The sequence below is a fragment of the Amblyomma americanum genome, chromosome 10 (genome assembly GCF_052857255.1).
Source record: "Amblyomma americanum isolate KBUSLIRL-KWMA chromosome 10, ASM5285725v1, whole genome shotgun sequence".
Classification (NCBI taxonomy): domain Eukaryota; kingdom Metazoa; phylum Arthropoda; class Arachnida; order Ixodida; family Ixodidae; genus Amblyomma; species Amblyomma americanum.
The window spans coordinates 116,230,354-116,302,442 of NC_135506.1; the positions used below are offsets into that span (position 1 = coordinate 116,230,354).

The 72,089-nt window shown below is 47.8% G+C and overlaps 1 protein-coding gene across 1 annotated transcript; it reads left to right on the forward strand.

Moving 5' to 3' along the window:
- The first annotated feature begins 20,735 nt into the window (after positions 1 to 20,735).
- On the forward strand, positions 20,736 to 58,095 carry LOC144108652 (uncharacterized). Its single transcript, XM_077641835.1, has 6 exons — positions 20,736 to 21,218; positions 21,504 to 21,557; positions 56,332 to 56,404; positions 56,483 to 56,533; positions 57,255 to 57,326; positions 57,398 to 58,095. The coding sequence occupies exons 1-6, from the start codon at positions 20,736 to 20,738 to the stop codon at positions 58,093 to 58,095; spliced, it is 1,431 nt and encodes a 476-aa protein (XP_077497961.1).
- The last annotated feature ends 13,994 nt before the right edge of the window (positions 58,096 to 72,089 follow it).

Below are 72,089 nucleotides of genomic sequence, written 5' to 3' on the forward strand. Positions count from 1 at the left end.
AATGGCGCTCTTAAAGTCGCTTAGAAAAGTTTTGGTGAGGGGATCCGCGATGGCCAGTGCTATAGCTACTTCCTCGGCCTCGCGTACAGAGCTAGCGTGAAAGGTTGTGGCGTTAACGAGGGCTGACTTTGGAGTGGCCATAAATGCCACGTATGTTCCGCCTTTGATGTGTTGAGCTGCATCCACGTACATACACTGCTCGTGGTTCATTCTCGTGCTGTTTCTCAAAGGCCGGCCCCCTTGCTTTCCTGCGGGCGTCGTGTCTGCCTGGCAGCATGTTCTTGGCTACTGGTTTAACAGCTAGCCTACTAGCAATGTCGACTGATAAATGTGATGTTGCACATACCACCTTTACGGGGTGGATGTGGAGTTGGTAGAGAACTACGCGTCCCGCAGCAGTGCGCAACAAGCGGGTCACTAGTGCCGTCTCATGGGCTTCGATTAGCTCAGCGGGCGTGTTAAAAATTCCAAACTGCAGCAGTCGATCTCAGTTGGCGTATGCCGGCAGGCCAAGGGCCGCCTTGTATGCTGTTCTAATGATGTTACTAAGTGCCTCTTCGTCCCTGCGGTGCAGATTACAGTACGGCCAGGCGTAGGTGATTCGACTTATCATGAATGATTGCATGATCCTGCATAGGTCGGCTTCTCTCAGTCCCCTGCGACGGGTGGCAATGCGCCTCACCAGCCCGCCTATCTGGTGCGCCGTGACGCGTAGACGGTGGATCGCTTCCGTGTTGTGAGTATTATTCGTTCAGTCAATATTTCGCTACCCTAGAATACCAAAGTTCGTCAAACATGTAATTCGATTCTCGCATCAGGAAAAGCAGCGATTCTATGTATCTAAGTCTAACAACAAGTTCTTCAGTTTTCACTGCATTCATGAACATGAAGAGCAGCAGATGCCACGATGCGGATGATTTGCAGATACGGACTGTGAAGCATGTGTTAGATATTCTAGCCCCAATTTTAGCAGATATATTTAATTTAAGTTTTGAATGCGGAGTGTTCCCACGGCGCATGCAAATTGCTTAAGTGACAGCTTTGTATTAGAACGGTGATAAGCTTTTCGTTTCAAATTACAGGCCAGTTTCCGTGCTGCCAATCTTTTCTAAAGGACTGGAAAAAAATATCCACACGCGAATATCATGCTTTTGTGACAAACACCAAATAATAAGAGGTTCGCAGTTTGGTTTTATCAAACATAAATCTACCGAGACAGCATTACTAAGCCAAAAAGAGTATATCTTACAGTGTTTTGAGGAAAAGAAACTTGCCCTTGGTGTTTTTAAAGATTTTTCGCAGGCTTTCGACTACATCAGTCATAATATACTTTTGGCAAAACTGTTCGACTACCGCTTTAGGGGTCGTGTTCATGCGCTTCGTTCGTCATATCTTGCACACCGCTTTCAGTTTGTAAGTATTAATAGTTGTCGATCCTCAGTAAAAAGAAGTAACTGCCGGCGTACCTCTGGGAGGTATCCTTGGACCGTTTCTTTTTAACTTATATGTAAATGATATCGTCAGTCAATGCCTTCACTCGAAGTGTGTTATGTATGCAGATGACGTCTCACTGTTCTTCTCATCAAGCGTATGTGAAGGTGTGATAAACAAGGCAAATAGGGCACTAAGTGCACTCCATCAATGGTCCCTTAATAATCAGTTGAAAATTAATGTAACTAAAGGTAAGGCTATTATATTCAAACCGAAAAATAAAACCATTATTCTACCATGCGGTCTTAAGCTAGGTTTGCAAACGATAGAGTTTGTACGATATTAAGATATTAGAGGTACAATTAAACGGCCAGCTAAGCTGGGACAATTATGTTAACGCTGTCATCGGTAAGCTTTCTCGTGTCACAGGTATCATTAACCGGCATCGTCCCACAACCCGAAACTGCCCCACAGCCCCCATAACCGTGAAACTGGAAAACCGGTACATCCCGGAAGTACACACTCTCCGGGTACTGGGCCTACACATCCAGAACAACGGGAAAAACACTCTCACCATCCAGAAACTCAAGCAGACGGCGGTGTCGATATCCCACCTAATCCGCAGAGTTTCTGGACACCACCGGGCATGAAGGAGCATGACCTATGTCGTCTCATTCATGCCTTCGTCCTCAGCCGCTTCCTCTTCATGCTCCCCTACCTAAAACTCCAGGCCACAGAAATCTCCACCCTGGATGCCATGATCCGAACAGAATTTAAGACAGCACTGCACCTACCGCTAAATACCTAATCCGAAAAACTCCTCCAGCCACGCCTACACAACACGATAGGCGACTTGAACAAACAGCGCGAACAAAGACGAGCACAAAAGACAAGAAAGCGAACGACACGGCGCTTTGTCTTCTTGTCTTTTGTGCTCGTCTTTGTTCGCGCTGTTTGTTCAAGACGCTTAACCAACTAGCCCGCCAAAACGTGTTAACGATAGGCGAGCTTATCGAGGCCCACCGACAGACACAATACATACGTCTCGCGAGAATTACCACCGCAGACATCCTACACACCCTCGGCATCAGGATACCAGCCACGGATCCCACACAGCTCCCGGTCCCCCATCACATTCACCGTGAACTACTTTTTAAACCTCTCTTTAAAAACATGCACCCCGCCGAAGAGCTCGCGCACGGGCGCTCCACAAAAACTATGGCATGGAACCGGATGCCGTTTGGGTGGATGCCGCATGCACAGGCGAGGACGCGGTTGTAGCCATCACGAACCCCTCCCTACAACCGATTGCTACCCTTCACATAACCCCCACTGCCACTTCGGAGGAGGCGGAAGAGGCCGCTATTGCCCTAGCCATCACGCGCACGGAGGCCCGGTATATACTATCGGACTCTAAAACTGCCATACTAAATTTCGCCCGCGGGAGAGTTCACGTCCCTGCATTTCGCATATTGAACTCCCTCGCCGCACACCCGCCCCGCCACGTGAAGCTCATATGGGTGCCTGCCTACTCCGAGAATCCCGAAAACGAGGCTGCCAACGCTTTAGCCCGAGGTTCTCTCAACCGAGAACCGGCTGCCTCCGATCTCGGGTTCTCATGAGAGCGCATGCATTCCTTCAGTGAACTAACGCAGGCCTGCAAAGCCGAGCGTCGGCTGTACCCCCCACCCCATCCCTCCCTCGACAATTATCATCCGACACTTTGGAGGCGGCTCCAAGCACGCACCTTACCTTCCCCTTATATACGCTCGCGCTATCACCAAGTCCACACAAACCCCTACTGTACTCTCTGTCACCATCCCAAAGCAACTCTCGATCATATCATTTTCCTCTGCCCGGCGGATCCTCCCCCGCGGGGCCTGGGGCACCTTACCACTTGGGAGGCTTGGGAGACCCTACTGCACTCCGAGGACCCGGCGACCCGGCCAAGCAAGCCATCGCCACAGGCCGGGCTGCCAGCGTCATGAGCCTCCGGGACATGAACGTTTGAGTGCAGTGGGGCCGTGCGGGGGCCCAAGGACCTGTGCGTCCTAAACTCCCCTGTATGTAATAAAGTTTACAGCACCACCACCTCTGATAGATTTTGGGGAAAGGATATCGCGCAGTATCTGTCTCACATATCGGCGGACAACTCAACCGCGCCGTAAGGAAAGGGATAAAGGAGAGAGTGAAAGAAGAAAGGAAGAAAGAGGTGCCGTAGTGGAGGGCTCCGGAATAATTTCGAGCACCTGGGGAACTTTAACATCCACTGACATCACACAGCACACGGGCGCTATCGTGTCTCGCCTCCATCGAAACGCGGCCGCCGCGGTAGGGTTCGAACCCGGGTTCTTCTTCGGTTTCTGCTTCAATAATAGAGAATTTTAGAATAGTGTATGATCCAGCGCTTACCTACATTATCCGCAAGCACTTAGCGGGAGGTTACAGTGGAAATCGCATAAGCACTTTTAGTTTATCGTATGCAAACCTGAACGCAACGATAGATGGATGGATACGGCTCAACGCTTTAAATCGGGCGGTGGCTCAAGCCACCTAGCCATGACTCATGAAATTTTACTCTTCTCTTGTTTTTAGCCAGCAATCAGATAACCTTCGCTTGGTTAATTCTACGCGCTTAAAATCTACTTTCCCTTCACTGTCCTTAAACCCCAATGCCTTGGATAAATCAGCCCCGCTGCTTTCCACTGTAGGGTGAAACCCTTTACTGAAAGGTATCAAATGTCCAACCGTTTCCTCCTCCTCCTCCTCTCCGCATGCAACGCACAACGTGTCTATCTTGTGGTACATGACTCTATATGTCTTAGTCCGCAAAACTCCCGTCCTGGCCTCAAACAACAAAGAGCTTCCCCTACAATTATCATCAATATTTTCTTTGGGATTTTGCTCCTTAATAATCCTGTATGTTCCTAGTGCTGATTTCGTCAGCATTGCTGTTTTCCACAGAACCCTCTTTGTTTCTTTAACCTTTTTCGTAACCGATAATTGCTGATTTGCCCCCTACTGCTGTCCAGATATTTTCTTGTCAATTTTCTAGTTCGCTTTCTCCAATTTGTATCAACATTCCTTATATGCAGGCATCTGAAAACTTTCCTAGCCCACTGCTTTCCCCCCATTTTTCTCAATCGCTCCTCAAATGCTATCTTACTGCTAGCTTCTCTGCTCCCGAACGACGCCCATCCCATATCACCCTGTACCCCTCATTTGGTGTATTGCCATGTGCTCCCAATGCTAGCCTCCCTACGCCACGTTGTTTAATTTCTAACCTTGCTTGAACATCTGATCTCATGCAGAGGACCGCATTACCGAAAGTCAGGCTAGGAACCATCACCCCTTTCCAGATCCCTCGTACCACTTCATACCTATTGTAATTCAACAGTGCCCTATTTTTCATGACAGCTGCATTCCTACTACCTTTATTCATTACATATTTTTCATGCTCTGTCAGATACTCAGCACCGTTATTTATCCACACCCCAAGATACTTGTACTCATCCACTGCTTCTAGCGTGAACTCCTGTATTCTATGCTCGCCGACCTCATCATTAAATATCATGACTGCAGATTTTTCACTACTATACTTGAAACCTAATCTATCTCCCTCTGTACCACATATGTCTATCAACTTCTGTAAATCTTCCTTGTTGTCAGCCATTAGCACTATATCATCCGCCTATATTAGTCCCGGTAATGACTCTTTAATCCATTCTCCTTGCTTGAAAAAAGAAAGGTTGAAGCCTAGTCCGCTCCCATCTAGCTTGGTCTCCAACCCTTGCAGGTGCAACATGAACAACAAAGGAGACAGAGAACATCCTTGCCTAAGCCCCCGCTTTATCTCTACAGGCTCTGATACATTTTTTTCCATTTTATAAGCACTCTGGTACCTTTATATATATATATATATATATATATATATATATATATATATATATATATATATATATATATATATATATATATATATATATATAATATCTTTTAAAAGATTAATTACTCAATCTTCCACATCCAATGTGCCCAGTATGTCCCACAGATACTCTTGAATAACGTTGTCGTAGGCTCCCTTAATATCCAGAAATGCTAGCCATAGGGGCCTGTGTTCCTTTTCAGCAATCTCTGTACACTGCGTCAATTAAAACAGATTGTCCTCCAACCTCTTTTGTTTCCGGAACCCATTTTGTAGCTCCCCTAGCACCCCCTCGTTCTCCACCCAAGCCTGCAATCTGTCCTTTATAATCTGCATCACCACCCTTCAAACCACAGATGTCACTGTTATGGAACGGTAGTTACTTACGCCAGTTTGTCTCCCTTTCTCTTATATATCATGTTCATTCTATTAATCGCCATTCATCGGGGACTTTCCCATCCACTATCATTTTATTCACTGCCTGTATTAATGTTTGCTTGGATTTTGGTCCTAGCTTCTTTACTAACATAATCGGAATACCATCTGGTCCTGTTGATGTGCCACTAGGAACCTTCTTCTCTGCCCTTTTCCACTCTTTTTGCTCAAGTGAAGCTATTGCAGTGACCGGTCTATCCTCCTTCGATAAATTATGTGCAACATTTCTTTCTTTAAATTTTTCTGTCATCCTTGTTCCTATGTGTTTTAACGCTTCATCCCCATTTAGTGGAATACCCCGATCTGTAACAATAAACCTTTGTTCTAGCCTAGTCTCATTACTCATTGCATTTAGATGTTTCCAGAACTTTTGGGCTGCTTTTTTATCCTTTTTATTTACTTTTGGCATCCATTGGGCATCCTTTCTTCTAATTTTCTCATTAATCAAATAGGATGCTTCCCTTCTACACTTTATGAAAGTACCCCATTTCCTGTCTACTTCAACTTCTGGTTCACCCCTCTTCTTGGAATATCTGTGTTCCCTGGACGCTTCCTTGCGCTTTTCTACTGCCCTCTTGACCTCCTCATCCCACCAACTCGGGTTTGCGTCTTTTCTCTTTTACCTTTACACGCTCCTTAGCTAGCTCTTGCTCCAGTAATCGAGTCAATTTGGTATAAGTCCATTCTGTTTCACTACCCTCAAAAATTACTTTCTCAATTTGTTTTGCTGCTGCTTCCAATTGCTTTTCTGAGTAAAAATTCCCCTCTGATTGTTCATCTTGTTTCAGTCCTACATTGGTCTCTCTTCTGAAACTCAACTTGATACGCTTGTGGTCGCTACCTAGGCTTTTGGAACCATGTCCATCTATGCTCATTACCGCCAATCTATTATACATTCTGTGGCATTAGTGCATAATCTATCGTCGAGTGCAGACTCCCTGCCTCCCATATTATGAGCCCTTCACACTTCTCGGTACTGTTGCATAAAACTAAATCATGCCTGTCACACATGTCCTGCGGCATGCTTCCTGTCGAATCTGTGTACCAATCCAGGTCTTCTATATGTGCGTTCATGTCGCCTAATATAATTATCTCGCCCTGTCCTCCTAGCTCATCAATGTCGCTTGCAATACATTCTAACATTTTCCTGTTTTCCTCTTTGGTGTTAGCTCCTGTCCACAGGTATACAAAGCCAAGGAGCGTTTGCTCCCCTGCCACTTTTCCTTTTAGCCATAAATGTTCTTTGCATCCCAGTCTAACCCTTTGAAAATTCTTACTTTTATGAATGAATGCCCCAATTCCACCCCCCTTTCTGCTGCCCTCTGTTATATTGCAATATTCCCATGCGTAGTCTGGGTTACAGGGTGGTTGTTCCATGTCTCTAAAATGCGTTTCCACTAAACCATATACCATTAATTCCTCCTGCCTTAACTGTTCTTCTATTTCCTCCCATTTCAGTCTATTCCTGCCACCTTGCATGTTAATGAAACCTATATCTGAATTAACTTGGCCCTGGCGCTTGTGTCTATTTCTTCTCGGTTCGATCGTCCCTTTGATCTTGGTTCTTCCTTCTCTACACTGGTTCCCTTAGAGCTCTGAGTTCCCCCAAAAAAGCTGTTGCCTGGCGACCTATCCTACTACCCACCCTCTTGCCAGTGGCACCACCGTAGTGAATGCCATCCTGTGCAAAAGGGTGGGGCCTGACCTCGTGCACTTCCCTGTTGACTTCCATTACCCCGTATCTTATTCGTCGACTCATTAACCTAATTACACCGTTAGCCTCAACGATCCTCCTTTCCGCTTCGCTAGCTTGCCTCTGGACCTCTGGGATTGTGCATATGGTTACATGCACACTCTCAGAGGCCTCTCTAAGCCTACGCATCCCCACTTCTAACTGGTTCTCGAGATTCTGGCTCCTCCCCTTCAGCACATCGTTGAGACCAGCATGGATAACGACAAGGTGTTCGCCATTCATGCTGCCCCCCACCACCTCCTGGGCTTTGGCCATTGCATCTACCATGCACTTGGGCCTCCGCCTGTCCGCCTTCACTGTCCTCAAAACGCCTCCCTCAACCCTCGCTACGTTCGAGTCACCGACTACCAGAACCCTCCTGCGTTTTAACCGTTCGCTTTCTAACTGCGACTGTTTCCCTCCGGATTGCACTACCTGTCTCTCCCGCTGCCGTACGCTACGGTCGCGAGTTTTTACCTCTCTCTCTTCCCCACTCAAAGCCTGCTGCGCTACAGCACTGTAGGATCGACGAGCCTCGTCCCCCACCTGACACTGCTCCGAACCGGGTTGCCCTGCCGGCCGCGACCTGAGCGCTTCTACCTGCTCTTCTAGCTGGGTCCGCTTTTCCCGCTCCTCCTTCAGCTCACCCACAATTCGCTCCACCTGGTCTGCATTAGCCTCCTCCCTCTTAAGCGACTCGGCGACCTGAGTTTCTTGCTTAATCCGTTTCCCTCCTTCCACCTTCAGGTCCCCTTTGAGTTCCTTAACCGAAGCTGTCCATTCCTCTTTCATCGTCCGAATGGCCTCGTCAAAACGCTTACATATCTTGCACGCGAAGCTAGCCCCATCTGCCTCGGCTGGGCTCCTGAACATGGTCTCGTCTAAATAGCACAAACGGTCGCACTCCTGGCACTGCACTAACTCCCCGTCCACCTTGACTTTCCTAACTTGCCGACCCATCGTCCGGCCGACTACGCAACGTAAAAGCCCGCCAAAGTTCCTACACAAAAACCTTCGGCACTACGCAACGTGGGGTTCGAACCCGACCGCGGCGGCTGCGTTTTTATGGAGGAAAAATGCTAAGGCGCCCGTGTACTGTGCGATGTCAGGGCACGTTAAAGATCTCCAGGGGGTCAAAATTATTCCGGAGCCCTCCACTACGGCACCTCTCTCTTCCTTTCTTCTTTCACTCCCTCCTTTACCCTTCCCTTACGGCGCGGTTCAGGTGTCCAACGATATATGAGACAGATACTGCGCCATTTCCTTTCCCCCCCAAAACCAATTAAACTCGCCAAAATTCCTATACAAAAACCTTCGGCACTACGCAACGTAAAAGCCCGCAAAAATTACTACACAAAACATTCGGCTCTACGCGACGTAAAAGCCCGCCAAAATTCCTACAGAAAAAACCTTCGGCACTACGCAACGTAAAAGCCCGCCAAAATTCCTACACCAAAAACCTTCAGCACTACGCATCGTAAAAGCCTGTTAAAATTCCTACACAAAAACTTTAGGCACACACATTTCCGCTCGCCTTCCTACCCTTAACTCGGTTTAAAACTACCGTCGGACAGCATGTACAAGCGCAAACAGCAAAAAAGCACTTAGCTTCGGACGTAGTCACTGGAGCTCCGAAAAAAAGTGTCCTCCTTCGACGGCGTCACGAGCCAAATAGCGCAACCCGCAGTGGCGCCATCTGGTATTAAGATGTGAAAATATTTTGTGACACAGTTTCCGCATTTAGCCAAGTTTATCCAAGTCGCATCGCTTAGATAGCCAGCTTCATGGCCAGTTAAGTCGAGCCAGAGCCCAATTTCTTTTTTGTAACTGAACCGAGCTATGTTTTGATGACATATGTTGAGTTCTTTCTGGCCCTTCTGCCTGCCGCCGAACGACCACATTTGGCAAGGCTACCATGGCGTTAAAAATTCAAGTCAAGGCAATCCACAATCGGCGGTGTCTTGTTAGGGTTAAGGACTGTGGAATCGTTACACAGAATCCAAAAATTGGCGGTGGTTTAGCTCTGGTTAAACCTGGAGTGATGCGATAGTTTCAGCTGGCCGAGTGGAACTTGCTCAGTTGAATTGCAAAGTCAGTCTTTCGCCGCTCCGTTTCGCTGGGCGTTTATTCTTCATCTCCGTCCCACTTGACACGGCGCATGCACGCAGCTGTTGCAGCTCGGTTTCGCTGGCGCGGCGCTGCTCCAAACCACGTGGCGAACCACGTGTCTGGTCACGTGACCAACCGCGTGACGAACACGTAACCAGCCACGGCGCCGCGCCGCCAGCAGCTGCTCCGCACCACGTGACCAACCACGTGACCGTGGCCGCGCGGCCACGCTGAAGGCACGAAATGCTACGCTAATGTAGCTATCGCTACAAAATTGGGCAAGTTTATCCCTCATTCGTTATGGTTGGCGAGGGGAGGCAAAGCGAACATCACGTGTACCATTTAAAGACCGTGAATACGCCCAAAATCCAATCCCAAGCTGCAGTGGTCGATGGCCTATCATTGGACACGACTTGGAATGCTCTCGATGGCCATCATACTTGGCCAGCACCCTGCTTCCTTGATAGGAATTAGCTTGGATACCATGCTGAATGCAACTTAACAGGACGATCATTGGTCAGATGGCTTGGCAACTCCTTGGCCACCATGCACGATCACACATGTATTTTCCATTCCCTGAATACGTAACGTACCCGGGCAATATATAAATGTATGCTGTGAGGGATTGCCTGCCATGCGTCGTTTTTATTTCGTCGCCCCTTTCGCGCACGTTCTGGCGCCTGCTTCGAGTTGATCGGACGGCCGTGCTACGCGAGGCCGGCGAGGAACACCGATGAAAGAAATAGTTCTCTACAAAAATTCAGACCTAATTATGAAATCACCTGTATCTGAGCGAAAATGATGAGCAAATAAAAATACACATATTTCCTACTAATAAGTGTAATTAGTGCATGTAAAGTTGGCCTAAAAAGTTTGTTGTCAGTATGATTGTGTATCCATCCGCCGAGTGCGCTGCACGTGTTGCTTCTGTTGGTTCAGTCTCTGCGGTATGTTGCGGCAGTTGCAGTGCTGCAGCCTTTAGTAGCTTGGTTGGACTGTGGTCGTCGCTGCTATAATCTGCAAATTTCAACGTTTTGGGACAGTTCTGCGAGATTGCGATCGACGTGCCTCCGACGACGTCTTTCGCGGCGGATTTGTTGGCCGGGTCACCAACTCGTCTGCGGTTGAGAAAGGTAAGTCTAAAATTTTACTTAGTGCAGTGAGGAGGCACTGCTTAGTGTAAGCACGCCATGTGTCAATGTTATACTTATTTTAAGCTTGGGGACAGTCAGTTGAAAGCTGCAACCATCTTATTTTCCATTCTTCTGGGCTGGCGGAGCAATCGCTACTGTACAGTTCGCGGGAATGGATTAATCCATCCGAAGTAGTTGTTGCGAGGTTGCAAGCGCTCTTGAAATAAAAAAAAAAGTTGCGGCGCGATCACTATAGGTCTAGCGCTTGCAGGTCTGTGGTCGTACAGTAATTTAAGGGTAATGTTGTCATGTATTATGTATATAAAAGAAAACATATAGCCCTAGAAAAAATTACGTGTGCCGAATCGTAATGTGAAAAAATGTTTTCGGATTATCACCGCGCTTTCGAGGTACTGAAGGAACTATTAATATTAGCTTGTGTGCCAGCGGACAAATGGAAAGGCAGGCCTGCACGTTGGTTTTCTGGACCTCGCATTTAAACTCCGCACTCAGATGACTGGAAGCGAGTGGAAATAACACTTGCAGGGAGCAATGCATGCAGCAGAGTGGCAGTGTAGTGCTTGGGACGCTGCACATAACGCACATCCACTTGAGGCCAGAGCCGAATACTGTGTGGCGGAGTATGGAGGATGAATGCGCTTTGAACAAGATCGCCATATATCTTGATAAAACCGTATGTGTTGCCAATGTACAGACAAAACGACACTGTCTCATTCAGCACTGCATGCTGCTGAAGCTGTTGCTGAAGTTTGCATTGAAGGTGAATACTGTCTTTAGAGTTTTTTTTAGGAAGAAGCCTTATAATGTTTGACCCAACAGGTAGGTCTGAAAATAATATGAGTTTCATGCATACTCTCATAAAATTTCTCGCAGAAAAATTGCAAATGGGGTGCAATGAATATTTCTTCTATTGCTAATTTTTATGGCAGCTGCGTAAATGTGCTGCACTTCGATGTAGTGTAAGAGAACAGAAGAAGGAAGTGGAAAAAAGCTCCGAAGATGTAGCACTTATGTCTTCGGGCTTTCTGGCCTCTTCCTTAATTTCCATTTCTGCAACGTGCTGGCTAACTTACCACCAGTAAGATGTCAGTTTCAGTGTCGTGGCATCAATTGTATCTCCATGTTGAAGTACCTGCTTACTGGTTTAGTGGCATTAATTAGTAAAGGATCAAGCGTTCTGTATGCAGAGTTTCCTGGCTTTACCAAACATGTCTAAGTGCATGGTTGTGCAGATATTTAGAGCGTGCATTGAAAACTTTTTACAGAATGTACAGCACAAAATCCTTTGCCCTTGTGATAGTGGCTGCAATGCTTAGCGTGGTGGTATAGGCACGGTGTGTATATATGGCACCAGCAAAACCAGCCCCATGGCATGCTAATTGCTGTATCATCTTGTGTAAGGCCACAGCCATAAATGGGGTGCACCTCGTTTTGAACTAGATAATTTTAAAATGCATGGTTATACTTTTCTGTAATTCATGCATGGGCTGCACCTTCAAAATTCCCACCCAAATTTAAAAAAAAAAGTGCCGCCCTTACATGAGTTTATACAGTATCACAACTAAATTTTACGTAAAGGTCCAACGCTGACACACTTGATTTTTCTTTCAGTGCTTTACCTGAACAAAAGTTCAGCTTGTGTCCTGCAGCCACAGTTTGTGTTTTTAGCTTTTATCTTTAGTGAAGCATCTTTTACAATTTGCAGTGTATCTGTTTCCTCTGAAGGGTTATTTATTGCCGATTGGTTTTGATGTCTGTCTTTCTTCATTTTATGGCATTTGTGCGCATGTACTCTGTTTTGGCAGGTGCTGCACGCAGTCTCTTTGACACGACAGAAGCCTGCGTCGCAGATGCCACCAAAAGGTGGCTTATGTTCGCGGGAGGTCAGGAAGGGGGCCGGACTGCAAGGCGTCACGCAGCCGCACTAGCTGCATCCAGCGTGAAAAATGACTGTTATATGTATAAAAATAAATGCATGAAGGGAATGTTTTACCTCAATGTGGCTGTGTATTTTGTAGTGCTCATCTGTTGTGTCTAGAGGACAAAACAATATTCCTGACGGATGTGCAGATATTCGTATGTGCAAGAACATAAAGTATTAGAACATTATTATTGCACGTATACAAGCTAATGAATTGCAAATCTAGAACTAAGTGGTTATGCATCACTCGTTCGTGCAGTGCAGAATTGAAGCAAGTCTGCTTGCTTCTGGAACCTCAATGTGTGTGACTGCCTGTATACAGGGCGGTTGAATGCACAAGGGTTTTTTTCTTTCGATAGCTGCTTTTAGTCCCTTTTGCCTTTTTGTACCCAATGTTTGTTAATTTTATATTTTTATATTTCATAAAGTTTGATTACAGCATTTGCAGTCATGTTTTTTTTCTAGTTTATCTGAAAAAACATCCCTCAGCGAGATACAAGACATCTCATGCACTGTATGTCGCTGCAGATTGCTGGCATTCAGTGTTAACACGTTTTGGCGGGCTAGTTGGTTAAGCATCTTGAACAAACAGCGCGAACAAAGACGAGCACAAAAGACAAGAAAGCGAACGACACGGCGCTGTGTCGTTTGTCTGTGCAATCAAAAGGCAAAAAATCTTTCTTGGCTCTAGGGCGGTAGCACCAGCATACACACTTTTCACCGAGCATGATGTTCAAGTCCAAAAACTGGAGGCGGTTAAGTACAGGTAACTCGTAGGTAAAAGAGAGCCCTTTTCCATGTTGTACAAATTGCTCGGTGAAAAGTGTGTATGCTGGTGCTACCGCCCTAGAGCCAAGAAAGATTTTTTGCCTTTTGATTCGGCCCAGTCAAAAACTGTTAAGAGGGCTATTGCGACCCTTTCTCTAGAATCCGCACTTGCTAAGTCGTGCCCTCACATGATGCAAGAGAGCTTTCGGGGCGAGGTAGAAAGGCTGCGAAAAGCAGGGTTCCCTGATCACGTGTTGACAGCTGTGACCGAAGCACTCCTACAGAAATTCAAGGGAAGGCAGAAAAAGACACGTAGAAAAGAAAGACCCGGGAATGCCAAACCAGTGGTTATGCCATACATCCACAAGGTGTCCCATAACCTAAAAAGGGTGGGCAACAAGTACGGCGTCCCGATGGTGTTCTCTGCGCCTTGTAAACTGGCTAAGATGTGCCCTAAGGTCAGCAGCAGTGGCCCTGCAACATCCGGCTGTGGAACAAAACACGCCAAGCCCTTTGTCCGGTGTGCCACGGGTGTGGTCTTTGAGATCCCCCTTTCTTGTGGCAAAGTGTACGTTGGCCAGACAGGGCGTTGTGTTAACGACCGTGCCAGGGAACATGAACGAAGTTTGGGAAACGCATCAGACTCATGCCTGAATCTACCCGCTCATTGCCTTTCTTGCAAGGACCAAAACGATGAGAACTGTGAGCCACGGCTTGACAAAATCAAAATTCTAACCAGGAGCAAAGATAGATTAGCTCGGGAATTATCCGAAGCATTTTTCATCAAGGCAAAAGGCGACACGTGTGTCCGCACCACTTCTGTCTCCCTGCATGCCAGCGAATTCAGATTGCTTAAAAATATGGGACGAAATGCGTGCCGCCCTCATTAATCTACCTTAGCTGTCATCGTTGTCATCTTGGCCTTTTCTTTTTGTGGTCTGTCGCAGATGCGCATGCGCTCACGGTTCGTTTTGTCTTATATGTTCTACGAAAAAACGTGTTCAATAAACATAGTTGGAGTCAGCGCCCGTCCTGTCATGTCTTCTGTGTATTCGTCCTAAAAGTTAGCGCTGCTTAAATTTTAACGAAAGAACAGTCGACACCACATCGGAGGGAAAAACTGCCCGTGCGTTGCTCATCAGACGACACGCCGTACTCTCGGATTATCGCGTTTGTTTACTACGCAATAAGTATGACCGTTATGACTGCGGACGATCGACCCTGCATGGTTATTGACTCTGCGCTGTGGTCGTTGCGATTTCTACGTTCATGAACTCTTGAGGGCAGTAATAAAAAAAGAAATGGGATACGTTCCGTTCAACTGCAGTCTGCCGGCCGCCGGCTTTTGCTGCCGGCTAGGAATCCACACATAATCTCGACAAAATTTAAGCGATGAGCTGATTGAACGTTTATCTAGAACAAGCGGGTGTCCTGTACAAATTTTGTTGCGTATCGTATCTTCAATGCTACAGCTTTGCTGCAGAGGGCTGGTACTCGAATGAAAGGCGCTAGAATCCGGCCTTGCGTATCGGCGCCGCACGTACCGCGTGTGCATGCATGGCAATCCGCGCTGGGAACTTCTTTTTCTCTCTTTAATGAGCCAAACTTGAGGAGATTTATGCGTACGGTTCTTCTCGGGTATTTTAAGCATTTGTGGCAGAAGGCCCGAGCATCAAGCCGCACTTGGCGACGACAGAATCAGCACTGGCTAGATCGGCTATAATAATAATAATAATAATAATAATAATAATTGGTTTTGGGGGAAACGAAACGGCACAGTATCTATATCATATATCGTTGGACACCTGAACCGCGCCGTAAGGGAAGGGATAAAGGAGGGAGTGAAAGAAGAAAGAGGTGCCGTAGTGGAGGGCTCCGGAATAATTTCGACTACCTGCGGATCTTTAACGTGCAGCTGTGTGGCTTCATAAATGCGCGCGCAGAGATGCATCAAGCAGTGTGCTCGTGAAGGCTTTTAATTAAGGACATGTTTCAATCAGCCAAGCGTTTCTCAAACCATATCCGCCTTTGCATTGCGCAGAACACAATGAAGACCATACGCTCTTGCACTGCGCCCAACTAACACCTCGCCAAACACATACAGCACATGCATATATGCGGAGCGTGTACTCGGAGCTAGAAACTGCGGCCGCTCTCGTGAAAGGCCTCGAACACCATCGCAATATCAGCCGGGCGCACGAAATTAACAGCCGAAATATTTTGTGAATGAGAAGAATATGCGATCGTAATATGAAGCGAGCATTTGCTCTTGCGGGGCGGGGAGACAATAAAACTGCGATCACACACAGATACGCAAAAGAAACATATAAACAGCGAGAACTATCGCAAAAGGCACCATTGCAGGCGACACAGGCGATATGCACCGTGGTCTAGTCGAAACAAGACCCTGCATTGCGCAAAACATCGCATGAAGAACCGCGGTCCTTCTAGTCCACCTAAAAATGGCCCCGCGTGCTTCCCGCTACCATAGCACCTGTCCGTCGTCTGGTAGTAGGCCGAGCGCTGCCAGCACAAAATCGTCCTGACGAGTCTGACCCGTTTCACATGCTGCGAACGAAAACAGTCGGCCTAGTCAGTGATCCCGCAGTGCGATTTTCGGACAGTGCTTTCACATGCAACGCGTACCCTGCGAATTAAGTCGCAGGGACAGGCAAGGTTGCTTGATGTTTCCATAGACAGTCCATGATTAAACGCGACAGAACCGCTACACAAAATGTGTTGATGATGTTACGACCAGCGTATTTTTAGATGCAAGACATTATTTCGTATTTTTTGATTCGAATAAACAGTTTCGCTTCCACCGCGGCAACAGCTCCCGCATTACCGCACGTCGCACGCCGTCTCGGTTCTCCCCATTGGTCAGTCGCAGAGCGAACACACCGACGCTGCGGCTGAATTCCAACCGGACGGAACTCGATCGCAAGCCGTCTGCGACTAGACCGACGGCCCTCCCCAGTCGCCGACCGACGGAATTCGCAGTGTCGCAGGATAAAATCGCATGCATGTGAAACGTGCCTCTGGCTGCCCGCTGGCAGCCGGAAACCGCTCAGCCAGACAAAAACGAACGCGTTCTGGGCAGCCACCGGAAGTGCGTTGAGCAGCCAGAGAAAATCGGGCGCATGGCTGCGCTCTGGCAGCCCGCGGGCTGCCAGAGGCGGATAGTCGAAGAGGCCCATATTGACGATTTCTCTCCGAAGCGGGTGACGTGGGCGCCGCCATCTTGACAACGCTATCTTTCCTAGCGTACGCAAGAGCACGCACGCTAAATTCGAGAAACAGCGTACGTAACGCGCACGTACGTTAAAGCTCGATTTGGAATAGCGTTTGGCGAAAGCGCAGTACGAAGCACGCTATTTGATAGCGTTCGCTATGTCTTTGCGTATGTATGCGTACGCTATAGTAAAAGTCTCTCATAGCGCGTTTACACGCTCTATCCTTCGCCAATGCGCACTGTCGACGTTCTTGATCATACGAATCAACAGATTCAATCAGCCGTCTACGATATACAGCCAAAGCACCGATTCCAGCGCGCGACTCCTCCATGGCTGTCTGCTAACGTCAAGCAACCCTTCGCACTTTTATCTCATCAGATGTACGGCGAGTCACGTGCTTCTGCGCAACTGTGAGGTGAGCGTTGAATCAGGTTAAACAGATTGCGAAGGCGAACGGACGCCACCGACTACGCGCGCCGCAGCTGCACCGATGCGCGGCGAACCGCATGGTATGACGTCACAGCCACATCCCCGCTCCGCCGCTAGGAAGGTCATTTTTCGCGGAGGCATGACCTTGGGGTTTTGGCGTGAGAGTAGATATTCCGCTCAGAAATTCTTACGCGGCCGCCGCGGTGACCCGCCTCGGTGGCTCAGTGCCTAAGGCGCTTGTCTACTGAACCGGAGTACCCAGGTACGAACCCTACCGCGGCGGCCGCGTTTCGATGGAGGCGAAACGCAAAAGGCGCCCGTGTGCTTTGCGATGTCAGTGCACGTTGGAGATACCCAGGTGGCGGAAAATATTTTCCGGAGACCTCCACTACGGCACCTCTTTCTTTCTTTCTTTCTTTCTTTCTTTCTTTCTTTCTTTCTTTCTTTCTTTCTTTCTTTCTTTCTTTCTTTCTTTCTTTCTTTCTTTCTTTCACTCCTTCATCCCTTCCCTACGGCGCGGTTCGGGCGTCCGCCGAGGTATTTCAGGCGGAAAACGAAGGTCAAGACTGGGAAATCGCCATTTCCAGGAGACAGAAAAGGCGCCAACGGTGAAGCGGCCATATGGCGACGGCGGCGACGCTAGGGAACGGCAATTCCCAAGACGGAGCAAGGAGCGCAGCAGGCGCGCCAGCTGCGCCGAAGCAGCGAGGAGAAGCACTGCGGAGAAGACTACCTCCGCTCCCGAAGGACGACCTAAAGATAGTACTCAGGCCGAAGGGGCTCATTGTCAGAAATTTACAAACCCACCAAGTCGCTCAGGCGGTCGTCGCGGCCACCGGCTCGAGATGCAATGCGGGAGATTTAATAATTAGACTACACAACGGCTCCAACGTCATAATTGTGAGCACCGACAACGAAGACGCGGCCCAGTTCCTGGGACACATCACCCAAATCACGTTCGCGGACCGCACCTACGCAGTGAACGTGCACGTGGCGGCACCGGACGGCACGCAGCGAGTAGTCATCCACGGAGTGGACCCAGGGACCACACCGGAGGAGCTCAAGGCAAACCTAAGGGTCAGGACGCAGGGAGTCAAGATTCTCGCCGCCCGTATGCTGGGAAAGTCAAGCACGGCAGTCAGCATTTTTGACGGCCCCATAGCCCCCAAGCAAGTACTCTATTACTCTATTACAGCGGGAAATGTGGTGCTACCCATACCGCCCCACAAGACAAGTCTGTTATATCTGCTGCCAGCAAAGCCATCAGTCAGACGTTTGCCTGAATCCCGTGGCCAAGGCTTGCAAGCAGTGCGGCGAGCAAAACCCAACGGAGCAACACCAGTGCACTCCCAGATGCCTGATCTGCGGGGGCGACCACATGACAGGCACACGGGACTGCAAGCAGCGACTCAAGACAGCTGAGGAGCTGCGAGGGAGACCGACGCAGAAAGGCCGGCGGCGCTGCCGGAGCGGCGTGCGGAGGCCACGGTGGTTCGGGGAAGAAGGCTCGGACCAGGGACAGAGCAGCGGCGGCGGCGGACACAAGTCACGGAGCCAAAGTCGCAACCGGGGCAGGAGCCAGAGTCGAGGCGCCAACAGGGACGAGTCCTACCCTCCCTTGGCGAAGCAGACCGGCGGCCCGGGCCAGCGGCAGGGGCAGCAGCAGCAGCAACAACAAAAGAGGAGCGGCGTCAAGGTGAGCTGGGGAGCGGGCCCTCCCATATCACTAGTTCTGCACTCGAGGCAAAACAATAACCACAACAACAACATGCAGACAAACAATGAGATGAGACTAGCCGAGGAAAATCGGGCACTGAAACGAGAGCTAGAGCTATGGCGCGAGGAAACGCGCCAGCTCAAGAATAGAATTGACGATTTGATCAGGGAACTGCAAAGGCAGAGGCAGACAGGGTGTTCGCCCGTTAGGTCGCCGCCAACGCCGCCGGCCGAGCAGCCCGCGCAACAACAGAGGAGCAGAGCTTCAAGGAGGAAATGAAGAACTTCATGCTAGCCATGCAACATCAAATGCAGCAGATGCAGCAGAAAATGGCGCTGCAAGATCAGAGCTTTCCTTACTACCTGAAGAGCCAAATACTCAGAAAACTATAAACGATGCCAGAGATAGGCTATACAACGAGAGGAGATTTGGAACCCAAGGGACGAACGCTAGCAGTAATGCAACATGGCAAGACAAAACGAGCTACAGATATGGCAGTGGAACTGCAGGGGTTTCCGGCGCAGGCAGGGACGCCTGCAGCAATTCATTTACACGAAAAACAAACCACCCGGTATAATTATGCTTCAGGAAACCAATAGCACACCCACGCTAAGAGGGTATAAGGGCCAAGAGAGCGGGCGCACCGCAACCCTCATCAGCAACAAAATAGTAACCATAGCGCATGATGAAATCGAGGACACACAAATAGAGCACGTAATAACCGAAGTAATTCCCAAAAAGAAAAGAAGAGCCAGAAGCACCTTCATAGTAAATCTCTACAGCCCCCCTAGGCAAAAAAGGAGACTTTATTAAGCTATTTCCTGGGGCGAGCAGGCTGGCCGGCCGGAACACCCTAATTATAGCAGGAGATTTTAATGCTAAAAGCCCAAGCTGGGGCTACCCGAAAGACGATAAGAAGGGGCGGAACATATGCACCGCGGCGGAAAGCATAAGATGCGAGCTCCTAACAGACGAGAACCAACCGACTAGGCAAGGCAACAGCGTTAGTCCAGACACGTGTACAGACCTAACCTTTTGTCAAAGGAGCGAAACAAGTCGAGTGGGAGAACCTGCTGGAAAATATAGGCAGCGACCACCACATTATAAGAATCAGCACCGTAGCAGACAACGTCAAGAGGAAGATCGGCACATCCCGTCTCACGGATTGGGACGCCTTTAGGCAGCACTGCAGACAGCTGAAGGGCGAAATCACCTCGATAGGGGAACGGAGCCAGCAGCTCAAACAGATACAAGATATGTATACCCACGAGGTAGACAGAACCGAGCAAGCACCGGAGGTAGACAAGCGGCTACTCAGGCTATGGGAGGCAAGACGCGGTCTCACCAAAAGATGGAAGAAACAGAAATTCAACAAGAAGCTACAAAAGAAAATAGCGGAAGTCACGACCCAGGCAGAGGAGTATGCGACGCAGCTAGCCAGACAAGGGTGGCAACAGTTCAGCACCTCGCTGAACGGAACACTCAGTACGGCCAAAACGTGGCGCATCCTCAAGGCCCTATTGGACCCTACAAAGACTAAGGCGGAAAGCGGCAAGGCAATCCAGAGACTAGTACACCAATACGAGGGTACCGACGAGCAGCTCCTCGAAGAGGTACGAGCCAAATGCTACGGCAAGGATGAGCCCAAAGGCTACGGCAGAGAATACCTCGGAGCAGACAGCCCAGATATGGACAGGCCAATAACACGCGAGGAAGTCACCGCGGCAATGAGAGCCATCACGAAGAACACAGCGGCGGGAGCCGACTCAATTGGGCATTCCTTCATAAGGCGATGAGGCAACAGACCAGCTGACAGCCTACCTCAACACGCTATGGCAGGAAGGAAGAATCCCAGCCGAATGGAAGCATGTCGTCATAGTAATGATTCCTAAACCGGGCAAGAAGCTGCAGATCGAGAATCTTAAACCAATCTCCCTCACTTCTTGCCTGGGAAAACTGTACGAAAGAATCGTCACCAAACGAATTCAACAACATCTAGAAGGCAAGAGGCTATACCGAGACAGCATGTATGGCTTCAGGGCGAACCTCTCGACGCAAGACGTCCTCCTGCAACTCAAAGAAGAGGTCTTCGAAACATTGCCCAAAGCTGGTGAAAACATAGTCATGGCTCTCGACATAAAAGGAGCCTTCGACAATGTTAGCCATGCAGCCGTAATGGAGGGGCTGAACAACATCAATCGCGGAAGAAGGATCCACAATTACGTGAAGAACTTCCTGACCAACCGAACAGCCACAGTGGAACTGAGGGAGCTGCGAAGCGATGTCTTCACCACTCCAAGCAAAGGCACGCCCCAAGGCTCGGTCATCTGGCCCATACTCTTTAATGTGGCGATGATCGGCTTGGCAAGGAAACACGGAGAAATCCAAGGCATTCAACACGCGATGTACGCAGACGACATTACGGTTTGGGTGACACAAGGGTTTCTGGGAGAAAAACAAGAGAGGCTACAGGAGGCGGCAAACTGTGTAGAAGAGTACGTAAAGAATAGAGGACTAGCCTGCTCTACGGAAAAATTCGAACTCTTGAGAGTAGGAAGGCACCCCACCAAGGCAGCAATCGAAGTGAGGCTGGAGGGGCAAAACATTCCAGAAAGGGACACGATAAGAGTTTTGGGATTGTGGCTGCAGGGGAGCAGAAAAGGTAGCCACACGATTTGCCTGCTCAACAACGCAGCGGAGCAGGTGAGTCGCATGATAAGCAGTCTCCCAAAGTAGATACGGGATGAAAGAAGACGACACGCTGAAACTCGTCATAAGCCTAATAGTCAGCCGGGTGACCTACTCGCTCCCGTACCACCCCATGAACAAGTGTGAAAGGGAGCAAGTAGAAACAATCCTAAGGAAGGCCTACAAGACGGCACTCCACCTACCGAAGAACACACCGAACGAAAAGTTGCAACAGCTGGGGATCAGCAACACCTTCAGCGAGCTGGTGGAAGCACAGCTTGGAGCACAAATTTAAGACTCAAAGACACGGCCACAGGAAGAGCGCTCCTGACAAGGTTAGGTCGTGACATGAGTGGACGCCTCGATCGATACGCCGACGTACCCGACGACATCCGTAAGACCCTCCAGGTCAGCCCTGTACCGAAAAACATGTATCCGAATCTCCACGCGGCCAGGAGACAGGTGCGGGCAGATTACGTAGAACGGCATCTAGCCAAGCTCGAAAACACGGTGTACACTGACGCAACATTATAGCCGCGGAACAGGAATTCAGCATGCATTAGAGCAGCAGCCGTAGTGGTAGACAACACAGGCAAGCTGATTACCTGCGCAACCACCGGAAGCTATACGGTAGCTGAGGCGGAGGAGGTTGCCGTGGCTCTGGCGGCGGGCGAAGGCTACCGGAGTAACAAGTCACTATACATCGTTACGGACTCAAAAGAAGCATGCAGGAACAACAGGAAAGGTAGACTCTGCAGAGCCGCCCTAAATATCCTCCGTAAAGTAGGGCATCTCAAACACAACACAACCCACAGGATAATCTGTATTCCAGCACACACGGGAATAGGGGGTAACGAAAAGGTGGACAGCTTAACTCGCGAGATCACGTACCGAGCTGAGCAGCCACAAACCCTGGGTCACCACTATACCGTTGATATCGGATATTCGGAGATATTGAATTTTCACAGAGGAAGGAGGATTAGATACTCTCCTCCGCATAAGTCTCTAACACAGCAAGAAGCTAGTTGGCGGCGGCTGCAAACGGGAACTTTCTTTAACTTACACATCCTACACAAAATGTATCCTACACAATTCAGGGACACATGCCCGTGGTGCGGGGCGACCCCCACGCTATACCATATCACCTTGGAGTGCGAACGCAACTAGGCATTCCACCAACACAAAACCCCGAGTGCGGAGGGCCGGCGTTATTTCGACCAGGTGAAAATAACGGAAAGTCATGCCAAATCGTTATTCCGACCTGGTCGTAATAACGGAAGCGTTATTTTCACCCGTGGATTATAGATTGGCTTGGCGTCATTTGTGATTTGTGGATCGCGGTCGTGCGGGCGCGGGCGTTTTGCATCGCTTGCTTGTTTGGTCGGCCTCTGGATGCTCTGGACGTGTGGTGTGGCACATTCGTTGTGAAAGGACGCTTGTGTGGTTTGTGTGCTCGCACTTGTGTAGTGCCTGTGCCTTCGAAGGCGCTCCAGAAAAATGAAAGTCTTTTCGAAGCTTTCTTAGGAAAATCTTGTCGTAATTGACCGTATGAAAATACGCTTTCATTTCGCTTAATTTATGGGCTGTTCGAGTGGGCATATGTGCGCTCATAAGTTCCGAGCTTTCGTCCTGATTTGTGCAGTGTATAGGCAAGTTAGTAATGTGAATTCTTTACAACGTGTGGCAATGGTCAGAAATACGATCAGGCACGGTGGTTCTGCCGTCCCCGAGGCATCCGTCGGTCGAAGCGAGCAGCGGTCCCATACGTACAGGGTCGTCCACCCTGAACACGCGAGTGCGTGGCTGCACTCTCTGGAGGGCCACTGCGTCCGACACGGCCACTCATCGCAGTCGAGTGACGCAGAAGTTGGACCTGGGCGTGGCGCTTTGCGTCATCTGCCACTTCCCTTCGATGCGGACGCAGTGCCCCTCCACAGAGCGCAACCATGCGCTCGCGTTACGACAAGAGAAGAAGGCTGTTATAGTGACACGTCGACAGGACCAGATGGTATTCCGATTATGTTAATAAAGAAGTTAGGACCAAAATCCAAGCAAACATTAATAGAGTTAGTGAACAAAATGATAGTGGATGGATGAATGGCGATCAAGCAGAATGAACTTGATATATAGGGGAAAGGGGGACAAAGCTGACATAAGCAAATACCGTCCCATAACAGTGAAGTGTGTGGTTTATAAAGTGGTGATGCAGATTATAAAGGACAGACTGCAGGCTTGGATGGAGAACGAGGGGGTGCTAGGGGAGCTACACAATGGGTTCCGGAAACAGAGGAGGTTAGAGCTATCGACAATCTGTTTTTATTGACGCATTATATAGAGATTGCTGAAAAGGAACACAGGCCCCTATGGCTAGCATTTCTGGATATCAGGTGAGCCTACAGCAACGTTATTCAAGAGGATTTGTGGGACGTACTGGGCACATTGGATGTGCCCAGTATGGCACATCCAATGGCGATCAAGTAGAATGAACACGATATATAAGGGAAAGGGGAACAAAGCTGACATAAGCAAATACCGTCCTTCAGAAACGCACTGCGACGAGTCTCGGTTAGCCTGAGCAGCTGTTTGTGGAAGGTATTTAGCAATGGAGAGGGAGCATGCCTGGAGCGTGCGAAAATGCGGTACGCGCGCGCTTCTTCGCTGCTATCGCGGTGGCCGCATTAAAAATCCCATAGAATCATCGCTATATTGGAATCTAGAAATTCTGTATTTTTATTTTTTATTTATTATTTTATTTATTCATACTGTTAACCCTCTGCATGAGGGTCATTACAGGGAGGGAAACATATACAGACACAAGTGCAATTCTCTTCGCTAAAAAAAAAGAAACACTCAAATGCACAGAATTACAGATTTGCACAGCAATCTTCCAGGAACGCGTTCACACCTATCACAAATTTTTCTACATCTGTTTGGTCCACAACGTCACTTGGTAGTTGATTCCAAATTTCTACAGCATCGGGAAAAAAGGAGTAGCGATAGACATCAGTGCGTGTAATAATAGGTTGTAATACGTGACTGTGATTTTTCCGAGGGCAACGCTTCAGGGGAGGTGTAACATAGTGATGTTTATTAACTTTGACTTTATCATTCATTATCAGAAAAAAAAGTTTCAATTTCTGCTTTGTTCTTCTTACTTCTAGTGATTCTAACGGACTCTCTTTTAGCATTGCTGTGACTGAATCAGTGCGGCGGTATTTAGAGCATATAAAACGTGCTGACATCCTTTGCAATCTTTCCAGTTGCCGTTTTAAACCCTTTTGATGAGGACTCCACACCGCACTTGCGTACTCTATGATTGGCCGCACGAACGTCTTGTACGCAATGAATTCAATTTCTCTAGTCGCATTCGGCAACTTCCTCCTCAGGAAACAGACCTTCTGGTAGGCTTTTAAATAGACATTTTCAATATGGGTGCGCCAGTCAAGATTATTTGTTAATGTCACTCCCAAGTACTTGAGACACTTTACTTGATCTAAGGAATTTTCACCGATATTGTATCGAAACATCATAACATTCTGCTTCCTTGTTACTTGCATGTAATTAGATTTTTGGTAGTTTATTTCCATACCCCATTTCCGGCACCACGAGTTTAACGACTGAAGACACCTATTTATGTTCATCTGATCTGCCGGGGAAGCCACAGGAGAGTAAATCAAACAATCATCGGCAAAAAGTTTCATTCTGACAGGCGATTCGACGATAGCAGGAATATCATTTATATACAATAAAAACAAAAGCGGACCTAAAACGGAGCCCTGTGGCACCCCCGACAGAACTTCACGCCTATCCGATACTGCACTTTCTATTTTGACGACTTGACAGCGGTTACTTAGATAGGCCTGAATCCACAGTACTATATTTTCAGCGATTCCTAATCTGCGTAGTTTAAAAAGAAGCTTATGTTGCGGAACTTTATCGAAAGCCTTCGAGAAGTCTACACAGACCACATCTACCTGCTGACGTTCATCTATAGCCTTGCAAAAGTCGTTCACTGTTTCAATTAACTGCGTTACTGTCGAAAGGCCGGTCCGAAAACCATGCTGAAATGGACACAATAGGTCATTTATTTCCAAAAAATGAAGGACGTGTTTAGCTATTATGTGTTCAAAAACCTTGCAACATACGGAAGTGAGTGAAACTGGCCTGTAGTTTTTTACAAGAAGTCGATTACCGCCTTTAAATACCAGAACTACTATTGCGCTGCGCCAGTCACGAGGTAAAGAATGATCCCGCATTGACTTTTCAAATAAAATTTGCAAATAATATGATAACCACTCAGCATACCGTTTAAGGAATTCCGTCGGTATTTCATCGGGACCGCTCGATTTCTTCGGGTCCAGAGACAGCAGCTGCTCACAGATGCCCTCCCTATTGATGCGAATCTCGTGCATTGAGTATGGCAACGGGTAAATTGTTGTATGATCACTCTCAATATCATTGTCATCCCTACTAAAGACCGACTGGAAGAAATCATTAACCAGATTTGCAATATCGTTTTTATCAGTCACCTCATCGTCCCCTTCCATTACCTGTGTGATTGCGTTCTTTTTCGCTGAAAAATATGGCCAGAACTTTTGTGGTGAGCTTGTGAGAAAATTAGTCACTGTTGTATTGAAGTAAGTTTTTTTCGAATCTAATAACACTGTTTTGAGCTTCTTTTTGATGTTTGAAAGTTCTGTCGCTCTATTTTTTTGCTTTCGTAGCCTTTTTACCTTGCGCTTTAACTGATTGATCTCTCTAGTGATCCAAGGATTGAGCTGCTTCGATTTCTTTGAGCGAGTGGGAACAAACCTATCAATGCAATATTTTAGTGTGCCCTTAAAACGTTGCCACAATTCCTCGACACTTTCATGGTGTGATGCAGTTGCAAACTGATTCAAGTTTTCTTCTAAGACGTCTAAGATAGACGTATCGTCTGCCCGGCTGTAATCTTTAACCCGTATTAAAACATGCGATTTTTTGCGAACTTGTGTGTTCAACCGCACATTCAAACAGATCATCTTGTGGTCAGATAATCCCGGCTTGACAGATATAGTGTGGTCTGCCACTTTAGGGGATAAGAAAACTAAGTCCAACAATGACTGGGACCCTGATGTAACCCTTGTAAAATCCTTTACTATTTGCTTAAGGTTATGAGTAAACATAATTTCCATTACTTTATTCGCACTGCTTATTTCTACGTTACCTGTTGACAAAGTTTCCCAATTAATATGTGGCAAATTAAAGTCGCCAGCCATTATCAGTCTGGTGTTCTTATTTACATGAGAGTTAAGGAACAAAAGCAATTCATCCAAAAATTCAGGAGATGTAGAAGGCGGCCTGTACACGACACCTACTAAATGTACAAGGTTCCCACAAGAAACCTTGCACCACACCATTTCAGAAAGGCTGCAGTTAAGAGCGACTGCAGATACTGTGCTTTTCACAACAATAGCCACCCCCCCCCCCTCCTCTAGAATTTCTATCCCATCTAAAAACATGGTAGCCTGGTGGGAAAATGCTATCGTTACTAATTCCCTCATGTAACCAGGTCTCGGTTATTAACAATAAGTCAGGGTTCTCGAAAATTAGCAAATGTTCTAAATCAGTTGTTTTGTTTGCTATACTGCGGGCGTTTAACAAAATAATTCTGAGCTATATTTGCGAGCAATCGCTATGATCATCAGAATCTGCAGTTGATTTGGTCGGGGGTAGCGAACTATGACCAGCAGACTCATCGTTAACTTTGGGTCGTCCTATCTTATCTTGGTGGGTTCGGTACAGACAACGCTCTTGTCGTTCATGATCCCATGCGTAAATGGTGTTGTTAATTTTAAGTTTATCATGTATCAGTTTGACCTTTGTTCCGTTATCTCTTTCTGCTTTACTACTTTGCCACAGTTTTTTTCGTACTGCTACTGTTTCCTTCGCATAGTCTGGGCTTACACTTATCGGGCTGCCTTTCAACTTCCCGCAATTCTTAAATACCAACACTCTTTCTCTAGAGGCGAAAAAGTGCATATTGACAGGTCTATGGCTACCAGTTTTTTTCTTGCCTATACGATGAATTCTGTCTATAGTTTTCGCCTGAACGCCCAATTTTTCATTAAATATCTTCTGAACCACAACTTCCCTCAGATCGGAATCTGATTCGTCTTTTGCTTCTTTGACGCCAAAAACCAAAAGATTATTACTTCTGCTCCTGTTCTCGTATTCAGTCAACTTATCTGCCTGCTGACGAACAAGGGTCTCTAAAGTTTGCATTCGTTTGTTCATTTCTTCGATAATATCAAGAAATCCAGTCATCCTATCGCATTTTGCATTAAGTTCGGTCATTTCTGTTCTCAGTTTATCTATTTTAGCATCCGACGTGGCCTGGTTTTCTAGAATTAACTGCAACATTTCAGCAGTCTTTGGCCCCGGGTTTTCCTCAATATCACCAGAAACCAACAAAGACAATAACATAGACCAAGTGTCACTCAAAACAGTCAAAGCAGTCAACAATCTTCCAGGGCACGGCAGAACTAACAGAAAGCGGTTGTCACTCCTAACACTTCCAATATTAGTCAAATAACGAACCTGTAACAGCAGGATCGGAGGCTTAGACATGTTGCCGATTGTCCAGGTGCCGTGCCCTCTGAATGCTCCGGCGTCGCGCAGTTCCTTTTGTAGGCTAGCCACTGGTGACGTCACTGTCATCGACGGAAGACGCCCCTTGAACAGGTTATCGCTGATATCGCTGTCGTGATGGGTCGCGTAGAAAAATGGTGTTTCATCCGTTCCACAGGTGGAAATGCTTGCGGCAACAATCCACGGCAGGACCTGTAACAGCAGGATCGGAGGCTTAGACATGTTGCCGATTGTCCAGGTGCCGTGCCCTGGACAGGCGACAAGGTGCAGGCGACAAGAATAAAGCGGATGGCAGAAACAAAATTGTCGGAGCGAATCCACGCAAGCGCATTTCGTACAGCGCTGTTTGTGCCATCTGCCGCGGCATAGTTTCGTTTTTGTGCTATCGTTTGCGCTAGCGTCGCAGCATCGATGTAACTGTGCCAACAGACACACAAAAATCGCATGGTCTGTAAGTATGTTGGCGTTGGCCTGGGTGCTTCCAGAAGTCGCCGAACGCAGCGGCGAACAAGTGCCTATATAGAGTACGTGTATAGTATCGCTTTTTCTGGCCGGCGTCGCCATTACGCGCGCATTGAACGAATTCTGGGACGGTATAAACTACCATCGTGAGATGACTTTCGCGACGTACGACAAGGGAATTATGCAACAATTGCATTATGTCAAAGATATAGGCGATCGAGTTTCAGTTGTAGGTGCTTCTGTTGCAGCTGGACTATTTGGCTCATATGAAAAAAAAAAACGTACCGGGAAAAACGCAGCAATCGCGAACGTAACAGCGGGTTCTACTAGATGTTTGTTCTGCAAAGGGAAAAATTAATCCTACCTCTTTTCATTTCGAGGGCTGGAAGCGCCAGATGCGGAATTCCATCTGATATAGATATCACCGTTTCTCTGTGCCGCATGCAAGCACTATGATCAGTACGTTTAGTGGTAAAACCTTTTATGCGCGATCCTTCCTCAAACACACGCTCGCACAGTGAATTCTCGTCGTTTCGTGCTCGCTTTTATAGCTCAAACTTTCGGTAAATCTATTGGAGCTGAATTAAGAGCGCCAAGAGTGAGCGCGTGTGTGCGGCGGTGGTTTTGTAGTCGTGCTCCCTTTGAGCAGTCTTATATATAAATTTGTCGCTATAATGAACTTTTGAGATTTTCGACAGGTCTTTTGAAGATGAAGACAATATATCCAACGGTCATTACGTTTAGGGACAAATTGTGCGCGCGCCATGGGTGGAAATATATATATGGCCACGTACCAATGCTCAGGCATTCGACGCCTCGATACTTCAAACTATTAAGGGACCGAAAATTTGTTCAAACTATGCTGATTAGAAACAAAGGGTAAGGGGACCGAAAAATAGTTCTTTACACAGAGTTCGGAATAAAGAGAGCCCGACCACAGGGGTTGGTACGGGTCTTTTCATTCTTATGCGACCGCTAATTAGCACTGTCAGCGGCGCCTCGTAGATTCCACTCGATAGGCCCCGCATACGGTAACATAAACTGGTCCCACGTCGTGGCAGGAACAGGAGCGCAGCTGGGGAGAGAAACTGCACTTCGAAAGCACCGTGTGACAGGGGTAGTAGACGAGTGGTTCTCCACGATGGCCACATGCAGCGCGCTGCATTGCCATGCTTCATCGGTCAGGACAGGTAAGCTGTACGGCCGTTGCGTATGCTTATATTACCGGCAGCTTTGTCGCACTGAAATACGCGATTTTTACGGGAGCGAAGTGCCAGTTTGTAAATACCGTCGGTTTGAATTAAGCGGTTTCCCTGTCTGTCTACAGTACACACCTTACATATCCCTCTGGCAATAATGGCCCTCAGCAGCTTAAAAAGAAATAATCTGACATTAACAGGTGATGCGAATTCACTCAGCCACCGTTCTGCTTGAGGAAAGATAGGTTACAACAGTAAGAGAAGACTATAAATCAAATTTAGCAAATATTTAGGGCCTCTTGTTAGCAGTTAAAGCCTGATATTACCCAGTTTGTGCACCCAAAACATAAATCACGAAAGCCAGGGTAAACCCAATTCCTGCTCAAAAAGTGCCTTCAAGAGAAATGTAATTTTCCAGTGCAACAGTCTCAAGCTAGCGTATAGAAACTGGCAGATGTCTTGAACCTGAAGGCAATGGATAAACTGGCCATGCGATGGTTTCCATGTCATGTTGCATGACATGAATTACCGAGGAAGACATCGTTTTCTTTATACTCTTTTACAGTGCAGTTTCGGGTAATGCGAATTTCATAAACTGCCATCAAGAGCCCAGTGCTACAGAATCCGCCTCGTTTGCAGCGAGTAGCAATCCCAGTAGCACTGCTAGGACTGTTATCTTGCCTTTGTAAAATACCTACAAAGAACATTCAATTCAAAGGGCCTCAATTACAATGTTCAGTGGGCTTCAGCACCCGTTTAGCAGTTGTCTCAAAGCAGTATGTTAGCGAAATTTATTTTTTTTTTCATTAGCTTTGTGGAGCATTTTCTGCTGCAATGGCATAAACAGGAAGGTAATATGCGGTTCTGCAGCAACACTTCAGGCTGTGATGCGACACACGGCAAGCACTTACCTCAAAGATGAGTAGGTTGCTCAGAGGAAACAATGTGGTGGCTGGGTATGGCCTTTAAAAAAACGGCTTTGTAACACGGTTTTTCTATACGGCCAACGAAGTTGTTACTCATTTATTCACACGCTTCATCAATTACTGACAAGGCGTGTCGGTAGGAACACTTTATTTGGCAAGGAAGTCCTGGCCGACGTGGGCCTAATGCGACTCTGCCTGTAGGCCAAGGTGCAGAATTGTGGGCACAGTCTTGAGCCAGTAGCCTGGAACGGGGAATAGGTGCCTTGTACCAGAGAATGCCGCGCCATGCAAGGTCGGCTGCTGCAGTCCCTCCACTAGTGTCAGTCATACACAGGGTTGGATGCCATGAAAAGAGAAAAAAGTATGCAAGCTCAAAACGATAAAATGCAACTAATAAACCACTAAGAGAAGCCCACAAACAAATACACAAAAAATGGAATGCATATGAGAGAAAAAAGATAAGGACATCTCCCAGCAGACTACAGCAGCAGCCCACGCACTTCTGTAGTGGCTTTGCGTATGGGCATTAGAAAGATCCTTAAAAAAAGGCTAAAAGGAACATTGTTCAAGATGTGCCGGAGAAATCACACACAAAAAGAAGTGTTTACAAGGCAGAGACCAAGAATGAATAAAAATAGTCAAGACAGACAACGAAAGGGTTTCTGAAAGGCTTCTGACGCTGGCACACAGGAGGTCACAAGCTCCATATGCAAAACCGAAAACCGTAAAGGGGCGGATACATCAAATGTTTGGTTGGAGTGTTCTTAGTTTCAAACATTGTATACTCCCACCCGGTGCGTGATACGTGCTCCGCAATTCAAATATGCACATTAAATATTATCGCATTATTTATACTGAGCGATTTCGGTTTCTGAGTGTCGGGGTGCATTGTGACGTCACTCCCCTGGTCATGTGGGCTCCAAAAGTAGTGACACAGGGACTGCTGCATCGTCTGCTCTCGTACACATGCTGTGCATATCAGGGCCTTTCGAAATGCCGGCCAGTACTGCGATATGTTTTATTTTCGAGTAGTTCAAATTATAAAACAGATATTTGAAATTACAATACAAACATGTTTCCACAAAATGCAGTGATGTAAAGAAACATTTCATTTCTCTTCATAATTTATCGCATCCTAAAGCTTATTGAGCATCTCAATGAATGAGGGAAAATCATGTAGAATGGTACAATTAGTCTGAGCCATAACTGTGTTCAGGAAAAAACATGACAGCTTGACTTTGTAAGCTGCCGAACGACAATCTTTCGGCTTTTCATTTCTCGGCCTTTTGGCGAAGATCATAGCACCGAAGCGCGACCTTGTGGTAGAGCATCCGCCTCACATTCGGGAGGTGCTGTGTTAGATTCCCAGTGCCGCCGGGTACCCACCGGTTTTAAGATTTCCCCGCCATGGTGCTCGGCTCATCTAGGGTGAAATGCTTGGGAGAAGGGTCTTCGACCAAACCGTTGCCTTGACGGATCAGAGATAAGTTCCGCCGTCAAGCAACCCTAAATCCACCTCGTGCAGTAGAAGACCATCTTTTTTTTTTAACCCGTCATGCACACCTGCCGATGCGTGTGAGCCAGCCACAACGGTAGCAAGCAAATACCGCCGCACTTTGCTCGAAGGGTGTTTGTGAGCGAGAGTGCTTATGGCACATCTATCTTGAGGCTAGAGAAGTGAACGTTGTAAGTTTTGTAACTGGCACAAGGCGAGAGTTTTGGACTGCGGGTTTTAACCACGTGGAGACGTTTTTGCGCCTGCAGTTGAAGGGAATTTTGAGGCGCAGGCTATCCTTCCCACGCAGTGCACCCCTGGAGAGCCGAGCACTAGGCCGGGGGACCGCCTGTTCCTATTGGATTAATTGGCTGGTGGACCGGAGGCCGCAGGAATCGTACCCACGACCTCCCGTAGCCGAGGCGAGCACTTAAGCACGAGGCCACAGCTGCGGTGGAGATGCTCTTGTCACAGTTCAGACACTGAAAAGGCGCATGACGTGATGTGGCATTGTTGAGAACATTAATGACACAAAAAATCTATGAACAGCAGCTTAAGCTACAACAAAAGTGAGAGCATTAACAAGACCTCTTCCACACTCCCTTGTGACACCTCCAGCTGTGGAATGCTGCCCCAGATGCAGCATTCTTGACGGGACGTGGGCCGCTTAACTCTTGTGTATGGGTTTCACCACACTGGAATCCCTGGCCGTAACGGACCCACAGATGCTGGCACATTTCAACTATGAATCTGTGCAGAAAATTGAGCAGCTGTTTCCCTTCTCACTAGATGAAAAGGGTGATCCGGAGTCTTAGGTTTGGAAGTTTGTTAAAATTATTCTCACAAGTTTTTGCTTTCTTTTAATGGTTCATAAGAGTGGTGGCCATATGTGCTGACATTACATGTGCTTTCACAAAAGAAACAAACAACTCTACTTTGAGAAAATTCTGGAAAATTTCTAAACGGAACACTCTGCATGCTTTCAGGGGCTCCATACACTGCTCATTGCACTGCAAAAAAATACTTCAGGCTTTCAAGAAGGAACCCTTGCACAAGAGGGCCGACAAAGGTTGGTTTGCTCATCACTGAGAAGCACTGCCTTTCACTACCTTTCCAATGAAGGCACACTCTGGCATCCCTTTCGATAGCAGCAATGGCACAGGACAAGCATCAAGCGATTTCCACAAAAAGTAACAGCTTTTTACGACCTCGTCATCACAGCTCGAACCGCAGAAAAACTAGCCTCTGTTTGTTTCTTCAATAGCCTACAAGATTGACGAGGCCTGAGAGCAAGATTTACAGATCGATTTTGATGCCACACTGGGGTGGCGTGGCACCTCGCATCAGTATACTGAAAGTGCATGAATTCTGCACATTACTATGACTACAGCTTATTCCACAGAAAATACTTTTGAACGTAGCTGTGTCTATTCATATGCACAAGACCAAATTTAATGAGGAGTGTGGAAACCTATACACAACCAACCAGTATATACTATGCTCACTTAATTGAAGACAAGAAAAAGACAGCTAAAACAGACAGGCTGCCATGCCTAATACTCATTAGAAGCAAAAATATGCCATGCCAATAAGAACGAACCGTGTGCTGGACACTCACAGTATCGTTAAAACTCGCAGCAGACCTCTGCGTTAATTTCAGTCCGTCCTTTTCCGAGACTTGACCACTTTCTTGATGGTGTCCCTCACAACTCTCCAATTTTTCCAGGTAAACGAAATGCCTCTTGACAATTCTAGGTTGCTAGACACCCTTTAAAACCGTCACAGCCCTTCAAAGAAATTCAGTAGAACCTTGCTGTTCTGTTCTTGGTTCGTGTAATCTGCAGTATCATAAAACCAAAAATTATGCGTGTTGTGCTATTTTTATTCACAATACAAATCCTGGATAACTTTTTGACACGATTCCCTGGTATACATGTCCATAATTTTGCCAAATTCTGACCATAAGATGCATTCAGAGACCAAGAGAAAATGCCAGCCAAGCTAGTCATCATTTTTTAATGCTTTGCCCACATGCACCTGAGCACAGCGGAGAAGACGCCGCTGCTGCCCAGCACAAAGGCAAGGACACAAAGCATCTTAAGAGCAGCTGCGGCTCTTCCACAATACAAAAGTGTAACGGGTCAAAGTATCTGAGAACCGTAAGAAATAGTTGACGGACTGGACATGCGATGAAACTTCACCCCCATGGAAAACAAAAATATGGAAACAACTTGCAAGCGCTAGAAAAGGAACTTTTCAAAATTTGTACCAGCACATTCACAAAAGTTTTAATGAAGTGAAGGTGCCAATAAATGCCAGGGACTAGGAAATGGCGCAAAACCTGAACACGGAGACAGTCACGTGCAGACCAGCAAAAAATTTTTTCATAGGGGCTAATTCAAGCTTGTGACTAAAACACTGCATTCATGACATAAAAAAAAATATGAAGGGGGACAGGGTGGGGGGGGGGGGGACAAAAAAATAAAAAGGAAGGTGGCACAAACCTTTGCCTTAAAAATGCAAAAGGCCTTGTTGCGTACCATTTGCAGAAGCTATCATGTCAGGATTTCGCATTCATTGAAAAGCAGTGTGCAATCACCTTGAAATCAGTGTGTGGCAGACTAGCCAGCAATTAAATTACTGTAATATAATTACAGTAATTAAATTACATTTCTCTGCAATTTCTAATGTAATTCATTACTCTTGCGGCCTGGTAATTTATTAATGTAATGAACTACTTTCAAGCAGTAATTTCACGGAAAAGTAATCAATTACTAGCAATATCACTTTTGCTGCATACCGAGTCCATGCTTCTCCTCGTATCTGCCATGCTTTGGCCTCGCGTTTGTGGAGATGAGCATATACAAAGCAAAGATGCAGTTTATGTGGGTTTAACATCCCAAAGCAATCGACGATGGCTATGAGGGACGCCATAGTGAAGGGCTCCGGGAATTTCGACCACCTGGGGTTCTTTAACGTGCACTGACATCGCACAGTACACGGGCCTATAGCATTTCGCCTCCACCGAAATGAGACTGCCGCAGACGGGATAGAACCAGTCTTTCGGGTCAGCAGCCGAGCACCATATAACCAATGAGCCACCGTGGCGACTCCCAAAGCAAGAATAAATTACGGAGGGCACTTGAGACTACTTCGATGCTTTGAAGGCAAAAAACATTCATTTTTTAATTTATATTGTTTCCTTCGTTTCTAATGACACACCTACTTATTAGCATACAGTCGTAAGGTAACACATAAATTAAATTAATCATTATTCGCCAAGAAGCAACGCAGTCTTGTGGCCCATAGGTTGCGTGATCGCCTCGCAATCGAAGGCCCTCAATTGGTTCAATTCTCTGCACCTTCGGAAGAAATTTTTCCCTCTGCTGATGACGTCATTGGGGGTTGTGGACGACGTTTCCTGGACATCGACAATGACGCCGGGTATCAATATCAATGTGCCATATAAGGCGTTCCCCTTAAAAGTGCACAACCAGTAATGGCCAGCTCTCCAGGGAAGCGGCGCACGTGGACGGGAGGTGACGTGCGCATAGGCATCAGCACTGCCTTGTTGAAGAGTCTGCATATCAGTCACAGGACTGCTACGCATCTTCCTGCACTGCACACGATCTCACACACAACGCACTGCGAGCACTTAGTGCTTTGACGTCGCCGCACTGACAAGAAGTCTCAACTGACACGTCTAAGAAATTTGGCCGTGAGTTGTCGGGTTTTTGTGGCCTCATTTGAGGCCCTATTTCTAACTCAAGGGCAACATAGGTAACAGCGTCTCAGTGACATGCAATGCATTTCCACCAACTTGCCTCCGGAACAAATCAATTGAACAGCAGAATTGGCAGCTTCTCGCGCACCTGTGCACTTCTGGGATGATGCGTGGATATGCAGTCAATGCACTCCAGCATTTGCATTGGAGGGAATGGCCAAGAGCATTTTCCATTTGGTTTTCTGCGTGCTAAAGTAATATAGACATAATTTTGGTGGCATGCTTTCTTCTCTACAACGATGCATAAAATACTACTACCCATGAATCACCATGTGATATTTGCCCATGGCCACTAAACAATTTATATATGATTTTTTTCTGTCACGCTGTTTCAGTTTGAACAGCCGAACAATTGCTGTGACGTCAAAGAGTGCTTTTGTGTCACGTGAGGCATGGAAAAACGCCCATATAATCGCTGCTTCATCGTTATGATTTACTGCACTGCTGAAGCCAGCCAGTGGATAAGCAGTCAATGCGCTCCAGCATTTGCATTGGAGGGAATGGCCAAGAGCATTTTCCATTTGGTTTTCTGCGTGCTAAAGGAATATAGACACGTAATTTTGGTGGCATGCTTTCTTCTCTACAACGATGCATAAAATACTACTACCCATGAATCACCATGTGATATTTGCCCATGGCCACTAAACAATTTATATATGATTTTTTTCTGTCACGCTGTTTCAGTTTGAACAGCCGAACAATTGCTGTGACGTCAAAGAGTACTTTTGTGTCACGTGAGGCATGGAAAAACGCCCATATAATCGCTGCTTCATCGTTATGATTTACTGCACTGCTGAAGCCAGCCTTCCTCAAGAGCCGGAATGACAACTAATGTGGAAGCAGCGATTATATTGCAGTTTCTCACGCCTCACATGACCTACAACCTCTCTTTGATGCCACAGTCATCGTTCAGCTAGTGAAACTGAAACAGCACAAGAAAGAAATTCAGTTATAAATTATTTAGCAGCCATAGAAGCATACCACGTGGTAATCCGTGTATAATGATGCCTTACACCTCATTACAAAAAAAGATTGGCTTGGTTTATGGGGGTTTAATGTTCCAAAGCGACTCAGGCTATGAGGGACACTGTAGTGAAGGGCTCTGGAAATTTCGACCACCTGGGGTTCTTTAACGTGCACTGACATCACACAATACATGGGCCTCTAGAATTTCGCCTCCATCAAAATTCAACCCCTGCGGCCGGGATCGAACCCACGTCTTTCGGGTCAGCAGCCAAGCCCCATAACCACTGAGCCACCGCAGTGGCGTCATTACATTAAAAAGAAGAAACCACGCACCCAAAAGTTAGGTGTCTATGCTCCCTTAAAGAACACCAGGTGGTCAACTAGAGAGTGCATCGGCGTCTTTGTGTTTTTTTCCTTATTTTTAGGTGACTGTGAAATCATCCAGCGGCCGAGGCGCCCGGGATCGTCGTGTGACTGATCACGCCATTCGAGTTTCCGAAAGCGCATCTGCGAGCCGGACATTTGAAAGAAAAGTATTACTTCAATTTAGCTTCAGACGCACACGTCCAGACTACGCAATAAGGAACTACTATAGACCTTGTATAGCAAAGAAACTTTACCAAATCGAAATATTGCATCGACATAATTGAGACCGATGCATGCTACTTCACAGATCATCGGGCAGTCTTCGTCCCTGTCAATCAAAATGAATAAAAGATGTGTATACCAAATGTCTCTCATTGCTAAACATACAGTGACAACAACAAGCTCAGGCAGTGAAACATACCTTCCGCTACGTATATCCTGGCATAGCGGAGCTAAGCCATTGCCAATTTTTCCGCAGTCCTCCACTACGGCACCTCTTCCTTCCTTTCTTCTTTCACTCCCTCCTTTATCCCTTCCCTTACGGCGCTGTTGAGGTGTCAGCCGATATGTGAGACGGGTACTGCGCCATTTCCTTTCCTCAAAAACCAATTTTAATTTCATTTCGGTCACATCCTTGAAAAATCATTTATGAAATGCGGAGAAGCCAGCTCGCCCACACGTTTATCATTAGACTGCTGCTGACAGTCTATTTGTGCACCTACGGCTCTCGTGCTCTGCAGCATTTAGTTTTGTCCGAACGCATACGTTCAGTGAAATTTTCCTATCAAATCAAAAGCAAATTTATGAAAAGTGCTCGCTAGAGAAAACGCATGTGAATTGTGGGGTTTACAACAGATGGCTACACACATCCACACGGCGAGTATTTTGTTCCTAACTGATTGATGTAGGTATTGGGGTAGCCCATACATCACTTGAAGTCTGTGTGAATTACTGCCATAGTATTTTGCCCAGAATAACGCACGTTCGGCAGCCAAAGCAAGCGCATTGAGTCTGCACTCGCTCTATCCGCTGCACCGGTTCTGCCTCCTGCATACAGAGTCGGGGCTATTACATCCTAATACGCACAGCTGTCACATCGACCCTACGTGTTCCACGGACGGTTAGCACGAATTAAACAACGTCTCCTGGCCACTGGTACCCACAAAACCGTGATCGAATAGAGGCTCAACGCACCAACCAATTATTCCGCCCGAGCCGCACGGAAACAGGACAACGCCTGCTGCGATAGCTCTGTCTCAATCCAACCATTCCCACCCCGACTAGGCCTTCACCTTACAAGATTTTTCCATTCATGATTACGTTATTTTTCAGAAGCCCCTACAGCGCTAATAAGCGCTAGCCTCCGCCTTCATCAGGGTAGGCGGCAGGCTCGAGCGAGCTATTACACCCAAACATACAACAACCGCTCCGATATCCTTTATGTCGACGCGGCAGAAAATGGTAAAGTAAAACTATAGGATTCTTCACGGCAGTCGCAGCCTATGGAGACAGCACAGTGGGGGCCGCCGCCACTATCCGAACTAATTCGCCTGCAGAGGCGGAAAGAGCCGCCATCGCACTTGCGCTGGTCCACTCCACCATTGACAAAAACATAACCAAGATTTGCACAGATTACGAGGCCGTGTACCGCCACTACCCAAAGGGCGTGGTGACGCCGGCCACTCACAATATTCTTGCCACAGCCATTTCTCTAGACAGTGGTTACTCTGTCATGGATCCCTGGGCATGCCTCGATCCCCGGTAATGAGCGCGTGCATGCGCTGGCCCGAGAACTCTCCTCCCGGACCCCGGACGATCAGGCACCCAACCCCGCGCAAGTGGCCCCATAGGTCCTTTATACATATCATCAAATCACCGTATTCTACTAACTCAGCCGCATGACATTATCACCACCCCACAGTAGCTTGTCGCCCTTATCCAGCGCAACATGGCGACAATTACAGACGGCCTGCTTTATTTCACATTACCGCCTCTTATGCTTTCACCCCATCTTCGCCCCTCATTTCAACACCTGTGGCGTGCCCAGATCCACAGTTTTGCACCACCTGTGGGAATGTCCTGTCGCACAGGCAGCCCCCCCCCCCCCCCCTCATCCTCAATCCCACTCATTCTTCCTGGGAGGATGCTTTATGGATCGCTCAGCCCGCCGGCCAGAAATGGCTGGTGGATCGGGCTTTTTGTGAAGCTCAAGCCCGTGGACTCCTCGACCGGTAGGGGACCAACCTGGAAGATTTTTTTTTGCCTAAGGAAGTTTCCATCCATCCATCCGTCCGTCCTTCCGTCCACCCATCCATCCATCCATCCATCCATCCATCCATCCATCCATCCATCCATCCATCCATCCATCCATCCACCCACCCACCCACCCACCCGTCCGTCCGTCCGTCCGTCCGTCCGTCCGTCCGTCCGTCCGTCCGTCCATCCATCCATCCATCCATCCATCCATCCATCCATCCATCCATCCATCCATCCATCCATCCATCCATCCATCCATCCATCCATCCATCGCGCGGCATCTCCGTCGGCTACGAGAAGCTGCTTCGGACGACCCCGAAATCATTTCCTGGCGTGAAGAGGCCCGTCAGCGTGAGAGTGAACCTGGAAGGGCTAAGCGTGTGCACGTAGCTTTCGCTACGCATATCCTGGCCTAGCTGAGCTAAGCCACTGCCAATTTTTTGAAGCGAAAGCTTCACTTGGCCAGCTGCGGCGCGTTTCGCGTACGCTAGAGTTTGACCTTCATCCGACGTTCGTCCGAGGCACAGGTGTTCCGCCGCGCGTTCGCGGCCGCCGGCCGCGGTTTGGGTGCCCGCCGATATATGTGAGACAGTTACTGCTCCATTTCCTTTCCTTAAAGCCAATTTTCAAACCTAATCTTTATTTTCTGCGAAAGCAAAGGAAAGACACATAACTGGCCCCCTGTGACAGTGGACACCTCAGTCGTGCTTTAACCTGCGTGGTGGTATGTCAGATGTGCGCTGCATGCGGTGGCATTCACCACCTTGTAGCAGAAAAGCGCACTGAAGCTATAGACGGTCGTCTTTCATTGTGTTCATTGTCGTTGGCGTTGACAACGTTGGAGACTCCGATGATATTGAGGAAGGTGCATAACTGACTCCCTGGGACAGTGGACGCCTCAATCGCGCTTTGAGGTACGTTGCGGTGGTGAGAGAGAGATGTGGGCTGCATGCATTAGCTCTGACAACGTTGTGGCAGACACGCGGCCCTGCAGCAACAGGCCGCAGCGTTCACTGGGTGACCAATCTCTCGCGATCCACTATTATCTGCCACCTGCCAGAGTGGCAGGGCGGGAAATTCAAATTGGTTGGAAATTGGTGTTTTTGGGAAAGGAAATCAGTGGTTAGCGCGCTCGGCTACTCATCCGGAGTACCCGGGTTCGAACTCGAGCGCGGTGCCTGCGTTTCGGTGGAGGTGAAACGCTAAGGCGCCCGTGTGCTGTGCTGTGTCAGTGCACGTTAAAGATCCCCAGGTGGTCGACATTTTTTTCCGGAGCCCTCCACTACGGCACCTCTTTCTTCCTTTCTTCTTTCACTCGCACCTTTATCCCTTCCCTTACTGCGCGGTTCAGATGTCCACCGATATGTGAGACACATACTGTACCCCCCAAAAACCAATTTTCATTTTTCACACGTGATCCGGAGTTCTCGGGTTCGAACCCGACCGCGGCGGCTGCGATTCGATGGAGGCGAAACGCTACGGCGCCTGTGTGCTGTGCGATGTCAGCGCACGTTCAATTTTTCACACGTTGAAAAATCATTTATGCAATGCGAAGAATCCAGCTCCCCCACAACGTTTATCATTATAGACTGCTGCTGACAGTACATTTGTGCACCTACGGTTCTCGTGCTTTGCAGCATTTAGTTTCGTCCGAGCGCGTGCGTTCAGTGAAATTTTCCTAGCAAAACAAAAGCAAATTTATGAAATATGTTCGTTAGAGAAAGCGCATATGACTTGTGGGGTTTACAACAGGTGGCATCACACATCTACACGGCGAGTATTTTGTTCCTAACTGATTGATGTAGGTATTGGTGTAGCCTACACATTACTACCAGTCTGTCATTCACTGCCATAGTAATTTGCCCAGAATAAAGGACGTTCGGCAGCCAAAAACAAGCCCATTGAGTCTGCACTCACTCTCTCCGCTGCACCGGTTCTGCCTCCTGCATACAGAGTTGCGGCTTTCCCTCGTAACTTCGATCCTTGGGAGAGTAATACGGTGGAACATCGCACAACTTTAGGACTTCCTATACAGTAACTCTAATTGAGTGCATTGGCTTTGTCGCTGGCAACGTTGTAGACTCCGTTGATTTTGAGAAAACTGAAGGCGCTTAAGAGCCTTCCAGGGTCAGTGGACTTTTCAATTATACCTCAATCGCGCTTTGAGGTACGTGGCAGTGGTGCTCACGTGCAAATTAATTGTCACGGCTTTAACTTGAATGAACCAATTATAGCGCGGGAGCACTAGTTTTTGGCTTTACTTGATCATCTTTTTTTTCTTGTTCATCATCATCATCACTTTACTACGATTCAGTCCATTTTGGGTGCAAGTCAGCCCAATGAACAATTTTCTTTTAGAAGACCCTTTTGTCCGTCTTCATCGCTGTTTCGACTTCCGTGACCACTACGTGACATCTGGTGGAGGTGCGGGGTCGTAAAGTCGTGAAGCCAGCCCTCAGCGCTTCACATCCGAGGACAAGCCAGCAGCTCAGCGAGCCAGCCGACGTCTCCAGGGAGAGGAGCCTGAGTTCGGGAAACTGCCGGACCGCACCAGACAGCGAAAAGATGCTGCTACGAGCACCGCAACCTCGCCGAAGATGTCGACACCGAGCATACTGCAGCAGCCGCGGGTGCCGCAAACTTTCAATGGATCCCTAGGCGAAGACCCTGAAGAATGGTTGGACCAATTTGAGCGCGTGGCGTCATTCAACAATTGGGATGATGCGACAAAAATTGGGCACGTGTTTTTCTCATTGGATGGCTCCGCACGCACGTGGTACGAAAACCACGAGTCGCCCTTACGACGTGGGAGCTATTCAAGAGAGAACTATTGAAGGTATTCACCAGTGTCGTGAGGAAAGAAAGAGCCGAACGACTCCTCGAGTCCAGGATCCAGCTTCCGAATGAGCCCGTCCGCGGTTACGTCGAGGAGATGAAGCGCCTATTTCGCCGCGCCGACCCCGAGATGACCGAGGAAAAGAAAGTTCAGTTTTTAATGCGCGGCGTAAAAGAACAACTCTTTGGCAGCCTCGTCCGCCAGCCGCCAGAAACAGTCGAATTCATGCAAGATGCCTTCAAGGAACTACAACGTCGTTTACAGTCCCCACCGATCCTCGCGCATTTTGATGAAAACGCCGATACTGAAGTTCATACCGACGCAAGCGGCGTGGGCCTAGGTGCCGTTCTCGTTCAAAAAAGCGACGGGCTGGAGAAGGTCATCGCATACGCTAGCCGTTCCCTTTCCAAGGCCGAGGCTAACTATTCGACAACTGAGAAGGAGTGCCTTGCCATCATTTGTGCCACGTCAAAATTCCGCCTACCTGTATGGACGACCATTCAATGTGGTCAGCGATGACCACGCGCTGTGCTGGCTCACCAAATTGAAGGACCCCTCTGACCGACTCGCTCGATGGAGTCTGCGTCTCCAGGAGTTTGACGTCACCGTCGTTTACAAGTCCGGACGCAAGCACTCTGACGCCGATTGCCTCTCACGAGCCCCTGTAGATACACCTCCGCCGGACGACGATGAGGACGCCTTCCTGGGACCCATCAGCCCCAGCTCTTTTGCCCAGCATCAACGCTCGGACCCCGACCTAAAACGCCTCATCGAGTACCTGGAAGGCAAGGTTTCTTCACCCCCCGCTTCATTCAAGCGAGGACTGTCTTCCTTCTGTGTGCATAATGAGGTCCTCGTGAAGAACTTTGCAGCGAGCAAAACAGCCTACCTCCTTGTTGTACCTGCTTGTCTCCGCGAAGAAGTTCTACAGGCTTCACACGACAAGCCGACAGCTGGACACCTCGAGTTGACTCGCACCCTCCGCCGCATTCAAGACAAGTATTACTGGCCCCGACTGTCTGCCGATGTCGCACACTATGTGAAAACCTGCCGAGATTGTCAGCGACGAAAGACTCGTCCCACACGACCAGCAGGATTTCTGAGCCCCATTGAACCTCCCTCAAGGCCCTTTCAGCAGATTGGCATGGACTTGCTTGGCCCTTTTCCAACGTCAACATCTGGAAATAAGTGGATCATCATAGCGACCGACTACCTGACCCGCTACGCCGAGGCGAAAGCCCTGCCGAACGGAACAGCAGCAGAAGTCGCCAAATTTTTCGTGGAATGCATTCTTCTTCGACACGGCGCCCCCGATGTGCTCATCACGGACAAAGGAACAGCATTCACGGCGGAACTAACGCAAGCCATCCTGCGCTACAGCCAAACCAGCCACCGGAGGACAACTGCATACCATCCGCAGACCAACGGACTGACCGAGCGCCTGAAAAAAACCATCGCCGATATGCTCGCCATGTATGTCGATGCCGAATACAAAACCTGGGATGTCATCCTGCCTTATGTCGTCTTCGCCTACAACACCGCAGTGCAGGAGACCACCCAGATGACGCCTTTTAGGCTCGTCCATGGCAGGGAGGCCACGACCACGCTAGACGCCATGCTGCCCAACGTTACACAAGAAGAGAACGTCGACGTTGCCGCCTACCTTCAACGCGCAGAAGAAGCTCGAAGGCTTGCCCTATTACGGATCAAAGATCAGCAGCGGTCCGACGCCAGACGCTACAACCTACGAAGGCGCAACGCGGAATACAAGCCAGGAGACCAAGTCTGGGTGTGGACGCCCATTCGCAGCCGTGGATTGAGTGAAAAGCTTTTGCGCCGCTATTTCGGCCCGTACAAGGTTCTTCGTCGGCTAGGTGAACTGGATTATGAAGTCAACCCTGACGCAATGACTGCATCCCAGCGACGCCGCGTACGACCAAAAGTTGTCCATGTAGTCCGTCTGAAGCCATATTATGCGCGCTAAAGGCCGCTGCATTTCCATGCTCTATTTTCGCAAGATCCGTTTTTTTTTTCTCTTACTAGTCGCATTATTTGTTTTAATGCATCGGGTCGATGCTTCTTTGAGAGGGGAGTAATGCCGCGAATATTTGCAGTGTTTGTTCGTTTTTCAAATCTGCTGCCACACCACTTTATCGCTTTGTTTGCGACGCAAGACGCGACTAGATTTATCTCGATTGATCGCAGCCAGGCAAAGCTGATTCTACGTTGTTCCGGAATGTTCTACTAACTTTGCGCCCTTTATCTCGAATGTTCGTTATCAGCTTTAAATTGAGCACGGCCGACAGCGGCGGGCATTCTGTTCGACGACCGCCGAGCACGCTTGTCGCTTTGCGGCCGCCGAGTGATTCAGTCCATTTTGGGTGCAAGTCAACCCAATAAACAGTTTTCTTTTCAAGTCCCTTTTGTCCGTCTTCATCGCTGCTTCGACTGCCGTCACCACTACGTGACAATATGGTGGTTGGTTATATTCTGCTCTTTTCTCTGTCACCTGATTGAGAGTGTGAATATGATCTATTGTGGAATATCCTTTACGAAAGCCTGTCTGACCATTTGGTTGATTGAAGTTTAAGGTCGGCAACAACTGCATTGTCGTTGCCCAGTGGCAGCTTAATATTGGCGGGTTTTACTTATGGAATTAGGAAAGCGATACAATTATTCATCATTATATAGGGAATATATAGGCCTGTATATAGGCCTGTTTAGGGAATAACTGACACATATCAATTTGCTTCAGTTACTGGGAATGTAGCTCATGCCGGCTACCTCGTTACCAGAAACACTGGTCTTTTAGTGCATTGCTTATTGCATGTATGCCCTTGGGGCAAAGAGACTGCTTTAAATGGGACCAGAGTTGTCAGTTGAAGTGAGAGCTTTGTCACCCGCCTCCGAATTTGGGTCATATGATTCACCACACGACGGAAGCAAGGCTGAAGAGGATATTGCGAGATCACTGTGCACCTGGGAGATGGCTAAGCTAGCCCGACAATGTCTACATTTCTACCACAGTGACATGACAAACCATGACAAACCAACTCACGAAATAAAACTTGTATACCATAAAACAGAAAAAGAATCCATACGGCATGTAGCTAAGCAATGTGTAAACCAAAGCAAAGGATGCAACAGCAGGCCTTGGTATCAGTTGTTGAGGGGACATTCGGTTCATTACTGAGCCACTGCTCACTTGCGCTACAGACGCACGTTCTCTACAATACCGTAGCCGACTGCTGCGCTGCAAAATCGGATCAGGGCAATTAAACTTACAAAGCCCGTTTCTGTGCACTTTCCTTTCAGGGATTAGGTCATATAACATAGAAAGTTTAGCCCGTCCTGTCATTTTCAGTACAAAATGAAACTTTGTCCGCAGTTACAGTAGCATTCATTGCATCGCAGGGGTGGCTGAAAATATGCCACATGTCATTCATTGCCACTCTAACACATGCCCGCGTCCGGGTATGTCTGTTTTCTGTCTGGTTTAAATTCAACAGTCCTTACCCCATTTGCTGGCAACTGGCGAGCAATTTCGAAATTTCAAGGCAGATTGTCGTATCAGAAGTGAGCTTCCGGCTCCTGTCTCTTTAAATTTTCTCAGTTCTAATGGTAATATAAATACTAGTAAGTGTGATGAAAATTGTGCATTCGAAGCAGCAACCAGAACGCTAAAACTTGTTTCCCATCAAGGGACAGGTTGATTTTTTTTTTTATTGCTAGGGCGAGGGCTGTCAGACAAAGGAGGACATTGCGACATTCCGAAAGGGTGCTGAATATTGGGCCTCAACCTAGGTGTGTAAGATTTCTCAAGTCACCATTGTTGTGTAGTTACGGTAATGAATATTGTGTTCGGATCCATTCAGAAATTGGTAGCCAGGTACAAAACGCCGCGGCTTCCTGGCGCACATCGGCGAAGGCATGCACGGCACGTGCCGCTGTTCACATACGGGAGCACTTGACTGCTCAAAATAAACCACACTCATAACATAAAAATAACATGTTTATGAGCGTAGATAATAAAGCACGGGTCCATCGATTTCTGTTTCCTCAACAATCAGAAAAGGGGTGCCACGAGCAAGTCCGCTTTCTTAAGGATCACTCAGGTCGCGTACTAAGCTGACGGCTTCCGAAAAGAAAACACTGAAAATGCATTTTATTTCGATAAGCTAAAAAAAAAGAAAACTTTTCGAGCGACCGCCGTCTACGGTGTGCATGGAAGCACCTCAACAGCGCGCAGCAGACTACGCGGGGTGAGTATTCCACTCTGAGGTCAGCGATCAGATGTTGCCAGACCAGCAAGCAGTTCGCAGAAGAAACGAAAAAAATTTGTTTTAAAAATATTTACCGCCCATTATCAACTGAAAGTAGGGAGAATTTTAATTTAACAAATTGAGAATTAAATGCGATAAGCAGGGTATGCGCGAATATAGGCTGTCATGGCCCCTTTAACGCTCTTAAAGGGGCTGCGAAACACCGCTTGAACGGATGCCGGTTACACTTCAGATGGGTTCTTTATGTCACACTGATGCTGACTCAAAAAGAATTACGAGAATCGATGCATAGGAACGGGAGTTATTCAATCAAGAAATTTCAAAATACAAGCAAACAAAATGCTGCCCTCAACTCGATTTTCGTGCAGCTTCCCATTCCCAACGACGGCACTCAGTGCGACCAACCAAACAGCCCAACACCGTGTGCTTGGTCTTTGTGTGTTTGCGCTGTTGAACCACTATTATGCATCAACACCACTGATATCTACTAGGTGGCTTAATGGCGCTTTCCAGTTTTCCGAAGTGGGCGCAAGTGAAGCCACCGGAAGTTCGGAGGCATGTCCCGGAAGTTCGATGTCTGCTGTGTATTTCAATGCAAAAAGTCGCGTCTTTCGCCCTTCCGTTCTCAGTTTTTCGCGTTGTTTTCGTGTAACGTCTACTGTAAAATCAAAGGAATAAGCAAGCTCAACGCGAGAAATGTGTGCATTGTTTGGGGAACATTGTAATTTCAGAGAAACCGAAGAAAACAGGCATGCAGGTCTCACCATGCTGCGGCAAAGGGGTATGTGTAATAAACACCGTGTTCTTATCTGGTTCTTGTCTTCCCTGCATAATTAGGACAAGTAGTGGAATGACGATGAGTCTAGGTGATCTTAAAAACAAATTTTCGTGTAGCAAAGAACAGGCGAATGATAGCGCAGAAATCCTGACACTCGAACTGCCGCGGTCTCAGTTTCGGGGACGATGTCTCTTCTCCTCGACGGCAGCTGATGTTTATCGCTTTAGGGTGTCATTTACCTTCCAGACGTGCTTTTAATCTAACTCTGTATAGCACAGCCATGCTTCATCTACACAGCGCGAGAGAAACGACTGACGGGAAAGACGAATGATAGCTGCAGCGCATGTTACAAGCGCTGTCAACTGCACCAAGCATCACGAATAACAGCCCATTCAGGCATAATTTGTTACAGTACGAAACAGTACTTGATACAATAGCTCCGTCGAAAAAGTAGTACCATATACCTTTTGGACGCGCTAATGTGTACTAGCAGAACACCGACGGCACCCCACCAGATTGTGTCCTCGCCACCACTCCGGTTCGGTCTAAACATAATTCGGTAAAATGGTCACTGCAAAGTCGGCTGCCTAATGAAGGTTTCCCCCTATTCATTCTTAAATTTATACCCCCATTGATGGTATAACTTGGGCTAAGAGCACGACAACATGCATCACAACAAAGAACAGAGTTGGCGACGCAAGCGCAACGGGACGACACAGAGCTGAGCACACGAGGCTCCGTACGTACTGTGTGTAGTGACGTTCTGTCGTCTGCTAGTGTCGTCCCTTAGCGATGCAATGCACCCTTATATTTGAAACGTCTTTCCCGAGGACTTTGCTGCTCTCCTCATGCAGTTGACGGCGCAGCAGGTAGGCATTGGCATGAAAAAAGATGAAAACGTCGAAAAGACAAGGTGCTAAGTGGAAAATGAAAACTAAAACAGAAAAACCGTGCTGAGGTCTGATTTCATGCACTGCCCAAGGCTGACTTCCGGGACATGCTGCCAAACTTCTGGTGGCTTCACTTTCGGGCGCCCGATGCGGCATCCCGCCCCCTAGTGGAGATCAGTGATCAACACCAACTAGCCCAATCTGCAGTTCTACAAAACAGCCTATCTGAGCACGTGGCGGAAGTTTGCACTCCATGGTTGCCTGTTCTCTGTAGCTCGTTCATGACAAGGCTGGAAGCACCGTTTGCATGGTTACAGCAGCCATGCGAACGCCCAGCTGACCCAGCTATGCTTCATCGTTACGTCGACGGCGCAGAAGAGAACACTGATCAGTGACGCTCCCTTACCTATGGATCCGAACTCGAGCGAGAGATACTGCGACGGTATGACAGCCTGCGCAAGGTATCAGACACATTTTCGCTACTGCTTACCGCCAGCCATCGCCCGTCGCTCCTAGCGCGCTGGTTGGTAACGGCGAGCAAGGAGCGCGCACCGTTGACGGGAACGTGGCGCCATCTGGCGCCGCCGCCCGGTGATCCTCCACAAGCTGAGGATGCGCACTCCCTGCTAAATGTGAAACGAACGCATCCTTCCTTGGGACCGAAACGAACGCTTATAGAGTGCAATGGCTCGATCGGATCGATTCCGCAAAGCCGCTCTCAGATACATAGAGAGTAGTCGTAAGTGTTGAGTGCTAGGTCGTAGGATGTTTACAGAGAGGTGCAAAGTCATTCGATGCAAAAAGTAGCCAGAGCCTCTGGTGGTGTATTTTTGTTTTACTTGCTTTACAGTGCTTTTATCTAGGGCAAACTAGTTGGTTTTGATAATGTAATATAAAACACAAATACTTGACAAAACGTTTCTCAAGTTATTAACACAATTTGCAGTATATTTACTCTTTGTCCAATCATCAAGCTCCCACTAACTGATGTCATACCCGCTGCTAAGAACCGCCACTGTATGGTCACATCGTCAGCGCCACGAATTTGTTTTTGCGAGCTAATTAAAATAACAAAAACCGCAGTATACGCAGTACGACCGATGCTAATAGCTACACTGTAACTCATTCTATGCAACCAACAGGCAAAACAATGAACTAAAAATGTGTTTCGGGGCCCCTTTAAAGCCAGAGCAGCAGAGCACTAGACACGAGGTTAGGCTGAGCACATCACCAAGAGGGAGTGCCACTCGGGTTTAAAGTCGGTCGGTTCACACACTTTCCTCAGATGAACTATCAGTCGGGCGAAATCTTAACATCCTTCCTGTACGAACTGCCAAGCTCTCAAGCTGTGCTTGCATTGTCATCGTTTTCGTCACCTACCCGCGTTCACGCATGTTAAACTGCCAGTAGTTGTTGCCTCAAATACGACTGCCAGTCTCTCACGCTGTAGCTTGAAAGCGTGGCCTTCATCATTTTTCATCCATGCGCGTGGAAGCGTCACCAGACGAGAATGCAGCAAATCGCACAAAACGGCGGGAGATTAGAAGCAGTCACATTCAGAAGACACAGCGCTGTTACATTGTCGTCGGGTAATGGTAATTAGGCGACCTACAAACTTTCCCTGTTCTGAGTCCATTATGTGCTTAGCAGTTATTGTAACTGTCGTGGTAAATGCTACTGCATTGTTTTCTAAATATTCCTGGCATACGTTAGCTTTTGTACAAACGCGACAACGCGCTGGCTGATTTTGCAGTGCATATAGATAAGAATGAAATGTTATAAGTAAAGGGCACATGTATGCATGCAGTGCGTGCCAGAAGTAAAGGCAAAGTGATAACTGGGGCTCAACTCGTAACTGTCTCGGTTTTGTCTCACGTATTAGCTCACATACGCACACGCACAGAGACAGCAATATAAGCATCTAGCCTATCGTCCATTAGTGCTTTGAGGGTTTCTCTTATAGTTTATTACGAAGTAATGTCGCCAGAAGTTGCCGACTGCAAAAATAACTCGAGTTTTAGAACGACAGCTAGTGAGAATGAGGGTGAGGGAGGGCCAGCGATGTCAGGGCGAGCAAATTTTTTCGAAGTGGGGGTGAGGGAGGGCCGGACAACTTTTCTAAATGAGGGTGAGGGAGGGCCATGGGTCGTGGCTCCGGATCAGCTCTTCCCAGGTGGCAAGGTAAAGCATCTCAATATTGGGCAAAAACAGTGGAGACAGCATCTTCAAATGGGGCGCTCATCACCCTGCACTCTCTTTAATAATCGTTGTTTGAATACGCACCAGATGGCGCCACCAGTACCCTTCATGCGAAAGCTGCTTCTTTTTGGTTTGGGATGCTGCAGATGACACGGATTTCTAATTAATTCTGATCGAATCAGGCAAGTACAGCATCCAAACGCAGTACTGGAACAGAAATACTGTCGTTTTCCAACTCTCCTTGAGATTTATGCGCAAATAAGTGAGCGGTCTCGTAGAGAGAAGCGCCTTAACATACAGCGGATGGACGGAAACCGGACACACAGAATTTGCGGACAAAGTGAGGCTCAAATGTAGCCGTTATATATAGCCATGATTTGGGCCAGCATGAACTTTGGGACTCAAACGAAGAGAGACACGTGGAACACGGAACACACTGCTGTGTTCCGTGTTCCACGTGTCTCCGTGTGTTCACGTGTCAGCAGTGTGTTCCGTGTTCCACGTGTCTCTCTTCGTTTGTGTCCCAAAGTTCATGCTGGCCCAAATCATGGATTCATACCAACTGGCCCAGAAAAATGCCATTTTGCGTTATATATAGTATTGCTGTATTAAAGTCACCCTCTATAACCCGTACGCTGACACTCGCTCTCTGGCTTCGGCAAATCGAGGGTGCTCACGCCTCCAGTTATCCGATGAATCCAGTGACGCGCCGCCGCGGCGGTCGAATTTCGATGGAGGCGAAGTTCTCGAGGCCCGTGTGCTGTGCGATGTCAGCGGACGTGAAAGAACCCCAGGTGGTCGAAATTTCCGGAGCCCTTCACTACGGCGTCCCTCATAGCCTGAGTCGCTTTGGGACGTTAAACCCTCATAAACCATAAACGAATCCAGTGACATTGTATCATTGCATTGTTTCGGGGGTAATGCTAATAGCTGTTGCTCTAAAGTCACGGGCATGCCTCTGACACTAATTACCCTTTCGCTTGCAGGTACTTCTGCACAAGGAACCTGAACGATCCGCTGGAGACGTATTTTGTAGTGGCGTGAACAACAACCGCTCACAGCTCACTTCCGGTGCGCCTACTGGTGAATCGTTGTTGCGTGCGGCTGAGGTCAAAAACTAGGAACACGAATATCTTTAAACAGCTGGAAAAGCACTTCCCGGTCCTGGAGATAAACTATCATATTGGCAGCACCGACGACGCCTGAAGTGACCATTGTGACAATTGCCTTGTGGACTACGCAGGCTCCTGGCGCAGGGCTTGTGTATTTCCACGTCCCTCCACGTGTTGCCCAAATATGTACCGACGCCGCGCCGTCATCGCCGGTAATCCTAATATCTGCCTCGTCTGCTGGGTATCTCTGAAGTTGATCCTAGCGAAAAAAATCCCTTCGGGAAATTTATTGGGCTTATAAAAATTAGTATTGGTGCTTAGCTTCTCTATGGGTTGTATCTGCATTTGTACTTGACCATTACCGAAACCGATACACCTCATTGATCGATATATATGTCTTATAGGCTATGGCATTGGCTGTGTCAGTCTATCTATGGGCTATTATGCGAAAAGTATTAGACCAATACAGAATCCACCTTATCGACTGATATATTTGCCACATACACCAATACCTATTTGTCCATGGTACTGACAGACCGATATGCATTCGTCAATGGGTCCTACAAGATCAGTCTGTTGGTGGTTCTAGTTGTTCTTCATTACTTCCTTCTCCAGCTCAGGCTCTGATCTCAAAATCAACACATGCCGATCCCAAGGAGCTTATGAAGCATTGTAGTAACGTAAATTATTTGTCACATTAAGAATACGCTGAGGCATGCAGAAAAATTACGGGAGACACTTTGTAGAGACTTAAGTGTGAAACGGCGGAAGCCTGGCACCATTGCCAACAGCGATTTGTTGCGTCGGAAACACCACGGAGGCACACAACTCGTACACTATTATGTGAATGTTTGTTACCCGGAGATGCAGCGAGTCGCTTCAAACGCATTGCCTCTCTTGCGTTGGCCCGTCGCGTCCCTGGACTCTGTGGTGTCGGGCGCGCCTCGCCGCCCTGATGCATGCGACGTTTAACGCTCAGCCTCTCTTGAGCGGCGCTTGCGTTCAGCGGCTGCTGCACGTCGCGTGTTGGGAGACACTAGTCTTTCGAGACGAGGCATCCTTCCCACACGATACCGCAGAGTAAACAGCCGTCACACCACACTCAAGCAGACGGTCGCCACGCGCGCACCGCGACAGTGACGTCAGGCCACACAGCGCCCAATCGGGAGGCCACCTCAAGCGCCTGACGACAATGACGTCAGGGCGCACCGTCGAACACACGGCCGCCACGCGTGCCGATGTGATTAGTCATCCCGCGTGGCGCCGAACCACCCCGACACCCGCACTTGACGACAGTGACGTCACGCACGCGAGCCAATCAGGAGGCGCACGACAGTGACGTCACGACACAGAGGAGACCAATCAGGAGGCCGGAAAGCTGGGTTACTTTCTGCTAAGGGCAGATGACCTTGACAATGAGCCATTAAAGGCCTTTAAACTGCCGCCTCACGTCCCAGAGGATCCTGCGCGCAACGCTCTCGAACAAACGTCTGCGGGCGAGAGGGACGGCCGGCGCTCACATCGGGAAAGGCAACGAGAGTGGAAATTACTTTTATAGCGAAAGCTATACTAGCCACGCACACTCACTGAATAAAAATAACTGTGCCGAGACTGGGAGTCGAACCAGTGCCTTTGGGGTTTGAGGAGGATGTGCTGCTACTCCGCCACGACGACTCTCTTTCTTTTCCTTTTTGCATGGATGGAAATAGTGCCGAAAAGAAAAATTGAAGCACGCTTCCGCCGCAAATCACCAGGCCATCTTATGCCCTGCGTGACCCGTCCTTCCAAAACATCAAAAGTCTGGGAGGCACACACATGCATCCAGATAGGGGAGCCAGCTAGGCGTCTCTTGCAATGCAGCATATACTTCCCGCACAAAAGCGCATTGTTCATGAAACAGATTTCGACGACCGTGGTGGTTTGCCGTGGCGGTCCGTCATGCGGCTCTTCCAGACACTAAATATTCCCAGCAACATAAATAGATCATAGGGCACAACGCAGTGTTTCTCCACGGGCAAAAAACGGATACTGTAGGGTGTGATGTCAATGTCCTTCTTAATTGTTCGTTGTAAAATGTCCCAGAAGAATATAGCGTCAATGCACAGAATAAAACAATGGTCAATTTTCTCTGGTTTATTTCACATACGGCAATTCACCGCCCATGGCGCAAGCATATCCTCAGCATGAAGCTATGCCTTCACAGGCAGCGTGGATGTGTGCAGTTTAAAGAAGAATGTTTTTGCGGCAGACGAAATGCCCATTCGCCACGACGGCTCAAGGTTTAATCATGAATAAAGGTGCATCCAGTGAATGCACGGGTTTCATATATTAACTCTTCCGATCCAGAAGTCGCCGCGCTTTCGCTACGTATATCCTGGCCTAATAGAGCTGGGCAATAAGCAATTTGTTTTTCCTTTCTCTTCCAAGCAAGAAAGATAAAAGGCCGCCACCGTCTTGAAGTCGTTGAAGTGACGAGCATTAGCTGTTTGGTTTACTAGACGAAGAAAGCGAAGAACACGCCGCTCGTCTCGAGAAACGGAATGTAATTCCTTTTGAAACGGGGTGGATTGCCACCATGCTCGGCTACGCGTGCACGCACGCCGCTTAGCCGAGCGATCGCGGCCTAGCGCCATCCATCAGAGAGAGAGAGGGGGTTTAAAGACTGGAAAGGCAGAGAGGTTGGCCTGAAAAATAAATATCTGGCCTGCTACTCTGCTCTGGGGGACGGGAAGAGGAGAAAAAGGTCACAATGGTGGATGATGATGATGGGAGGAGGCAGATGAAAAATACATTTAAAAAACCTATCAAAAAATAAAAATAGAAATCTATCAGAGAAATTACGATGCACGTCTATCCATTGTCAAGTTACACCTCCTCAAGTTACGTCCCAAATGGAATTTGCTTCGCTGGGGGGGGGGGGGGGGGGGGCAAGGTGAGCCTAGAATCTGGCTTGAGGTCGATATGGTAACGCTTAAATTAGTAGTAGCATGTACACAGTGTTTACCTATTATTTATTTGTGGTTTTATTTCTATACCACAACCCATAGGGTTTTATTTGCCTACCAAATTCGGTACACAACTGTCCCCGGCTGCGTGTCCATTGTTGTCGGGGTATATATAGCGGAAAGAATGCATATGTTGATCGCGGTCCCGTAAAGGGGCTGTTTTCCTACCCGTAATACAATATTTTTTGGGGGGTGAAAACGGATGGGAGGGCATATCCAATTTTAATGACCGTCATCTTAGATTCGACAAACCGAAACTATGCCGCCATTTCGTCCCTTGACGTCATACTCACATAGTTCCACCTCTATCCACCATATTGGACCGTGACGTAAACATTGCACGTGACAGGTGGTGGTTTCTACAGTGCTATTGTAGATGGCGCTACAAGTCTCAATGCGAGATGTGCTATTTTCTGGTTGCCGCCACAGATGGCGCTGTGATCTCAAGGTGGTAGGAGACACCACGAAATCTCCAAACGTGATGAGTCACTGCCGCCACAGATGGCGCTGTGATGTCAGGGTGGCAGACGTTGATAGACGTATGTGGTACAGAGGGAAATAGATTAGGTTTCAAGTATAGTAAGGAAAAATCTGCAGTCGTGATATTTAATGAAGAGGGCGACGAGCGTAGAATACAGGAGTTCATGCTAGAGGTAGTGGATGAGTACAAGTATCTTGGGGTGTGGATAAATAACGGTGCTGAGTGTCTGACAGAGAATGAAAAATATGTAATGAATAAAGGTAGTAGGAATGCAGCTGTCATGAAAAATGGGGCACTGTGGAATTACAATAGGCATGAAGTGGTAAGAGAGATCTGGAAAGGGGTGATGGTCCCTAGCCTGACCTTCGGTAATGCGGTCCTGTGCATGCGACCAGATGTTCAAGCAAGGTTAGAAATCAAACAACGCGGCGTAGGGAGGCTAGCTTCGGGATCACATGGCAATACACCAAATCAGGGGGTACAGGGTGATATGGGATGGGCGTCTTTCGAGAGCAGAGAAGCTAGCAGTAAGATAGCATTTGAGGAGCGATTGAGAGAAATGGGGGAAAAGCAGTGGGCTAGGAAAGTTTTCAGATACCTGTATATAAAGAATGTTGACACGAAATGGAGAAAGCGAACTAGAAAATTGACAAGCAAATATCTGGACAGCAGTAGGGGGCAAATCAGCAATTATTGGTTAAGAAAAAGGTTAACGAAGCAGAGAGAGCTCCGTGGAAAACAGGGATGCTGACGAAATCGGTACCCTGACCATACAGGATCTTCAAGCAGGAAATTGCCAAAGATATCTATGATAATTGTAGGGGAAGCTCTTTTGTTTGAGGCCAGGACGGGATTTTTGCGGACTAATATCGGTTTCCATTGGGCGAACAGGAACGAGAGCAGCGAGCAGCTGGAGTAGTGCACGAGAGCAGAGGGTACGCGGGTCCTCGTCTCGCGAATGGAACATGCACGCTGCCCTGAGAGCAGATCAGCACGGGAAAGCGCGTGACGTCAAGTGTCATGTGACCAAACTTTTTCCCGCGCTCGCGCTGTCTGCATCCCGTCGCGCGCTCGCGGCAGTCAACAATCCGCGACAGTTTTGTGTCTGTCGCCGTCTTTAGCTTGCGATGGGTGAAGAAGCGCAGCGGCTGTTCATGGCCATGGTAAATGCTTCACCGCTAACTGCTACACCAGGTAAGCGTCGTCTATCCTAAATATTGGCTGCGAAACATAACAGCGCTAATACCAGCGCTTTCTTTGTGTTCACCACAGCTGCCATCGATGCATTGGCCTCTCGTGAGAACATTGAAGAGAGACCCGACGGTAAGTGACAATAACTACTATGCATGGGGCCATATCTGACGATTGTTTTCGTCCATTTCTTTCATTGCTCACAGTTTCTCGCGCCGAATGGACTATTTCGGATAACGGGGGCGTCGACGGACGAGAACGGCGCCGCACTTTCTCGCTATACTGTCAAACCTTCTTATGCAGTTTATTGCCCCTTTTATCTGTCGATGCGCCCAGATTGCTGTGTATGCCTGTTTGACTAAATACGTTATTAACCAAGGTGCGATATTAATCCGCTTGTTTGCCTTCATCTAATTATGCGGGTGGGCCAACTGACAAATTTTTGTGGTTACGTTGCGGCGCAGAAAGGAGGTGCTTGGCAGAGTTTTCGCAGTCGCAATTGTATGCAAGGGCGTCCGCAGAACTTTTTCCAGGGGGGTGCACCCGATGGCCGGGTATGGGGGAGGCAGTAGGTTAGCACCAAAAAGGAACTATTTGTGGTCTAAACTGCGCACATGAAACAAAAATTAGAAGCAGCAAATTAGTTCTAGGCTTGGAGAAAAAACATTAGAATTTATTAATTAACAAAGAATTGAAATCAATAAGCAAAATCTGATAACTTAATATCACCTAAGCTTGCTAATCAAGCTGTGTAGTTGTTTTCTACTAGTGCATGAATGATATCCGTAATTCCCGAGGGGGCGGGGGGCACCGCTTCCCTTCCGGACGCCCATGATTGTATGTTCACGTGCAGAGAACACCGCTGGGTCCGATGCCGGCGAGAGGGGACTGCAGCCAGCGCCAGGAGTGAAAAGAGGCGGTGGAGGTGAGCTTGTGCCAACTGCACTGCTTGAAACATTTTACGCTTTTAGTAAACTGGCCTTCTCTTTATTTCAGCTCCTGAGTGGACACCAGGAGAAACTAAACTTATGTTAGATTACTATTACAAATACTTTCCTCAGGTTGGCCCTTTCAAAAAGTTTAAGGACAAGAAGATGCTTTTTAAACAGGTTTCCCAGGATTTGGCCACTGTGCTTGGATGCCACAAAACGCCACAGCAATGTGAAAATCGTTACAAAACGGTGATGAGGCAGAAGAAAAAGGCAAGTGATAACAATAACAAATCAGGTGCTTCACCTTGTCCTGTCCCATTTGACTATGAAATGAGAAAAATTCAGAGCATAGATGACAGTATTGAACCAGAGGTTCAAAGGGACTCTTTTGGAGTGACCTACAAGCCATCGGCATCATCAAGCGCTGACAGTTCAGCTGATCCGCCCTCACCTCTACTTGAGAGCTCCAGTACTGCGACGAACAGTTCAGAAAGTGGGGACAGCACAAAAGGGTCGGCAGAAGTCAAGAAAAGGGAATTCCGTGCTAGCACCAGTCGTATGCAACAGATGCAATTTTTTTTTTTTGACCAAATGCGGGCTATTAGTGCAGAGCGAATGGCTCGCAGGGAAGAACGGGAAAAAGAAAAGGAGAAGAGGCGTGCTGAGCGGCGAGCTGAGCGCACTCAAGAACGCCAGGAACGTCGCAAGATGCACGAAGACAAACTTCAGCTCATCCGCGAGGCCCTGGGGCTCACGCAATAAAGACAGTGCACTTCGAATGAACATGTTTTGATGACTGTTTATTTCATACACCCCCTGTGCACGGCCAAAAACAAGGCTTGTTTAAGTATTGCCTCAACTTTTATTTCACGTTTAGCACTGTGCTTGCTTGCATTATGGCAGATTTTGTGGCTGCCTCCTTTTTAGTCCCATCTTGGCCTTGATTTTTTCTCGTTTGACTTCTGCAAGTGCCCGCAAGAGGCTCTCTTCTCTAGAGGTGCCACTGTGAACTTCAACTGCAGAAGGGGTTTGATCACTTTTATCCTGGGAGCACAGACGTATGTCCTGAAGTAGGCTATCAGGTGAGTCCCCATTGTCAATGCAGATGTTGTGGAGGACACAACACGAGAGTATAATTTTCGACATGTTGTCTACTGTCATGAGGTCCAAACGCTGTAGCTGCCTGAACCTACCCTTCAATTCCCCAAAAGCATTTTCAATGAGCACTCGGGTAGACGAAAGTTTGGTGTTGAAGGCCTTGTCAGAGGCATCAAGGCTTCCATAGTCTCGGATGGGCGTTATCAAAAACTCTCGAGATGGGTACGCAGCGTCCCCAAGAATTTGATATTTTCCGGCGCAGAGCTGAGGCAGTCTCTTTGAAACATTTGAAAGTCGGAAGATCCTGGAGTCGTGGATTTTGCTAGGTGCACCAGTGCTGGCATCAAGAAACCTCTTGCGGTTATCACATATTCCCTGCAGCGTCAAGGATGGATAATGGTGCCTGTTTACGTAGACTGACCGCACCTTGCCAGCAGGGCACCTAACAGGAATATAGCTCTCGTCGATGCAGCCTATAGTGTCTGGAAACCCTGAAATCTAAAAGTTGAGAAAGAATAAATGTAAAAATTTTCACAGAAGACCTAACAAAGTAGTAAGTGAAGTCGTGCTCAAACTCTTCAAACCTATCAGAATATAAGCTTGTACATGAAAGTAAGACCTTAACAACTCTTTGAAGTGATCGAACTGAAAACATTGCTTTCGCAAGCTCTTCAACGTCTTCATGCAGCTTACAGCAGAAATGATGAGACGACACTGCCTTCATAACTTTACAGTTCAAACTAAATTCAAGGGTATCCTGTATATACTATATTTATTATAAGTTATATGTGTTTCGTGAAGAAAAGCACACAGCTTTCATTGAAGGGTAATATACATGGCAAGTGAAATGCTGTTTTGATTAAGGGCGACTCCTATGATCTTGAAAACCAGCCCATACAACACATGAAGGAAAGAAGGCGACAGGACAAAGGCCTTCTTTCCTTCATGTGTTGTAACACTGGTTTTTGAGACGATCTCACACTAACAAGCCCAACTGTCTACACTAGTGCAACTCCTACGCACAGTACAAACTGAAAGTAGGACATTTTTTTTCATTACCTGCTCAAACTCATCGGCAAGCTTCTCCAAGTCATCTGGGAAGGTCACGATGCGTGGGGCGATGTTGAGAAGAAACGCCATGACGCGGTACATCATCCTGTGATGCGTGCTTTCTCCGAGCTCAAAGCGCCCTGCAACATCCCGTATGCAGGATTTGTTGGCAGCGTACCTGCAAAAAAAATGCTACAATTTTATAAGAACACGAAATCGTGAAACTGGCATCTTATCTAACCATCAAGCATTGCAGCGACTTAAAGAAAAAAAATCCACATCTGCCCAGTTGTCTGAACAAGCTTCACGTGTTCATCAGGCACATTTGGTACTGCCATACGATATTTTCCCACTGAATGTCGCAACGGAAGCACAGGCAAGAACAGAAATAATAAAAAACTGCGCAAGTCGAATTTGTGATCCCATACATTTAAATTCGCACGTGGGAAGAATGCGATCAGTTGAGCCTGGCGCTTGCGGAAGAGCAGTGACATTTAAAAGCAATTTTCAGGCAGTATAAGCATTTAGCGAGAAATCGATTGCTAAACTCTCCATCACGCGACGTATTACTGCATTCAATTTCAGACTTCGCACCCGGTTAGATGCGCCGAGACTTTTTTGCTCCTAAATTTCTTCAATCAGTCATCTTAAATAACAGCTCCTTTTTCTTTGCTACTAAAAAATTGCAATATATTACCACAAAAAGGACAGCACATGCTCTTGAGGCGACTTTGGGGGCAGGCCTCCGCGATCGGTCCTCGAGGGATAGTGTGGCGATTTCGCGAACTCAGCTGCAAGAGCATTTGCAACCGACCACGACAGTCGGAAGTTCCTGCGAAACTGGTGAGGAAAAAAAGAAACAAACGCAGGTAACTTATTGATCGCCCGTTTTAAATGGGATACAAGGACTCACCTCTTTGTCAGAATACGCGGCAACTGTCTTTTCCAGATACGACTCGACCTTAGGTCGCTTCTCCGGCGGGGTAAACAGCTGCTGGAACATCTCCTCGTACAACGCCAAATCGTCATCATCGCTGCTGCTGCTGCTGTCCGAAGACGAGCTTGTGTCTGAGTCGACGCTGCAGCTGCTGTCTTCATCAAAAAGTAGCAACAACTCCTCGTCGAGACGGCGGCGCTTAGCTACTGACATTACGTTTGTTGGCACCGGCCGACTGTCACCGCTATTGCTTTCCGCCATTTCTCCTCGGCCTTCCCAAAGATAAAACCAGAAGTGACGTCAAAAAGGTCACGTGACTTCCTCCGTTCCCCTGTTACTCCGCCGCTGACGACGGAGCACCCAGAACTGCTCTCGGCTGCTCTCGGCGCCGCAAAAGCACTCCTCCTCAGCCAAAGGAACACAACGCTCCTGCACCTGCTCGACCACTGGTAGGCGCTGGAACTAGCGAGAGCACTTTGAGCGCAGTTAAAAGTGCTCCTGTTCGCCCAATGGAAACCACTATAAGACGTATAGAGTCAGGTACCACGAGATAGACACTTTGTGCATTGCGTGCGGAGAGCAGGAGGAAACGGCCGAACACTTGATGCTTTTCTGTAACGGGCTTCACCCTACAGTGGAAAGCAGCGGGGCTGATTTATCCAAGGCATTGGGGTTTAAAGACAGTGACGGGAAAGAAGATAATAAGCGGGTAGAAGCGACCAAGCGAAGGCTATCTGATTGGTGGCTAAACTAAGACAAGAGTAAAATTTCAAAAGTCATGGCTAGGTGGCTTGAGCCACCGCCCGATTTAAAGGGTTCAGCCTTATCCATCCATCGGTAGCAGACCCCATGAAAATCTCGAAACGTGATGAGTAAGAGCTAACGCTCCTAATGTGACCAGCTACGGTGGTTGCCCGCATGCGGACTTTCCAATGTATGACGGTAGGACCGTATAATTATGCTGAGCAAAACTGTTTTTTTCTTCTATTTTGTGTTTTAGTAGGCAATTATGCGAAAACGCACGCTGAGACCACACTGGGAATTTTTTTGTAGGTTCCTAACATTTTTTTCAGTTATTCACTGAGTTTTATACACAATCTAGCGAAACGGTCTTCGAAGGAAGGCAACATTGGGTAGCTGCTTTGTTTTGTTTTTTTTTAGTTTGCCTTTGCGCGCCTCACTAGCGCAAGTTTGTCGCGGTGTGCGCTACCGTGAATTCAAAGTTCTGCAAGATGCTTCTCGTGGATATCAACAATCCAGCGCTCGTTCGGTTTTTAATGAGGTGCGTATGCATGAGTTAGAACCGTGGGCTGGCGGTTGTTATTCACTTTGCGCTGTGGCTCTGCGTTGCTAACGGCCGTTGCCGCACCAACAAAGGAATTTGAATCGCACAGCGATGTCAGTGCACGTTGAAGATTCCCATTAAAGACTCCGGAGCCCTCCACGACGGCACCTCTTTTTTCCTTTCTTCTTTCACTCCCTCCTTTGTCCCTTCCCTTACGGCGCGGTTCAGGTGTCCGTCGATATGCGAGACAGATACTGGGCCATTTCCTTTCCCCAAAAACCAATTTTGATGATCGCGCCGTATGATGGAATGCGGTGATAATAATAATAATTGGTTTTTGGGGAAAGGAAATGGCGCAGTATCTGTCTCATATATCGTTGGACACCTGAACCGCGCCGTAAGGGAAGGGATAAGGGAGGGAGTGAAAGAAGAAAGGAAGAAGGGGGTGCCGTAGTTGAGGGCTCCGGAATAATTTCGACCACCTGGGGATCTTTAACGTGCACTGACATCGCACAGCACACGGGCGCCTTAGCGTTTTTCCTCCATAAAAACGCAGCCGCCGTGCGGTGGAGAGTTTTAATATTGTGGGCATGATTTCTTTATAGGATTATTTGAAATTTTTAACCTTAGTTTTGCTTTATACTGTGCTGCTACCTGTATTCTTCAAGTGGCAAGCCATGCCCCGCAGGCTCAGCACGGAAGATTGGGTCGCACTCGCAGCCTATTCCAGTACCAGTTTTCCGTCAGTAGCGCCCCCGAGATACTCCATTTTGTATCTCGCATAGCAGAGTTGAAGTAACGCTCGTTTCGCCGGCATGCTAAGCCTGCACCGATATTCGCGCGTCCTTCTTGCGACGCTCTCTACAGCTCGGCAGTTCCCTCGTTGGCGTTGCGCTATGCGGCCACCTCTCCCTCCACGCGTCCATGTAACGTCTTGGTGTGGCTTTTTTAATATTTTGGCACACCTCTGCGAGACGATTACACCAGCTGTCGGGGGATACTCTGAACGCTCTGCTTTCGATTCCAACGCGACTGTCTTCCCGCCGGCGGTCGCCGGTAGCGCACGCCGCCTCGGAGGTCGATAGCCGGTGTAATCGGCTGGCACAGGTATGTTCCAAGCTTAAAAGTCGCATCAAGAGACTACATTGACGCGTATTCGCGTACCAGGTCGTGCAACGCCAAGCGTGCCGAGCCACGCGCCCTACCGGCGACCGTAGCTTGCGCATAGTCGCATTGAAGCTGAAAGCAGAGTGGACAGGGCGCTTTCCAGGCTCATTTGCCTGACAGAGCTTTCGAACAGTTCTTCCAAACATACGGTGCCATCACCCAGACAGACCAGCTGTGCGTTGGCCTGGTATTGGAGATGTTTCTTCTTTTTAATGCACCAGGTAATTTACATGCATGCATCAGTGGGAAGTGCCAATTTTTTGAACCAGTGCGGTGTCCTGCCCTTGAGATTAATTTTATTTTTATTTTGCACACTGCAGTGTGCTTTTTTTGTTTTTCAGGCGTTCTAGGTTTACAGAGACTACACCAATGGGCAGGAGCTCACAATCTTGGCAATCCACCTCTACTTGCAGTCAAAGTTTTGGTAATGTTCCATTATGTTTTGCTGCTCTCATTGTGTATGAAATTGTGTATGCATGAAACTGGTGCCTAACTCTCCATTCCTGGAACTTCTGAGCTCTGGAGGGATAAGGAAGATTGCTGTACGTACCCTTCATAAATCTGAAGCAGTAGATACAATGAGACACATACACCATTAAAACTACAAGACATTTAGGAAACCAAGAGCCTATCAGATTATTGACAGCTATGGGTGTGTCAGTCTACTGGTATTATAGGGCGGTTGATATATGCCAATACACTATTTGGTCTATAAGACCAATATCCCAACTATAGCCTATAATATTTTTCTAGTTAACTGCTGCTATTCAAATTTTTAATGGCAAGCCTTGAATATTTTAAATTTAGATAAGCTAAGGCTGCGTGAATAGGACCAGAACAAGAGTCAAAGAAACCATTACAACATCACGCGTGCGCTGGCCTAGTGTTCGTGTCCTTGCCTCCTCTCCATGTTCTACTCGTCCAGTCTTACGTTTTCTCGGAATGAATCAACTAGCTCTCAAGAACGTTCCACTGAAGTCTTAATTCTGTTTCCGGCTTTTCTTTTAGAGGCTCTGTGGGCAGAAAATTACCAGGGATCGGCTGATGATGATGACGATTATGCGAAAAACAGTGTCTTGTATGGTCGCCAGGGAAATTAAGCCGGTCACGCATGCTCTACTTGCACGATTTCTCTTAGCATTAGCATCTTCTGCATCGCAATAGCCAGTGACCAAAGCCAGCAGGCTGTTGACCACAGTCGTGCCGATTTCGACAAAATGGTTGTTGAACGTAGTCAACGCATTAATTGTTGAATAATTTTAGTTGAATTTATGTTGAATCGTGTCTAAGCCTAGCTAAATGAAATCAGGACTAACTTTGATATGCGTCGCGTAAACAGAACCTTATCGCACTATGCATATTAAGAAAGTATTCAGCAGCTTTTAAGACTCTAGTAAACCGCTCCAACTCTTTTCTTGCAGAGAAAAAAGTGCCAGTGGTGCAATATATGCTCTTTCAGGCATACCTTCCTTGGAGGATTTGTACGTGCGCTCATAAAAATGGCGCTTAATTAGTGTTCTATTTATATTGTTTATGAATGAATCAAGGTCTTCAACTAACAGAACGTCGCATGTGAAGTTAATTGATTATTTCTACTACACAGAAATTGAAAAAATAGTAACAGTAATAAGTGATATAACTTTGCTGATCGGCAAGCCACTACCTGCGCTGATCCGGACACTCTTCTGTAGGAATATGTAAGGGTGAAGCTGAGGTGGCGTTTAAGATTAAAAAGTTCTGAGCTCTTAGTCAGTTCATGTTATAGCCTCGTGTGCAGTACTGTTCCATGCTATTTATCTCATGGTTGCATAGGCGAGTGTGTGTATTTAGGTTTACATACACGTATGTGTGTTTTTTCGTATGTGGGGATCACTACACGATTGGGGCTATCAGCGTCACGTTAAAGGGCCTCTGAAACACCTTCCGAGGAGGGCATATCAACTCGCTCGATCGCTACACTATGTTGTCATGAAAACCTGAGCCAAATAATACGCTTCTACACGCAGCAGAGGACCCAAAATCAAGCGCTAAATTTGGCGAGCCCTTCCCGGCGACTTTTTCATGCTCGCACCCTCCTCCGTCGCTCGCATCTACGTATACGTGTTGAGAGGTGGCTACTGGTTAGATTCTTTCAGACCTCAGGCAACTACCAAGGCGGCGGCCAATAAGCCGCGTAGCTCCGGAGGGTGAGGAGAATCCGCCCCCGGAGATGAGGCCGGCGGAGGACGCCGGCCTTCCAGCGTGCAAAAAGTTACGAGAGGAGAGGGAAAGGCGCGAAGACGCTGAAATCCAAATTTTGACTGCATATAACTCAGCGTCTAGAAAACGCATTAAAGAAATTCTTGCTGGACAACATTCGTGAAGCGGCGTGCTTTAACATCTCCGGCATACCGCAACTTTATTAGTGCCTCTTTCAGAGCCCCTTTAACGAGAAATTGTAGCAAGAAATGCGAATATGCCGCCGAAAATTATATCGCTAGTTGATCCATCTGGAGCAATACGAATGTATACTTGGGATTTTTTTATCACAGCCGAGATTCAGAGTGATGTGTTGAATCGCCCGAGTAATTTCAATATGAATTCAACATGAAAGCAGTGCATAAATTATGTTGAGAATGCTCAACTCTAACACGGTGGCCACTTTTCCGTTGACATTTTACGCTGCCTCAACATTCGGCCAACGCAAACCCTTCGTGGTCTCAACATGAATTCAAGATAGCATGCTGAGTCCGCTCAGAACTTCCAAGTGACCTCGGCGAGCATTTTTGTCTTTTCCGCTGTTGGCGACATCGACCTCATCGACCTCGATACATTTTTCCAACAAACATTATACTTCAAGTTCTTCACTCCGTCTCTTGGTCCCACATTAACTATTGCGCGTTAATTTGTGGCACGACTACAAAAAAAACATAACTATACTACATAGGCTCGAAAAGAAAGCTGTCCGCTGCATTTCTTGTGTTTCATACTGTCACCACACTCATGATGCGTTCTTTGCTTATTATTATTGCGACAGTGTGTCTGCTGGCATAAAGTGCTGCCTACAAATATAGGTATACACACTGCACTCCCGAAGAAAGTCCAGTAATAACCTGTGGTGCGGCCCAAAAATCCATTTTTCTACATCTGGTGGACGGCCTGGGAGTGGTCCGCACCGGAGCAGGTGTTCATATCAGGGCTCACGATAGTGTCCCCTAACTACATGCACTGTTCATGAGGAGTTGGTTGGTGAAACTGTGAAGCTTCAAGAGTGGGTGGGTGAAGTGTCCGCAGCATGGGATCCGTGTCATGCGGCATTTCTTCATTCATTTCTATCACATAAATTACTCGCGAAGGGACGTGGAAACGGCTGCATGGGGCAGTTTGAAATACCCAACACCCCGTGGTTACGCAAGGCAGTCTTGCTTTCGGGCAGAAACTATTCCGTAATACAAACTATTTATAGAATAAAACGCTAAAATATGTTTCCTTGCCCACGGAAATAAAAGACAAAAGGAAGTGCACTGAAATACATAGAAGGTGTTATACAATGGAAGTAACGAAACCGGTAGAAAAAGAAGCCGGGCAGCCGTCTTTCTAAAATAAACATGTTCATACACATAAAAGCATACACCAGATGCAAACAGAAAATCATTTCAAGTAAATGATTTTCTAAGGTGTTTTAATGATGATGTGATGCGTCAGCATTTCGTCCGTCAAGTTTGCTCAGAAGGCGCGGTGATGTATTTGATATGCTTTGCAAGGGAAAGTTTATTCTACGTCGTTCCAATTATACCAAGCCCAAGTGCGGAGCAATGGGACGGTACATGCTCTCCAGCGACTGTCGCGATGGGTCTGATACGGCGAGCTCAGCTGACGGCAGCATCCAGCGGAGCCCTGGAATAGGGGCAACCGACCGTTGCGGAGATGGACCGAATAAAAGCACTTGTGCTAGAGCTCAATAAAGTTATCCTATCCTATCTACACGTTGGAACGTTCCAGAAAAAAATTGAAATTGGAAATGGGTCGGGTTCGGAGTTCCCGGGTTCGAACCCGACCGCGGCGGCTGCGTTTTTATGGAGGAAAAGTGCTAAGGCGCCCGTGTGCTGTGCGATGTCAGTGCACGTTAAAGATCCCCAGGTGGTCGAAATTATTCCGGAGCCCTCGACTACGGCACCTCATTCTTCCTTTCTTCTTTCACTCCCTCCTTTATCCCTTCCCTTACGGCGCGGTTCAGGTGCCCAAAGATATATGAGACAGATACTGTGCCATTTCCTTTCCCCCTAAAACCAACTAAATTAAAAAAAGAATTGGTTTTTGAGGAATGGAAATGACGCAGTAATTTCCTCACATCACGGTGGACACCTGAACCGTGCCATAAGGGAAGGGATAAAGGAGGGACTAAGAGAACAAAGGAAGAAAGAGGTGCGTAGTGGAGGGCTCCGGAATAATTTCGACCACCTGGAGATCTTTAACATGCACTGACATCGCACAGCACACGGGCACCTTAGCTTTTCGTCTCCATCGAAACGTGGTCGTAGGAGTCGGGTTCGAACCCACGGGAACTCCGGATCAGTAGACGAGCGCCGTAACCACTCAGCCACCGCGGCGGGTTTCCAGAGTGTGCGTTTTCGATTTCGGTAGATTGGTACATTGCCTATGAGAGTAGCAAGTCTGCGTAGGCTATCAAGGTTTTTATGATTTTTTTTACATAGTCTCGATGCATTAATGTTGTTGCCGCGGGAGTTGTGAGAATTCGAACAAAACGGCAGCTGTGGCCTAGTGACTTGAGCATCCACCTCGTATGCCGGAGGTGCGGGGTTCGATCCCCAGTGCCGCCAGGTACCCATCGGGGATACAATGGGCACAACGTTTCCACTGGTCTGGTGCTCGGTTTCTTTAGGGTGAGATGTTTGAGAAATTGGTCTTGGACCCCACCTTGTGCAATGAAAACTAACTTGTGCCACAGATGCCTTTGCGCCATAAAAATCCATCATCACCAAAATGGCCTCAGTGCGGCGTCATTCCAAAACATTGTGCAGGATATAGGATAAGGCGTTGACACCTGGAGTCATTACATTTGTGACCCGCCGCTGCGCCTCCGCATGGTTCTTCCCCGGAGGCGTTTGGATTTTGCAACATCCTTAAGGACGGGAGCCTCAGTAGGCTAAAAAAAAGCTGAAATCTGTGGTTGGCCAAGCTTGCTTACTGAGGCCCTATGGACCTCAATGTGCCGGATGAAGGAAGCAGCTGTGTTTAATAATACATTGCTGCTTAGGAAACATGCAACGTGTTTCAAAACAAAGACAAAATTGAACTCCTGACCAACGCCTAATAACTTTCAGTATACCAAGATGCTGAACTTTAGAAATTTCATTATGAAGAGTTTTTCCATGCTTTAGCATTACCACCCTCACTTTGGCAAGATCCCTCCCTCTTATGTGTGATGCCGTCGCCTATATACCTCCAGGAGGCCTCTGCCCACTATCCACCCACATGTGTCATCCATGCACCCACCAGCATAGTTCAAAAGCCGCCACCCACCGCCAGTAAGCCCACCTTTTTCCTTCATAAGGCACTAGCCACTACTAATCCACTCACTTCCACCCTCCAGAGGCCTCCACCCACGAAAACGACATTGCGCACTGGAACGAAAAAGCGACGGCGAATTGCAATTCAAAGACACCATTGGAAGGCGATCATTGTAGAAGCAAAACGAACAACCAATACTGCCAACAGCGGTTTGTCGCATCACATTGTATGATCTCCTGCGCATTTATTTTTTTTTTCTCGCAGCAGTGCATCTGGTTATCAGGAAGTATTATGTTTGAAAAATTTATCTTATCTCACATAATATCAGCCACTTCAGTGCCTTCTGGTTCATTCAGGTTTCTCTCACCCAAGCTGCAACGAACCAAGCCAATCACAGAATTAACCGCACACATATAGACTTAACACACATTTCCCCCTTCAATGGACCTGAATAGGAAACGTTCTGCAGGAAGAGCCACCTATGTTCTGCTAGTACCATCTTCAAGAATGATCCACAAGCACGCTGCTCACCGAAATGGCGTGCCGGCACACACACGTATGCCTCGAGTATTTACGGAAAGGAGACAACTCACGCAAGTATTGCAAACAGCCAACGATGTCAGCGATCGGAACAGCTCAAAGTTATCGGGGCGTGAGCGAAAAAGAAAGCAGCTCGGCAACTGTCTGCCACTACAGTTAAAAGTGCTGGACAATGAGGTCACTGAAAAGCGTGGCCGCACCGACGCGGCATCCTCTTGCCCACACGGCGCAAGAAGGAGAAGCAAAGAACTTACACGAAACCAGCGCGGTGTCTTACACTCTAAGCACAAACACGTCTGTATGGGAGTAAAAATGGAGTAGACCGTCCTCTAGCGCACACCCTTTTCGCTCCTTTCTGTTCAGAGTGTAGGCGCATGTTTTCTGCTATAGCTGCTGTTCATGCATTTTCATGACTCGGCTCAATGACGGGCGCAATACAGCGCCAGTATTTCAGCGCTTCGTCTTTTGTATCGAATTGATCATGACCGAAATGAACAGCCAAGGAAGATAGAAGACTTGCTCACGTTTTTTGATCGCATTGCCCGAAACAACCCCAATGGGTAAGATCATGAGTGCGACTTATAGTAAACTATCGATGCTATTGGTTATGAACGCAGACTATGCCTGATGTGTGTTTTTTTTTTTTTTTACCAGGAAGGCACAGGCTCATGGACCTGCATATTCTTTTCAGAGACTTGAATTCTTGCACTGCAGTCGTTGTTGCCTTGGGGTAGCTGCCTGCACAGATGAATATTTACGCCGTTGCAAATCGTGCGCACCATCGACGAGCTAGAGGAAACGGAACAACCGTCTCCAATCCAGACAATTAACGAGCCTCTACATGTCACTTCGAACAGCGGTGCTCTGGAGCTTCGCTTCTCATCATTCTTCGCGTCGATGAAACATCCCAATGCCACCAGCAGAACAGGACGCGTGCACGAGAGAAGGAATTCGCACGGACAACGCCTTGTGTACGCGTCGTGTTCTGCTGGTCTCTCTACCTTGTGGCATGCACCAACTGGGCCGACAAGCGACGCTTCTACAATCACAATGCCGCTTTCGCGCCAAGTAACTGCACATTTCAAAGTGCTGTCATTACTAACGTCTTCTAGCTCGGGCGCACCATTAACGTGCCACACATTTCTAAAACAACTTGTATTCTGAAGCGTAAAGGTTCGGCCGGTTAGGTGAGGCAGAAAGGCGCGGCAGAAATAGGCAAGTACCAAAAGAGGACACGCATAGAAGAGTGCGTCCTCGTCTATTCATTGTCAGTTCCTGCCGCGCCGTTCTTCTCATAACTTGCATTCTGCACGAGAGCCTCGATCGACTGCAAATATACAGAATGAAAATTTCTGCCATATTTTTACACTTTGAAGATCTCTGGGTACATAAACATCATGTGAACTCTTCACCTTTGCGTGGGGGCTATTCAAAAAGCTCCGAATCATTCGGTAGCAAAAGGGCCAAACTTTCATCTCGAAGTCGTCCGCCAGTGCGATGCGAGCACAGTGCGGGTCCGCAGGGTTTCAGCCTGACACAGTACTCCGGCGGGAATAAAACAAGGTCACGCACTCGCCACTGTTGCCCACCAACTGTGCCGTGAAGAGCGAGGCGCAGCGTAGAAACGGTAATGGCCGCCGTAAACGAGCACTGATCCACGCTCGGCCGACGCCGCCGCACAGCTTTGTCGACGGGGCCGCAGCCTGCAATTTGCCGCCATCTTGTACGCGCCGGCGCCCTGAAGAAGGGCCGCACGGCGCGGCCTTCGCGTCCCGCATCACTGGCTGTACAAAGTGCCTCTGTACAGAGGACTCCGGTGGGGCGCAAAAGTGCCGGCACGTGTACTGCACCTTGTGTCTTCATCGACTCGGGAGCGTGGATTGCACGAACGTCGCACATATGGCGACATATTCCTTACATATGGCGGAAGGCTACCAGTTCACGGAGGCAGAATGATCACTCAGTCACAGGCGACGGTGATGTCTGTGCTATACCATCTGTCGTGTATCTAAAATAATATGCTGTCTTAGACACATTTAGCTTGGCGCGATCCTCTTCCATGGTGAGCTATCTGCGAATGCGCAGATGGGCACCAGGGGCGCGCACCTGCCACTGCGCAGGCACACCGTGAGCTGGCCACGGTATCGGAACCCGCTCTTGTAAAATTTTGCAATGTTCACGAACCATTCGCAATATCAGCCCCTTTCAGTATCTGGAGTGTGTATTTACGGGGCCTGTGAATAGCTCTTTCACAGCTCAGTTCGGACAAAGTGCACGGGCTTTGCCACTGCTTGGCTCACATTCATAACAATAAATTCGACACAAGCGCTTCTAGTTCCCTTGGCTGCTACCACGAGGCGCATGGCTTTGAACGTTCAAAAATTGCCCCTTGACACCATCCGTGACGTAAGAAGGATGGATAATGACCGAGTCGCCTCCCATTGAAGTGCCCTAGCCGGCAAGGCTTAGCGGCACTGTCTGGGCGCTGCATCGAATTCCTGCTAATGCAGATCTCCGTCGCAGTTTTTGCTCAAGCAGTGCTGTTTCAGGTTTCCTAAGAAGAAAGCTACCGTTCCTAGCCGGTTTAAGTGAATGCAAAACAGCTTTCGCGGATTATATACAATTTCCGCGATTCAGACAGCAGATTACACAGCCTCCTCCGACATGCCAAAGTGCGCACATTGGACAGACTGGCCTAACAACCGATGAACATCGGACAGCCAGTCACGATGACCGACGGCTTACGTATTACATGTATACAATAAAAACAAACTTGACACGCATCGCGATGCTCTTTTTCCGTTCCCCGGCCATGCTTATAGCTGCATTTAACGTCTGACCAAAGGCAGTGTTATTGGTATATAATCAGCGAGAAAAGGGCGCGTGTAATTGCTGGAAGGATTATATAACACTCCATAGTAGTGAACTAGCGTTTCTGACGGCATGACTTGAATGTCAAAATTGTTTTTCACTCTGTTTCAGCAGTTTAGTTTATATTGCTTTACTATGGCTGGGCTTGTCATTTGTAAGCTAAGCATCGTGGTGGTCCTTCTCGTTCTCACTGCTGTTCCCCGTCCGCGCGGGAAAGAAACCTTCCAGTATGAGCCAGCATATATATACCCAAGAATCATTTCCGCATGCAACAGCTTGCAGTGTAAGCTTCATTAA

Coding starts and splice junctions, on each gene's coding strand:
- LOC144108652 (XM_077641835.1), top strand. CDS start 20,736: ATGATTCCTAAACCGGGCAAGAAGCTGCAGATCGAGAATCTTAAACCA. Junction 21,219..21,503: donor ATGTGGCGATGATCGGCTTG/GCAAGGAAACAC, acceptor TTGTGGCTGCAG/GGGAGCAGAAAAGGTAGCCA. Junction 56,534..57,254: donor CATTGAAGAGAGACCCGACG/GTAAGTGACAAT, acceptor GTTCACGTGCAG/AGAACACCGCTGGGTCCGAT.